This window comes from Apostichopus japonicus, chromosome 20 (genome assembly GCF_037975245.1).
Source record: "Apostichopus japonicus isolate 1M-3 chromosome 20, ASM3797524v1, whole genome shotgun sequence".
Lineage (NCBI taxonomy): Eukaryota > Metazoa > Echinodermata > Holothuroidea > Aspidochirotida > Stichopodidae > Apostichopus > Apostichopus japonicus.
Window position 1 is genome coordinate 17,451,802 of NC_092580.1, and position 70,757 is coordinate 17,522,558.

General features: G+C 37.0%; 5 protein-coding genes and 1 long non-coding RNA gene across 12 annotated transcripts in view; 4 read left to right on the plus strand and 2 right to left on the minus strand.

Moving 5' to 3' along the window:
- The first annotated feature begins 20,360 nt into the window (after positions 1-20,360).
- LOC139960916 (uncharacterized) lies at positions 20,361-25,990 on the plus strand. Of its 2 annotated transcripts, XR_011790665.1 has the most exons (4): positions 20,361-20,602; positions 21,705-24,157; positions 24,638-24,710; positions 24,851-24,986. XR_011790665.1 is itself a non-coding variant. In XM_071959613.1 (3 exons), exons 1-3 carry the CDS (start codon positions 20,500-20,502, stop codon positions 25,082-25,084), a joined length of 2,790 nt encoding a protein of 929 aa, XP_071815714.1. In that variant the 5' UTR covers positions 20,361-20,499; the 3' UTR covers positions 25,085-25,990. The 2 variants fall into 2 exon arrangements, 1 of the variants encoding a protein (XP_071815714.1); XM_071959613.1 differs by lacking the exon at positions 24,638-24,710 and having other exon boundaries at positions 24,851-25,990.
- Positions 25,149-28,044, minus strand: LOC139960946 (uncharacterized). The gene is made up of 2 exons (XR_011790670.1): positions 25,988-28,044; positions 25,149-25,266 (listed from the first exon to the last, which is right to left on the minus strand). It is a non-coding gene; the product is annotated as an uncharacterized lncRNA (long non-coding RNA).
- A 36-nt stretch (positions 28,045-28,080) lies between these two features.
- LOC139960914 (uncharacterized) lies at positions 28,081-38,868 on the plus strand. 3 transcript variants are annotated; one of them, XM_071959611.1, is made up of 4 exons: positions 28,081-28,614; positions 29,174-29,842; positions 31,320-33,775; positions 35,868-38,868. In XM_071959611.1, the coding sequence occupies exons 2-4, from the start codon at positions 29,737-29,739 to the stop codon at positions 36,141-36,143; spliced, it is 2,838 nt and encodes a 945-aa protein (XP_071815712.1). In that variant the 5' UTR covers positions 28,081-28,614; positions 29,174-29,736; the 3' UTR covers positions 36,144-38,868. The 3 variants fall into 3 exon arrangements, with proteins under 3 accessions (XP_071815712.1, XP_071815710.1, XP_071815711.1); XM_071959609.1 differs by having other exon boundaries at positions 28,082-28,614; positions 31,317-33,775; XM_071959610.1 differs by having other exon boundaries at positions 28,082-28,500; positions 31,317-33,775.
- A 2,403-nt stretch (positions 38,869-41,271) lies between these two features.
- On the plus strand, positions 41,272-47,516 carry LOC139960942 (translation machinery-associated protein 7-like). Of its 3 annotated transcripts, none has more exons than XM_071959665.1 (6): positions 41,272-41,305; positions 42,486-42,537; positions 43,970-44,004; positions 44,425-44,480; positions 45,332-45,419; positions 46,492-47,516. In XM_071959665.1, the coding sequence occupies exons 1-6, from the start codon at positions 41,287-41,289 to the stop codon at positions 46,524-46,526; spliced, it is 285 nt and encodes a 94-aa protein (XP_071815766.1). In that variant the 5' UTR covers positions 41,272-41,286; the 3' UTR covers positions 46,527-47,516. The 3 variants fall into 3 exon arrangements, with proteins under 3 accessions (XP_071815766.1, XP_071815765.1, XP_071815767.1); XM_071959664.1 differs by lacking the exon at positions 41,272-41,305 and adding an exon at positions 42,213-42,270; XM_071959666.1 differs by lacking the exons at positions 41,272-41,305; positions 42,486-42,537 and adding an exon at positions 42,733-43,158.
- Positions 47,517-49,910: 2,394 nt separating this feature from the next.
- Positions 49,911-70,308, minus strand: LOC139960918 (DCC-interacting protein 13-alpha-like). Of its 2 annotated transcripts, none has more exons than XM_071959615.1 (17): positions 69,963-70,308; positions 68,843-68,941; positions 68,324-68,389; positions 67,200-67,271; positions 65,657-65,783; positions 65,267-65,382; positions 63,495-63,670; positions 62,918-63,088; positions 61,832-61,913; positions 61,104-61,210; positions 59,767-59,866; positions 58,938-59,062; positions 57,805-58,052; positions 57,367-57,553; positions 56,517-56,603; positions 55,964-56,141; positions 49,911-54,842 (listed from the first exon to the last, which is right to left on the minus strand). In XM_071959615.1, the coding sequence occupies exons 1-17, from the start codon at positions 70,017-70,019 to the stop codon at positions 54,384-54,386; spliced, it is 2,457 nt and encodes an 818-aa protein (XP_071815716.1). In that variant the 5' UTR covers positions 70,020-70,308; the 3' UTR covers positions 49,911-54,383. The 2 variants fall into 2 exon arrangements, with proteins under 2 accessions (XP_071815716.1, XP_071815717.1); XM_071959616.1 differs by having other exon boundaries at positions 57,805-58,049; positions 69,963-70,307.
- Positions 70,309-70,689: 381 nt separating this feature from the next.
- Positions 70,690-70,757, plus strand: part of LOC139960923 (hydrogenase maturation factor HoxX-like) — a 24,816-nt gene continuing 24,748 nt past the window's right edge. Inside the window, exon 1 of the mRNA XM_071959626.1 lies at positions 70,690-70,757. This exon is cut by the window's right edge and continues 149 nt beyond it. The gene's annotated coding sequence lies outside the window, so the exon portion shown is untranslated.

Genomic DNA, 70,757 nt, shown 5'->3' on the forward strand with positions numbered 1-70,757 from the left:
CTTGCTGGTTGTTAGAGTGTGTCCTTGCTGATAAGTTTGCTTGCTTGCTGGCTTACTTCTTTTTTTTGTAAGCTTGCTTGATCGCTTGTTTTTTTTTCTCGTAGATTTGCTTGAATGCTTGCTGGTTGTTAGAGTGTGTCCTTGCTGATAAGTTTGCTTGCTTGCTGGCTTACTTTTTTTTTTTGTAAGCTTGCTTGATAGCTTGTTTTTTTTTTTCTCGTAGATTTGCTTGAATGCATACTGGTTGTTAGAGTGATTCCTTGCTGGTATGTTTGCTTGCTTGTTTGCTTGCTTGCTGGCTAACTTCTATTTCTTATAAGCTTGTTTGATAGCTTTTTTTTTTCTCGTAGATTTGCTTGTATGCTTGCTGGTTGTTAGAGTGATTCCTTGCTGGTAAGTTTGCTTGCTTTGCTGGCTTACTTCTTTTTTTTGTAAGCTTGCTTGATCGCTTGTTTTTTTTTTCTCGTAGATTTGCTTGAATGCTTGCTGGCTGTTAGAGTGATTCCTTGCTGGTAAGTTTGCTTGCTTGCTGGCTTACTTCTTATTTTTTGTAAGCTTGCTTGATAGCTTGTTTTTTTTTTTTCTCGTAGATTTGCTTGAATGCTTGCTTGTTTGTTGAAGTTATTCCTTGCTGGTATGTTTGCTTGCTTGCTGTTTTTTTTTTCTAGTTGGTTTGCTCGGATCCTCGAATGTTTGCTCGTTTGTCTGCTGCTTTATTTGCTCTGTGGTTTGTTTGCTCGCTCGCTCGCTCGCTGATGTGTTTTTTTTTTTTGGCTCCCCACGGTTCCTTGCTTGTTTGCTCGTTTGTCGGTTTGTGTGTGTTATTGCTCTCTTATTTCCCCTTGATTGCTGGATGATTTGTTTCCCTGTGCGTTTTGTTGTTTGTTGGGTGTGTTTTTTTTTTTGTTTTTTTTTCTGCTTGTTTGTTTTTTTCTGCCTTTTTTTCTCTTTTCTCTTTACCTCTTTGGTATGTTTGCTTGCTTGTTTTCGTTTCTCTCTCTTAGAATTGCTTGAATGCTTGCTGGTTGTTAGAGTGTGTCCCTGCTGGTAAGTTTGTTTGCTTGCTTGCTGGCTTGCTTCTATTTCTTGTAAGCTTGCTTGATAGCTTGTTTTTTTTTTTCTCTCGTCGATTTGCTTGAATGCTTGCTGGTTTGTTAGAGTGATTTTACTGTTTGTTTTTAATTCTCGCTTGTTGTTTGATTTCAATCTTGTTGGTATGTTTGCTTGCTTGCGGGCTTACTTCTATTTCTTGCAAGCTAGCTTACGCTTGTTTTTTTTTTTCTCTCGTAGATTTGCTTGTATGCTTGCTGGTTGTTAGAGTGATTCCTTGCTGGTAAGTTTGCTTGCTTGCTGGCTTACTTCTATTTCTTATAAGCTTGTTTGATAGCTTTTTTTTTTTTTTTTTTCCTCATAGATTTGCTTGAATGCTTGCTGGTTGTTAGAGTGATTCCTTGCTGGTAAGTTTGCTTGCTTGCTGGCTTACTTCTTTTTTTTGTAAGCTTGCTTGATAGCTTGTTTTTTTTCTCTCGTAGATTTGCTTGAATGCTTGCTGGCTGTTAGAGTGATACCTTGCTGGTAAGTTTGCTTGCTTGCTGGCTTACTTCTTTTTTTTGTAAGCTTGCTTGCTGCTTGTTTTTTTTCTCTCGTAGATTTGCTTGAATGCTTGCTGGTTTGTAAGAGTGATTCTGCTGTTTTTTTTTCAATTCTTGCTTGTGTGTTTGATTTCAATCTTGTTGGTATGTTTGCTTGCTTGCTGGCTTACTTCTATTTCTTTTAAGCCTGCTTGATAGGCTCTTTTTTCCCTCGTAGATATGCTTGCTTGTTGTTAGAGTGATTCTTGCTGATTCGTTTGTTTGTTGATTGCTCCATTTGCTCGCTGGTCTTTTCACTGGTTTGTTTGCTTGCTCGCTGATTTGTTTAAAGGTTTGCTTGTTTGTCTGTTTGTCAGTTTGTGTGCATGTTTGTTTGTTTGCTTGTTCCCCCATGATTGCTGGTTGATTTGTTTCCCTGTGTGTTTTGTTGCTAATTCGTCCCTTGTTTCACGCACTGACGAATATACATATTATTTTATTTTGTTTTACGTAGTGACGAATGTTTTTAAAACATTTATATGGCCTTAAAAATTGTTCTACATCCTTTAAATTTGAAACGGCTATAAAATATAATTTGTTGTCTGTAACATAAAATTAGGATACTGCTTGAAAGGTATTATTTGTGATCAAACATTCAGTTGCAAAGCAGTGAATTGATTTGGATCGTGATAGATAACTTTCTAACATTCGTCAGTACGCGAAACAAGGGACAAATTGTGTATGTTGTTTTGTTTTTATTGTTGTGTGTTCTTGTCTGCTTGCTCACTTGTATTTTCTTTTCTTGTGAGCTTGTTTTGTTATGTTGCATGTTGGTATATTTGAATGCATGTTTGTTTAGTTGCTTGCTTGATGGATAGTTGCATTGTAGCTGGTGTCTATGTTTTTGCTGTTAGTTTGTCCGCTCGTTTGCTGGTTGTTTTGTTTTCTCGCTTGCTGAATAGTTTTGTAGTAGCTGTTGGATTGATTGCTGGTGAGTTTGTGTGTTTGGGCTTGCCTGCTGGTTTATGTTCTTTTCCTGTGGGCTTGTTTGCTTGTCGATTTGTTTGCTTGCTGGTATATTTTAACGCATGATGGTGTTTTGTGTTGGTTTGTTTGCTTGCTGGGTGGGTGGATAGGTTTGTGGTAGCCTAGCTGTGTGATTGATTGCTGGTGTCTTTGGTGTTCTTGTGTGTCTGCTAGTTTTTTGCTAGGTTTGTTTGGTTGTTACTTGTTGGATTGATTTCTTGTGGGTTTGTTTGCTTGCTAACTGGTTGTGCTGCTTGCTTGATATTTTGCTCATTTATCTCATTTATCTATCTATTAAATATAGGCCATGTTAAATGAATCTACTGTCTCTAGCTAATGTAGGCTGATCTATGTAATGTATCGATGTAATACATGTATCTAATGTATCTCTCTAATGTATGTATCTAAATAATATATGTATCTAAAATAGTGTATGTACTGTATCTATGGTAATAGTGTAAATAGTTAATAGGATGATTAATAAATGCATGTATGTATATTTGATTAAGTAATGCATACATATAATATATACTAGTAAGTATGTAATGTATTGAATTAATGTATGTAACAGATGTTCTTATCTACCTAAAGAATCGATCTATCTAATATATCTTTGTAATGTATCTACCTAGGTCTGTAGGTTGTTCTGTATGTAGGTCTGTGGGTAGGTCTGTAGGTAGGTCAGTAGCTAGTTTTTTATTTTTATTTTATTTTTTTATTTTTTTGGATATAGGTAGGTCTGTATGTAGGTCAGTAGGTATGTCTGTAGGTACATCAGTATGTCAGTCATTAGGTAGGTCTGTGAGTTTGTCCGTGGGTAGGTCTGTAGGTAGGTCAGTAGCTATTTTTTCATTAATTTTTTTAAATATTTTTTACATAGCCAGAGTGAACAATAGCCATGAAGATTGACATAACTTAAGAGCTAATATAGGCTGTAAGGCCCTATAATAGAAATCCACATGGGCCAATCAGTGGTTCACAGCAGCTTAGGAACTACTGACGGGTGGGGGGGTTGGTGGCCCCCTCATCCCAGAAGCACACCCAAGCAGTGCCGTGGGAGGTGCGCACTATACATGACCTAAACTGAAAGCATCCGGAGATTCAGAACAGTTCGGGCATCCAGATTGCAAAAGAACACCTCTCGGTCAAGGATTGGGTGATCAGTGCCTAAAAAATACACCGCCCACTCCCCATACAGGAGTCTGTAGGTACGCTGTTGGGTAGTTCAGTAGGTAGGTCTGTGGGTTGGTCTGTCAGTAGGTCTGTGGGTTGTTTGGTAGGTATGTCGGTAGGTTATTAGGTACATAAATTTGAAAAGAATTATCAAGCATGTTTTGACCAAATATTGCAATAATTAAAACATTCATATATAGTTATATCAAATGTATACTTAATTGTGCATATATGAAATTGATATATGGGCATATATGAAATGGTTATATGGTATGTTGATGGTGCATGTTTATGGTGCATTATTGATGATAAATAAGTATATTTTGATCAAAGTTTCCAATTTTATTTATTAACGTCAACGTGTAGGCCCTATTTAATATAACTGCTATAAAAAAACAAATGTGTAAATGCAATAATAATTTTTACTGTAAGAACTAGCATGTGACATAAAATGAAATAGACATAGCAAATGTAATATACAATAGCATATAATATAAACATTCACATATACATAATTATAATTAGAGTTGATATCTGATTATTATGTATATAAAAATGGATATAGATATATACATATATATCTATATAGGTAGGTCTATATGTAGTTATGTCAATAGATATAGGTAAGTCAGTGTGTCTGTAGGTTGTTGGGTAGGTGAGGTATTCTATCTCATGTATATTCTATCTAATGCATCTATGTAATGCATATATATCTAGTGATCTATTCAACGCATGTGTCTATGTTTAATCTATCTAATACATGTAACTAATGTGCCAATTTCAGGTATGTAATATATTTATCTAACTTATCGACTAATGTTATGTATATCTAATGTTTCGTATGTAAACGGTTAGTGTATGCATGCAAATGTATTGCATGTATGCATCTATCTAATGTGCCTATCTATTGCATCAATGCAATGTATGTCTTATATTCTGTATCTATATGAATGTTGCTTTATCATGTATCTATAGAACTCTTTATTAATTATCTATATAAAATATGTATTTCATGTCTGAATGATGTGTATCTACATAATCTTCCAATCTAATGTATACATGTAATGTATCTATCTCATGTATGTCTCTTTGTCATGTATCTATACAATCTATGTATCTAATAGCTCAATCTAATATGTAAATAACATAATGTAATGCATGTATGCTTGTTGGTTTGCCTGCTGGCTTCTTTATGGCTGGTTAGGCTTTTCTGGTCGATTTGTTTATTTGCTTGCTATTGGTCAGAGTGATTGCTTGCTGGTTTGTTTGCTTGCTTGCTGATTTGTTGGTATTTCTTGTGGATTCCCTGGGTTCCTTGATGGTTTGCTCGTTTGTCAGTTTGTGTGCGTGTTTGCTTGCTTGTTTCCCCCTTGATTGCTGGTTGATTTGTTTCCCTGTGTGTTTTGTTGTTTTTTGTTTGTGCTTTTTGCTTGCTTCCTGTTTGTCTTGTGGATTGCTTGCTTGTGTTCTGGTTTGTTTGCATGTTCTTTGTTTTGTCTGTTTCGTGTACATGGTTGGTTCGATTGATTGGTGTTTTGTTCGCTTTCTTGTTGGCTGATTTGTTTCTTGTGGGTTTGTTTGATGGATTGCTGTTTGTCTTGTGGATTGCTTGCTTGGATGTACGTTTGTTTGCTTGTTCTTCATTTTTGTTTGTTTCTTTGTGGATCGTTCATTTGCTTTCTTGCTGGTTTGTTTGCTTGCTCGCTGCTTATTTGAATTCATGCTTGTTTGTTGATTTTGATCTTGCTGGTATGTTTGCTTGCTTGCTGGCCTACTCCTATTTCTTGTAAGCTTGCATAATTTTTATTCTTCGTTTTATTTGTTTCTGGAACGTTCATTTGCTTTCTTGCTGGTTTGTTGCTTGCTGCTATTTTCACTTGTTTCTTAAATTTCGATCTTGCTGGTAAGTTTGCTTGCTCACTGCTTACTTCTATTTTTTGTAAGCTTGCAAGATAGCTTGTTTTGTTTTTTCTCGTAGATTTGCTTGAATGCTATCTTGTTTGTTAGAGTGATTCCTTGTTGGTGTGTTTGCTTGCTTGCTGTTTTTTTTCTCGTGGGTTTGCTCGGATCCTAGAATGTTTGTTTATTTGTCCGTTGCTTTATTTACTCGGTGGTTTGATCGCTCGCTCGCTGATGTTTTTTTTTTTTTTGGCTCCCCACGGTTCCTTGCTTGTTTGCTCGTTTGTCGGTTTGTGTGTGTTTGCTCTTTTGTTTCCCCTTGATTGCTGGTTGATTTGTTTCCCTGTGTGTTTTGTTTTTGTTGGGTGTGTTTTTTTGTTTGTTTTGTTGCTTGCTTGTTTTCGTCTCTCTTTTTTTCTCTTTTCCTCTTTGGTATGTTTGCTTGCTTGTTTTTGTTTCTCTCTCTTAGATTTGCTTGAATGCTTGCTGGTTGTTAGAGTGTGTCCTTGCTGATAAGTTTGCTTGCTGGCTTACTTCTATTTCTTGTAAGCTTGCTTGATAGCTTGTTTTTTTTTTCTCTCGTCGATTTGCTTGAATGCTTGCTGGTTTGTTAGTGATTTTACTGTTTTTTGAAATTCTTGCTTGTTGTTTGATTTCAATATTGTTGGTATGTTTGCTTGCTTGCGGGCTTACTTCTATTTCTAGCTTACGCTTGTTTTTTTTTCTCTCTCGTAGATTTGCTTGAATGCTTGCTGGTTGTTAGAGTGATTCCTTGCTGGTAAGGTTGCTTGCTTGCTGGCTTACTTCTATTTCTTATAAGCTTGCTTGATAGCTTTTTTTTTTTCTCTTGTAGATTTGCTTGAATGCTTGCTGGTTGTTAGAGTGATTCCTTGCTGGTAAGGTTGCTTGCTTGCTGGCTTACTTCTATTTCTTATAAGCTTGCTTGATAGCTTTTTTTTTTTCTCTTGTAGATTTGCTTGAATGCTTGCTGGTTGTTAGAGTGATTCCTTGCTGGTAAGTTTGCTTGCTTGCTGGCTTCTATTTCTTATAAGCTTGCTTGATAGCTTTTTTTTTCTCTCTCTCGTAGATTTGCTTGAATGCTTGCTGGTTGTTAGAGTGTTTCCTTGCAAGTAAGTTTGCTTGCTTGCTTGCTGGCTTACTTCTATTTCTTGTAAGCTTGCTTGATAGCTTGTTTTTTTTTTTCTCTCGTCAATTTGCTTGAATGCTTGCTGGTTTGTTAGTGATTTTACTGTTTTTTGAAATTCTCGCTTGTTGTTTGATTTCAATATTGTTGGTATGTTTGCTTGCTTGTGGGCTTACTTCTATTTCTTGTAAGCTAGCTTACGCTTGTTTTTTTTTTCTCTCTCGTAGATTTGCTTGAATGCTTGCTTGTTTGTTAGAGTGATTCCTTGCTGGTATGTTTGCTTGCTTGCTGTTTTTCATCTCGTGGGTTTGCTCGGATCCTCGAATGTTTGCTTGTTTGTCCGTTGCTTTATTTACTCGATGGTTTGATCGCTCGCTCGCTGATGTTTTTTTTTTTTTGGCTCCCCACGGTTCCTTGCTTGTTTGCTCGTTTGTCGGTTTGTGTGTGTTTGCTCTCTTGTTTCCCCTTGATTGCTGGTTGATTTGTTTCCCTGTGTGTTTTGTTTTTGTTGGGTGTGTTTTTTTGTTTGTTTTGTTGCTTGCTTGTTTCCGTCTCTCTTTTTTTCTCTTTTCCTCTTTGGTATGTTTGCTTGCTTGTTTTCGTTTCTCTCTCGTAGATTTGCTTGAATGCTTGCTGGTTGTTAGAGTGTTTCCTTGCAAGTAAGTTTGCTTGCTTGCTTGCTGGCTTACTTCTATTTCTTGTAAGCTTGCTTGATAGCTTGTTTTTTTTTTTCTCTCGTCGATTTGCTTGAATGCTTGCTGGTTTGTTAGTGATTTTACTGTTTTTTGAAATTCTCGCTTGTTGTTTGATTTCAATATTGTTGGTATGTTTGCTTGCTTGCTGGCTTACTTCTATTTCTAGCTTACGCTTGTTTTTTTTTCTCTCTCGTAGATTTGCTTGCTGGTTGTTAGAGTGATTCCTTGCTGGTAAGTTTGCTTGCTTGCTGGCTTACTTCTATTTCTTATAAGCTTGCTTGATAGCTTTTTTTTTTCTCTCTCTCGTAGATTTGCTTGAATGCTTGCTGGTTGTTAGAGTGATTCCTTGCTGGTAAGTTTGCTTGCTTGCTGGCTTCTATTTCTTATAAGCTTCCTTGATAGCTTTTTTTTTTCTCTCTCTCGTAGATTTGCTTGAATGCTTGCTGGTTGTTAAAGTGTTTCCTTGCAAGTAAGTTTGCTTGCTTGCTTACTTCTATTTCTTGTAAGCTTGCTTGATACCTTTTTTTTTTTTCTCTCGTCAATTTGCTTGAATGCTTGCTGGTTTGTTAGTGATTTTACTGTTTTTTGAAATTCTCGCTTGTTGTTTGATTTCAATCTTGTTGGTATGTTTGCTTGCTTGCGGGCTTACTTCTATTTCTTGTAAGCTAGCTTACGCTTGTTTTTTCTTTCTCTCTCGTAGATTTGCTTGAATGCTTGCTTGTTTGTTAGAGTGATTCCTTGCTGGTATGTTTGCTTGCTTGCTGTTTTTTATCTCGTGGGTTTGCTCGGATCCTCGAATGTTTGCTTGTTTGTCCGTTGCTTTATTTACTCGATGGTTTGATCGCTCGCTCGCTGATGTTTTGTTTTTTTTTGGCTCCCCACGGTTCCTTGCTTGTTTGCTCGTTTGTCGGTTTGTGTGTGTTTGCTCTTTTGTTTCCCCTTGATTGCTGGTTGATTTGTTTCCCTGTGTGTTTTGTTTTTGTTGGGTGTGTTTTTTTGTTTGTTTTGTTGCTTGCTTGTTTTCGTTTCTCTCTCTTTTTTTCTCTTTTCCTCTTTGGTATGTTTGCTTGCTTGTTTTCGTTTCTCTCTCGTATATTTGTTTGAATGCTTGCTGGTTGTTAGAGTGTTTCCTTGCAAGTAAGTTTGCTTGCTCGCTTGCTGGCTTACTTCTATTTCTTGTAAGCTTGCTTGATGGCTTGTTTTTTTTTTCTCTCGTCGATTTGCTTGAATGCTTGCTGGTTTGTTAGTGATTTTACTGTTTTTTGAAATTCTCGCTTGTTGTTTGATTTCAATATTGTTGGTATGTTTGCTTGCTTGCGGGCTTACTTCTATTTCTTGTAAGCTAGCTTACGCTTGTTTTTTTTTTCTCTCTCGTAGATTTGCTTGAATGCTTACTTGTTTGTTAGAGTGATTCCTTGCTGGTATGTTTGCTTGCTTGCTGTTTTTTATCTCGTGGGTTTGCTCGGATCCTCGAATGTTTGCTTGTTTGTCCGTTGCTTTATTTACTCGATGGTTTGATCGCTCGCTCGCTGATGTTTTGTTTTTTTTTGGCTCCCCACGGTTCCTTGCTTGTTTGCTCGTTTGTCGGTTTGTGTGTGTTTGCTCTTTTGTTTCCCCTTGATTGCTGGTTGATTTGTTTCCCTATGTGTTTCGTTTTTGTTGGGTGTGTTTTTTTGTTTGTTTTGTTGCTTGCTTGTTTTCGTCTCTCTTTTTTTCTCTTTTCCTCTTTGGTATGTTTGCTTGCTTGTTTTCGTTTCTCTCTCGTAGATTTGTTTGAATGCTTGCTGGTTGTTAGAGTGTTTCCTTGCAAGTAAGTTTGCTTGCTCGCTTGCTGGCTTACTTCTATTTCTTGTAAGCTTGCTTGATAGCTTGTTTTTTTTTTTCTCTCGTCGATTTGCTTGAATGCTTGCTGGTTTGTTAGTGATTTTACTGTTTTTTGAAATTCTCGCTTGTTGTTTGATTTCAATATTGTTGGTATGTTTGCTTGCTTGCTGGCTTACTTCTATTTCTAGCTTACGCTTGTTTTTTTTTCTCTCTCGTAGATTTGCTTGCTGGTTGTTAGAGTGATTCCTTGCTGGTAAGTTTGCTTGCTTGCTGGCTTACTTCTATTTCTTATAAGCTTGCTTGATAGCTTTTTTTTTTCTCTCTCTCGTAGATTTGCTTGAATGCTTGCTGGTTGTTAGAGTGATTCCTTGCTGGTAAGTTTGCTTGCTTGCTGGCTTCTATTTCTTATAAGCTTCCTTGATAGCTTTTTTTTTTCTCTCTCTCGTAGATTTGCTTGATTGCTTGCTGGTTGTTAAAGTGTTTCCTTGCAAGTAAGTTTGCTTGCTTGCTTGCTGGCTTACTTCTATTTCTTGTAAGCTTGCTTGATACCTTTTTTTTTTTCTCTCGTCAATTTGCTTGAATGCTTGCTGGTTTGTTAGTGATTTTACTGTTTTTTGAAATTCTCGCTTGTTGTTTGATTTCAATCTTGTTGGTATGTTTGCTTGCTTGCGGGCTTACTTCTATTTCTTGTAAGCTAGCTTACGCTTGTTTTTTTTTTCTCTCTCGTAGATTTGCTTGAATGCTTGCTTGTTTGTTAGAGTGATTCCTTGCTGGTATGTTTGCTTGCTTGCTGTTTTTTATCTTGTGGGTTTGCTCGGATCCTCGAATGTTTGCTTGTTTGTCCGTTGCTTTATTTACTCGATGGTTTGATCGCTCGCTCGCTCGCTGATGTTTTGTTTTTTTTTGGCTCCCCACGGTTCCTTGCTTGTTTGTCGGTTTGTGTGTGTTTGCTCTTTTGTTTCCCCTTGATTGCTGGTTGATTTGTTTCCCTATGTGTTTTGTTTTTGTTGGGTGTGCTTTTTTGTTTGTTTTGTTGCTTGCTTGTTTTCGTCTCTCTTTTTTTCTCTTTTCCTCTTTGGTATGTTTGCTTGCTTGTTTTCGTTTCTCTCTCGTAGATTTGTTTGAATGCTTGCTGGTTGTTAGAGTGTTTCCTTGCAAGTAAGTTTGCTTGCTCGCTTGCTGGCTTACTTCTATTTCTTGTAAGCTTGCTTGATAGCTTGTTTTTTTTTTTCTCTCGTCGATTTGCTTGAATGCTTGCTGGTTTGTTAGTGATTTTACTGTTTTTTGAAATTCTCGCTTGTTGTTTGATTTCAATATTGTTGGTATGTTTGCTTGCTTGCGGGCTTACTTCTATTTCTTGTAAGCTAGCTTACGCTTGTTTTTTTTTCTCTCTCGTAGATTTGCTTGAATGCTTGCTTGTTTGTTAGAGTGATTCCTTGCTGGTATGTTTGCTTGCTTGCTGTTTTTTATCTGGTGGGTTTGCTCGGATCCTCGAATGTTTGCTTGTTTGTCCGTTGCTTTATTTACTCGGTGGTTTGATCGCTCGCTCGCTGATGTTTTGTTTTTTTTTGGCTCCCCACGGTTCCTTGCTTGTTTGCTCGTTTGTCGGTTTGTGTGTGTTTGCTCTCTTGTTTCCCCTTGATTGCTGGTTGATTTGTTTCCCTGTGTGTTTTGTTGTTTGTTGTTTGTTGGGTGTGTTTTTTTTGTTTGTTTTGTTGCTTGCTTGTTTTCTTCTCTCTTTTTTTCTCTTTTCTCTTTTTCTCTTTGGTATGTTTGCTTGCTTGTTTTCGTTTCTCTCTCGTAGATTTGCTTGAATGCTTGCTGGTTGTTAGTGATTTTACTGTTTTTTGAAATTCTCGCTTGTTGTTTGATTTCAATATTGTTGGTATGTTTGCTTGCTTGCGGGCTTACTTCTATTTCTTGTAAGCTAGCTTACGCTTGTTTTTTTTTTCTCTCTCGTAGATTTGCTTGAATGCTTGCTTGTTTGTTAGAGTGATTCCTTGCTGGTATGTTTGCTTGCTTGCTGTTTTTTATCTCGTGGGTTTGCTCGGATCCTCGAATGTTTGCTTGTTTGTCCGTTGCTTTATTTACTCGATGGTTTGATCGCTCGCTCGCTGATGTTTTGTTTTTTTTTGGCTCCCCACGGTTCCTTGCTTGTTTGCTCGTTTGTCGGTTTGTGTGTGTTTGCTCTTTTGTTTCCCCTTGATTGCTGGTTGATTTGTTTCCCTGTGTGTTTTGTTTTTGTTGGGTGTGTTTTTTTGTTTGTTTTGTTGCTTGCTTGTTTTCGTTTCTCTCTCTTTTTTTCTCTTTTCCTCTTTGGTATGTTTGCTTGCTTGTTTTCGTTTCTCTCTCGTATATTTGTTTGAATGCTTGCTGGTTGTTAGAGTGTTTCCTTGCAAGTAAGTTTGCTTGCTCGCTTGCTGGCTTACTTCTATTTCTTGTAAGCTTGCTTGATAGCTTGTTTTTTTTTTCTCTCGTCAATTTGCTTGAATGCTTGCTGGTTTGTTAGTGATTTTACTGTTTTTTGAAATTCTCGCTTGTTGTTTGATTTCAATATTGTTGGTATGTTTGCTTGCTTGCGGGCTTACTTCTATTTCTTGTAAGCTAGCTTACGCTTGTTTTTTTTTTCTCTCTCGTAGATTTGCTTGAATGCTTGCTTGTTTGTTAGAGTGATTCCTTGCTGGTATGTTTGCTTGCTTGCTGTTTTTTATCTCGTGGGTTTGCTCGGATCCTCGAATGTTTGCTTGTTTGTCCGTTGCTTTATTTACTCGATGGTTTGATCGCTCGCTCGCTGATGTTTTGTTTTTTTTTGGCTCCCCACGGTTCCTTGCTTGTTTGCTCGTTTGTCGGTTTGTGTGTGTTTGCTCTTTTGTTTCCCCTTGATTGCTGGTTGATTTGTTTCCCTGTGTGTTTTGTTGTTTGTTGTTTGTTGGGTGTGTTTTTTTTGTTTGTTTTGTTGCTTGCTTGTTTTCTTCTCTCTTTTTTTCTCTTTTCTCTTTTTCTCTTTGGTATGTTTGCTTGCTTGTTTTCGTTTCTCTCTCGTAGATTTGCTTGAATGCTTGCTGGTTGTTAGAGTGTTTCCTTGCAAGTAAGTTTGCTTGCTTGCTTGCTGGCTTACTTCTATTTCTTGTAAGCTTGCTTGATAGCTTGTTTTTTTTTTCTCTCGTCGATTTGCTTGAATGCTTGCTGGTTTGTTAGTGATTTTACTGTTTTTTGAAATTCTTGCTTGTTGTTTGATTTCAAACTTGTTGGTATGTTTGCTTGCTTGCTGGCTTACTTCTATTTCTTGTAAGCAAGCTTACGCTTGTTTTTTTTCTCTCTCGTAGATTTGCTTGTATGCTTGCTGGTTGTTAGAGTGATTCCTTGCTGGTAAGTTTGCTTGCTTGCTGGCTTACTTCTTTTTTTTGTAAGCTTGCTTGATAGCTTTTTTTTTTTTCTCATAGATTTGCTTGAATGCTTGCTGGTTGTTAGAGTGATTCCTTGCTGGTAAGTTTGCTTGCTTGCTGGCTTACTTCTTTTTTTGTAAGCTTGCTTGATAGCTTGTTTTTTTTTTTTCGTAGATTTGCTTGAATGCCTGCTTGTTTGTTAAAGTTATTCCTTGCTGGTATGTTTGCTTGCTTGCTTGCTTGCTGTTTTTTTTTTCTATTGGGTTTGCTCGGATCCTCGAATGTTTGCTTGTTTGTCTGTTGCTTTATTTACTCCATGGTTTGTTTGCTCGCTCACTCGTTGATTTGTTATTTTTGGCTCCCCACGGTTCCTTGCTTGTTTGCTCGTTTGTCGGTTTGTGTGTGTTATTGCTCTCTTGTTTCCCCTTGATTGCTGGTTGATTTGTTTCCCTGTGTGTTTTGTTGTTTGTTGGGTGTGTTTTTGTTTTTTGTTTTTTTTGCTTGCTTGTTTTCTTCTCTCTTTTTTCTCTTTGGTATGTTTGCTTGCTTGTTTTCTTTTCTCTCTCTTAGATTTGCTTGAATGCTTGCTGGTTGTTAGAGTGTGTCCTTGCTGATAAGTTTGCTTGCTTGCTGGCTTACTTCTATTTTTTGTAAGCTTGCTTGATAGCTTGTTTTTTTTTCTCGTAGATTTGCTTGAATGCATACTGGTTGTTAGAGTTATTCCTTGCTGGTATGTTTGCTTGCTTACTGGCTTACTTCTATTTCTTGTGAGCTTGCTTGATAGCTTGTTTTATTTTCTCTCACAGATTTGCTTGAATGCTTGCTGGTTTGTAAGAGTGATTCTGCTGTTTTTTTTTTTCAATTCTCGCTTGTTTGTTTGATTTCAATCTTGTTGGTATGTTTGCTTGCTTGCTGGCTTACTTCTATTTCTTTTAAGCCTGCTTGATAGGCTCTTTTTTTCCCTCGTAGATATGCTTGCTTGTTGTTAGAGTGATTCTTGCTGATTCGTTTGTTTGTTTGTTTGTTGATTGCTCCATTTGCTCGCTGGTCTTTTCACTGGTTTGTTTGCTTGCTCGCTGATTTGTTTATATTTCTTGTGGGATGGCTCGGTTCCTTGAAGGTTTGCTTGTTTGTCAGTTTGTCAGTTTGTGTGCATGTTTGTTTGTTTGCTTGTTCCCCCTTGATTGCTGGTTGATTTGTTTCCCTGTGTGTTTTGTTGGTTTTTGTGTGTGTTGTTTTGTTTTTATTGTTGTGTGTTCTTGTCTGCTTGCTCACTAGTATTTTCTTTTCTTGTGAGCTTGTTTTGTTATGTTGCATGTTGGTATATTTTATTGCATGTTTGTTTAGTTGCTTGCTTGATGGATAGTTGCGTTGTAGCTGGTGTCTATGTTTTTGCTGTTAGTTTGTCCGCTCGTTTGCTGGTTGTTTTGTTTTCTCGCTTGCTGAATAGTTTGTAGTAGCCGTTGGATTGATTGCTGGTGAGTTTGTGTGTTTGGGCTTGCCTGCTGGTTTATGTTCTTTTCCTGTGGGCTTGTTTGCTTGTCGATTTGTTTGCTTGCTGGTATATTTTAACGCATGATGGTGTTTTGTGTTGGTTTGTTAGCTTGCTAGCTGGATAGGTTTGTGGTAGCCTAGCTGTGTGATTGATTGCTGGTGTCTTTGGTGTTCTTGTGTGTCTGCTAGTTTTTTGCTAGGTTTGTTTGGTTGTTACTTGTTGGATTGATTTCTTGTGGGTTTGTTTGCTTGCTAACTGGTTGTGCTGCTTGCTTGATATTTTGCTCATTTATCTCATTTATCTATCTATTAAACATAGGCCATGTTAAATGAATCTACTGCCTCTAGCTAATGTAGGCTGATCTATGTAATGTATCGATCTAATACATTTATCTAATGTATCTCTCTAATGTATGTATCTAAATAATATATGTATCTAAAATAGTGTATGTACTGTATCTATGGTAATAGTGTAAATAGTTAATAGGATGATTAATAAATGCATGTATGTATATTTGATTAAGTAATGCATACATATAATATATACTAGTAAGTATGTAATGTATTGAATTAATGTATGTAACAGATGTTCTTATCTATCTAAAGTATCGATCTATCTAATATATCTTTGTAATGTATCTACCTATTGTATCTATCTCATGTATGTATGTTGAAAGGTAGGTCTGTAGGTTGTTCTGTATGTAGGTCTGTGGGTAGGTCTGTAGGTAGGTCAGTAGCTAGTTTTTTATTATTTTTTTTAATTTTTTTTATATTTTTATTGATATAGGTAGGTCTGTAGGTACATCAGTATGTCAGTCATTAGGTAGGTCTGTGAGTTTGTCCGTGGGTCGGTCTGTAGGTAGGTCAGTAGCTATTTTTTCATTTTTTTTATATTTTTTATATAGCCAGAGTGAACAATAGCCATGAAGATTGACATAACTTAAGAGCTAATATAGGCTGTAAGGCCCTATAATAGAAATCCACATGGGCCAATCAGTGGTTCACAGCAGCTTAGGAACTATTGACGGGTGGGGGGTTGGTGGCCCCCTCATCCCAGAAGCACACCCAAGCAGTGCCGTGGGAGGTGCGCACTATACATGACCTAAACTGAAAGCATCCGGAGATTCAGAACAGTTCGGGCATCCAGATTGCAAAAGAACACCTCTCGGTCAAGGATTGGGTGATCAGTGCCTAAAAAATACACCACCCACTCCCCATTCAGGAATCCGTAGGTACGCCGTTGGGTAGGTCAGTCTGTAGGTAGGTCTGTAGGTAGGTTTGTGGGTTGGTCTGTCAGTAGGTCTGTGGGTAGTTTGGTAGGTAGGTCGGTAGGTTATCAGGGACATAAATTTAAAAAGAATTATCAAACATGTTTTGACCAAATATTGCATTAATTAAAACATTCATATATATCTAAATATATAGTTATATCAAATGTTTACTTAGATGTGCACATATGAAATTGATATATGAGCATATATGAAATTGTGATATTTTATGTTGATGGTGCATGTATATGGTGCATTATTGATGATAAATAAGTATATGTTAATCCAAGTTTTCAATTTATTTATTTACATCAACCTGAGGGCTAATGTTTCCTGGGCCCTCTTTACATAATTATATACATAATTATAATTACAGTTAATATCTGGATATTATGTATATAAAAATGGATATAAATATATACAATTATATCTATATAGGTAGGTCTATATGTAGTTATGTCAATAGATATAGGTAAGTCAGTATGTCTGTAGGTTGGTGAGGTCTTCTATCTAATGTATATTCTATCAAATGCATCTATCTAAGTGAGGTGTGTAGGTAGGTCTGGAGGTAGTTTGGTAGGTAGGTAGGTTATTAGGTACATACCCTAGTAAAGAGTTATCAAACATGTTTTGACCAAATATAGCAATAATTAATACATTCATATAAAGCTATAGCTAAAGCGTGCTGGTTGGAGGCTGGTTGCTGGCCGAAGGCTACATGGTACAGGACTGGTAGTTCTAAAAAAGAATCACCAAAAATCTGTGTCCACTTTCTGGCTTTTATAAGAACAGTGATTGTTAATGTGATGGATATGCAACGAAAGAGTTTTGGACAAAGTAGTTTCCCAAGGACACTGCCAAGCCCTCGATGGTAGTCTTACAGAATACAATGCCTTACACGGTCTGTTTAATAGCAGTTTATAAGACCCACGAAGAACTCTGTTACCAGACGTTACATTCTAAAGTTTAAATTGTCAGTTTAGATGTGAGTTGACATCACATCGAACTCACAAACCCCCGGCAAGTATTGTCAAATTCAATACATACGATGCCAGGACAGAAAATATCGTGCCAGGACCGCATTCAAATGAACTAGCACTTTTATCAAACAGGACCTGACCCGCAAGAACCAGGGGCTGTTTGCTCATGCCTGTCAACATGGAGAAGGTCAACTGGTCTTGGGCCCTCGGTGGGAAGAGTTTTGTAACTGACGGGAACAACAGCAAGCATCGTATCACCACTGCTAACAACCAAGATAGACTTTTGTAAATTTTTGACTGTCATTTTTCTACTACTTTCCCTCCATTTTGAAGGTTTTGACCCACTATACTGGCCACTACCAGGGCATAATCATGTCTTACAATAGCATCTTAGCGAGTCATTTGCACACATCACTGGATTTTATTACAGGGTTTTTTTAGTCGAATATATTGGTTCATCCAAACAACTTCTAATCCAGACTAAAGGTATTGTACTCTATTTCACTTGCCTTTTTTCCTGTAATCTCATTTGTTCAAGAGTTCAACACTGCGTGGAATCTACTACTTTCATTGATCACCTAGGTTGTATTTGTATGCTTGCATATTCTTCTAGTGAGTATTCTATGAGTAATTGTTGTAGTACACAACAAATACACTATATATTTTTATCAATAGAGATTGAAATATAACTTTATGAATTGAAACTGAATTGTTTGTTTTGTTCTTTAAATTTGAGATCAGAAACATATTAAATTTAGTTTTGCACTTCATTAATTACATATTTTTTTAAGAAATATATGAAAATTAAGTTAACAAACGGTTCATCACCTTTCTGAAAGATAAAGATGTCCCTTTGCATCTAATTTAAACAGGAATATCGTCAGTTTACAAACAATATAAATATTTAATCCGGAATACTTATCATATAACAAGGTAGCTATTGCATTCAGCTAAAGGTTGAACTTGTCATTGCAGTAAAAAAAATAGAAGAAAAGCACAAAGCGTTTGATCCAGTTACAAAAGGGTCTTGTAAAGTCAAACATTTTTCTAGTTTGAATTAAATTCATGAGTGAAACAGATGTTGTCCTATGAATGAGCTACACATTTTATTATTGCCAGTGTGAAGTGGTGATATGCCAGCAATAGTGATACGGTAACAAAACAGTGATGGAAACTAATTGATAGCATTTTTCCCAGAGGGCTTGATTACATTGTATGGAAGGAAACGCTCATGATAGACACGAATAACAAACAACATTAACAAGACTGTGTAAATCAAGACGTGCCAATCAGAAATTTGAAGTTGAAAGGATATCCATAGTCCATGAATTTCGATCGAAATTCTTATGAAAAAGTTATTGAAAACTTGAGTTGCATATCCATCTCATTTACACATATTCGTTATGCTAGTTGCCAAATATTGAAGAAACCAAATATTGAAGAATTATTGAAGAAACAATAATGAAGAAACAAATAAATGAAATGAAATGAATAATAACATCTGAAACCCACATTGTCTTCATGGATATGAAAAGTACCTACGATCACCAAAGTCAGGGGGAGCATTTCGTGATAGAATTTGTTTAGAGAGCCCTGTAACTAGCTACAGGTAGTATTATAAGTAATTCTAGTGCGTCTTGTATCAGTGCTGAAACTTTATTACAAAATTTAAAAGCAGGAAAAATAACCTGAAAAGAAACGATACAAATATTGTGCATGTATATATATATATTGTGCGTTTATGCTATTATAATGATTGTATAGGCCAGTTACAGTATAGGCACTTCATTACGTATCATCAACACACATTGGGCTATCTCTTTAGAAGTAAACGTATACTCAAACAGTTTTGTATTCTTAACTTTGAGGGAAAATAATTGTTCATTATCAATAAAATATGATTTTCAATTTGAAATATGTTACTCACATTTATTCACTGCATATAGCAGCCCGCAGTCGGACGCGCAGAGTTTACATCAGTGCATTGTGACGTCTTGATGTAAACTAAATTTCCCGCCAAGAAAGTCAGTCGCGTGTCGTCCCTAAATTTATGTTAATCTTGTGTGGTCATTCATCATACTCCGTCAACGATAAAGATTAAGCTGTCTGAATTGTGTTGCTATGTGATCATTGTGGTTTAAAACCTGACTTAACACGACTGAACTAGCTTATCCGTTATTACTCTACAATCGTGCTCGTACCATTGTGTAGTAAATAATCACACACTCAAATCGATATAACTTCTTTTTTGGCGGCGGGGAGAGCGTGACCATTCTCAGAGATCGATCGAATGATAAGTTCCAAAAAACTAATGCCTCGTGTTTTCTTCTACTTCTTTATGTTGATAGGAGACAAAACTTCAGCGAATTTAGCTAGTTTTAGAAACGTTCCCTGTTTGGCAACGCAAACGACTATTTATTATCATATCGTAAATAAAAAACAGAACACAGAGTAACTTGTATAGGGCCTAATGAAATGTCATGAAATCGAAGCAAACCAATAACCATAATAAATAATCTGCATAATTCATTTATTAAAAGTAAATGTATTTTTGGCACAGTGCATAATTGATATTTTCATCTTAAACGTTTACGTCTTGACATCAAAATTAACAAACTGATGGAGCTGTATTCAAGTCGCTTTATTGTATGATTTTGTGCAAGGGTACTGTACGTGCGTGGTCGATATGAATACCAACTCTGACATATTCTATTTTTAAGCGAAAATTGAAATAAGAACTACATCGTCAACTTCTATCAAGATCATGAACACGCTGTCACACGAAAGCGTTAAATATTCCTTTACAAACGACGAACACGTACATTGACTTGTAGAGCCTTATCGTTCAAATGTTATTGTTCTCCTCGGAAAGTAAATAAATACTCTGAGTTATCCTCAGCAAATGTAAATTGAGGCAAGTTGAACTTGTTATATCTCGATCTTAAGTGTATATTTCAGTTAGTGGATTCATGCAGATTCATATAATTATCGAGAAAGGACGTTACGGAAAGGTAGAGAATTTGATTTCGACGCCTTATCAAATGGCCTATGGGGCCTACCAACAATATCAAATCTCTTTTATGCTATACCTGTAACACAAATGCCTCTGCGTACATATAAGTTTGATTTAATAAAACTCTCATCGCTTTTTATACAGCAAATTATCGCATCATGACGTAGAGACATCCAATTAAAGGCGTTTTATTCCTGTCGAACTTAGTTTGTTCTAATTAGTTAAACACTTTTCTTGAATTTCGCACTCCTTTGAAAAACATTATCTTGATTTTCTTTTATGTTATGGACTAGGGATTAACTTCATTTGTGTGGCAGACATTCGTAGTTTCATATACATGTAAAGATGGAAGGTTATATCAAACACTATTTTTTACAATGGTAGTGGGAGACGTCTGTGACTTAAAGGGTCTGATTGTACGTCACGGTAGCTGTTTGTTAACATCGATATTGTGATAAGTTGTTGTTTAATATTGCGGTACTTTGTCTTCTTTTCAAAAGGTAATTGTTAAATTGATTCTACTGCGTAAGGTGTTTTTTTTTCGGTTTAGTCACAAATAGTTTCTAAAGATCTGAAATGGTGCCAAGTTCAAAATCATTGAACTGTCAAACATATTATTTGAAGGTACAGAGTTGTGAATAATCACGACTATTGCAGAAGGAAGTAAGTCCTAGAGTATTCACTATACGAAGGCGACCTAGATATTGCATTTCCTTTTACTTAACAACTCTGTCTTAATCTCGCTACACTTATAGTCTTCTTTTCAAAAAGTAATAGTCATAGTTTACCTACTGCTTTATGTGCTGCTTTAGGTTTGTAACAATAATTTCTAAAGACATGGTGCCATGTTCAAAATCATGGAACTGTGAAACATATTACTTGAAGGTGCAGAGTAATGAACAATAGTTAATATTGCAGAAGGAGGTAAGTTCTTAAGTAACGTGTTCACTACGAAGGCGAGCTGGAATTGAATTTCCTGTTACAACCCTGTTTAACTGCAAGGAATCGGTGCTAGGAATCGGGAAAATGGCACAATCCTCAAAGTTTCATATTTGTATTGTTTTCCTTTTAACTACCAAAATTTTGGTAACTTTCGCAAATAATGACACACAAACGGATTTACCAACTGGTGAGTTACTGTTTCATGTTACTGTCAGATTTGGATATCTACGGTGGATAAGAGTGCATGCTTTCAATGATCTCACTTAGTAAAATTATTTTTCAGGATGTTTCCTAATTAATGTAAAATTGTCTTTGCCTTTTGATGTGTTACTTTCTAGCTAAACTGTTTCATCTACCATTTGCTACTGGCAATAATAATAAATTAGTAAATACTAACCAGCAAGAACTCTCTTGCATGGCAGTATTTTGGGTAAGTAGCATTGGTATTAGGCTATAGTTGTGATTAGGTAAATGATGTTAGCTTTCTGTAATTTAATGAATGCAAGTCGTCGTAGGTCGAATCTGGTACTGGTTGCTGTATTCTGGGCTTCAAAATTTAAAACACTTATGATGGGTCATTGTCACAAACACTCTTCACGAAATTTCTAGGAAAAATTGTTGATATCGTGAGACACATGGCATGGCTTTAGGTAAGGCTATGTCAGTTCAGTTCAAACTACACGATAAGCAATCTCAACTACGCCCTTGTAGAAAACAGAAATAAATAAAGTGACCATGAAAAATGTAATGCACGTGTTGCATAACGCAGGGATGTGCCCAGGATTTCCTGAGTGCTGGGTATACTGATCGCCGTCCTGGTGGGGGGTCTAAGGGGAGGGGTTACCCCTCCCCTTTGAATTTTTTTTTCGATTTTTGAAGGTGCTCAGTTGCCAAATGCTGGCACTTGTGTAGCTTTTCAAGCACATACGCAAGTACTATTTTCGCTAACAAATTCATTTTAATTTTTTTTTAGTGAAATATATGACGTACCTGATAAAAGTTTTTAAGTTTGTTTCAAAGAGATTTTACACTAAGGGACCGATTGAGAGCCGTAACTAATGTTTCTCGCCGGGCTTGCGTAACTGATGCATTATTAGTCTGTATGCTTTTGGCATAGGCTAGGCCCAATTTATGTTGAAAATGTTGTCAGGAATGTTGGTATTTTAGATGAAAATAGAGCTGGGCGTGATTCACGATTTTTAAGACAGTGATGGGCGGTAATTTTTAGTGCTGGGCGGGGCCGCCCAGCGTGGGCACATCATGATAACGGTATTGATTTTTCCTTGCAGTGATAGAACGTGTTTCCTATTGTTCACGTGACTATGAATGCGATAATTTCTGCGGTTCTTACTCCAAGGCGTCGTCTTCTTGCTCTTGTCACCCTGCTTGCGAACTGTTTCGAGATTGCTGTTACAATACGTTGGACTACACTGGACGCTGTACCAACAGTAACGACACAGACCACTTCATAGATGACGTTCTACCCAAGTTCAGAAATTTCTTTCAATGTACCACTGATGTCATATCAGATGAAAAATACTGGATGATATCTAAATGTCCAGAATCATGGACAGGGTTGAATGAATGTGACGTCACTGGTAACGACACAGATGTCTTCGTAGGGAGATTGGACGAAGGTTTGTCTAGCATTCCCGTATTATCACGAAACGGACTGACATACAGAAATATTTATTGTGCGTTATGTCATGGAGAAGATATATCTGGTCTTTCGCCCTGGACATTTAATGCTGAAGGTTGTGAAGACAATGACTTATTTGCGGCGGACAATTTAACCACAAAAGAATTAATCGTACTCTTGAGAGAGCAGTGTAAAACTGTAGCAATCTTACCAAGAAGGAATCACCCATACCATTCTTTGTCTGTTATTCCATGTCGTGAAATCTCCGGAGATTTTATTGATACTTGTGATGAAATTGTGACTAATGGGAACGTTCAAAACCACTGTTCAACCATTGCTGCTCCTCTTTATATTAGTGGAAGCATTTTCAGAAATACTTTTTGCGCTGAATGTTATTATTTACTGCACAGAAATATACAACTTGAATTTGTTACTAGCTGTGTAGCATTTCATAATAATACCGTCATTGTTAATGGAAAGCCACTGCCTATTGCTGCTCCTCCGACACTAGTATCGATATCTATAACCTTCAATTTTGGGAGCCAAAACGGTGGTTTATCTGTCAAAAGGGATGACAAATCAATCAAAACAACCTCCGTATCCTGTGCTGTTGGACATGTTTTTGATCCAATTGATTCTAAGTGCAAACTATTGTCCTGCTCTGAGGGATACACTCTAAGAAACTCGGTATGCGTACAACTGCCAGATATTACGACAAATTATTCTGAGAAATGCAGTCAATTTGCTATCAAGATAACTACTTCTTCGATTAATTATGTTAACAGTTCCTGTATGGAAATCATGGAATGTATTTTCAATTTTTTGCCAACGGAGGTGGTGTCATCATTACAAGCAATCATGGAACACAATAATTTTTCATGTAGTGTAAACGACGAAGAAGTTTTACTTGAATCTATGACATTTTCGTTGGAAATTATTGATAGTCTCTTTCAAAGGACTGAGAATCGCTATTCAACAAGTGCAGATACAAGCAAAAGCCTTGAAAAGATAGAGATTGTAGCTTACTGTACCTCCTTATCGGAAGATAACCTTGAACAATGTAACTCTGAATGGTTAAATGAAACGGAATGGAATCGTCCTGATAATGTCTCTGATGGAATATTTATCTTGAATAATTCATCTGTGGCGATTGACTTATCTCAAGTACGACTGCGACATTTATTTCAATTTTCGTCCGAACATGGTAACATTTCATCAGAGGAGATTTTAGTGCAATATTGCACGTTTAATTTCAGCGAAATGTCGAAGTGTCCTATGGTGACTCTTGACTCATCCCTCTTTTGGCCTTTGGAGAACGACTCGAGCACCTTGGTATATGCGCCAAACACATCCATTCAATTTACATCAGATATGTACACAAAACTGCAAAACGGAAAGATACAGGTATGCAACTTCTTGATATCAACAGGACTCGTACCATTTGCATTTTTGCCTCGATATTCGGATTTACAAGCTATCGTAAGTACTGCAGGCATAGTACTTTCGTTGCTCGCTCTGTTGGTAACATTGATAAGTTATTGCATGTTTCCTGCATTGAGAACTCGACTAGAAAATATTGCTATCATGATTCTCTGTGGATGTCTCATTGTTGCTCAGTTGCTGCTGCTCTTCGCAGGATTTGCCACTGTTCATCCCATTTTATGTTCTGTTGTGTCTGGTCTCGGACATTTCTTTTGGCTGTCAGTCTTCTCATCGAGCAATATTTTAGGATTGCTTCTGATTCGGACTTTTGGTCTCCGAAAAGAGAAAACATTACGAGGGAAACCACCGTCAAAATGCTCCATCTCCATTGTGATGTTAATATGCTTTGTTTGTCCGGCTCTCATAAGTGGGACGCTATTAGTTCTCTACTATCTGGATGAAAATGATCTTTACGGTATAATATATGGCTCTACATCAGGGTGCTGGATTGGAGGACCAATGATTAACTTGTACGCCTTTGGGATTCCGGTGGCAGTCAGTCTTCTCATCAATATAATATTCTTTATCCACATAACCATCTCGATTTTCATCCAAATGAAGAAAAGTCAACGACTCAGAAGGAAACAAAGTCGTGTTCGTGAATTATTGATTTATGTCAAGGTGAGGACGAAAAGGTTTTAATGTTACATTTCAAGCTTCAAACACCATTTTTGGTTTTCTTATAAGCAAAATGAATATGCTTGTGCTTCGTCTGCTTAATTAGACCACGAAGGACCATTTGTTTTGTCAAAAAATTTCTTTTGATTCTCTGTTAAAATCCATTTTTTCTATCGATTTGGTCCACTCCATTAACATGCCTGAGTGTGAGAGCACTTAAAGTGAGTGGACCTTTTGAATACATCCGGGTACACTTCCATCTAACTTAAAGATATATAGTTGCATACATTTGAATGTTCCTATAACCATGAAGATTGATACAGTTAACTTCAGAAATGTTTGCCCCAAAACATTTCGTTTGCCCTGCTAACGTAACGTATTATTAATGCCTAATATTTATATATGAGGATACTGTGACATCTTTATGGAATAATGTAACAGGCTATTCTCTCATATAGCCTATCTTTGACGTTCCTTTGACAGTTTATACTGTAATACCAGAAGTTAGTACGCAACTCGAATTTCAGCTTTACCTGCGTCCTTTTCTCTAAGTTTGGTAAGTTATCAGTAATGTTCCATAACAATTGAGTCTACTATATAACTAGTAACTAAAATTTCAAGAAGTTGGTGATTTTAAACTTACAGCTCCTTATAAGTCTATTTTTGTCATTTGATCTACTACCTTTCCTTTCGCAGATATTTGTCCTCCTGGGTTTAGTCTGGATCACTGGATTCCTTGCTGCATGGTTGAACCAACCATGGCTGTGGTATTTGTTTATTACATTAACTTCGTTACAAGGAGTTTTTATATTCCTTGCTTTCATCGTCAAGTCCCAGATTTGGAGGATGTGGAGAAAGCGACTGAGTAGCTTCAGTGGACCCAGCAAGACTTCATCGCAAACTAACTCGATATCTCTAAGAAATCGATAGCAAACGAGATCATTCGAAGGAAATGCCAGTCTTTCCTTGTAGCTCAAAAATTTCCCAGGCTATATTTTTCTCCGGTTGTAAATATGTTGAAGAAAACCTATTGTTTACAGTGGTGAGCTTGCCGAGGTAGCTCTTCCTGGGTCGCCAATCAAACTTTTCCATACCTAACATATTGTGGTGACCTGATTGGGTAAATAAGAAATCAGGTAGAGTGCGTTATATTCGAAGATTGTATGTATAGACAAATAAATAGGGAAGTTGCGAGAGGAAGCAAGAACATGCAAAATTCAGTTTTAATATCCTAAATTATACTGTGACCCCATGGAGTTGCTATTTCGAAGCGACAAGGAATTGCAAGTCATTTCACATGCATGTAACTTGATAGCACTGGTTATGCGGCTTCCGTTAAATATGTAGTTTTTGGAGACGTCTACCTTACGCTATTCTCATGATGCGCCCTCAATTAAAGAAAGCTTTAACGAGCACCCTGAATTTGTCAATATTACCAAATCAATGTGTAGATAGCACATTCACAAACGTATACACTGTTCTACTCTTCTTTATCATGATATGAAGTTTAATTATCTATACTTAAAGCTTCCATCAGTTCTAAATAAGATACATTCACGTAAATATCGATTGATGAAATGCAAAATGCATAATAAACATCATTATTTTTTCTTTGTGTTTTACAATTTTCGTCATTTGAAACAAAACTCAATGTAAATAAACTTCTTTTTAATGTAAAGGAAAAGTTTACAATACTCTATTTGTAATGCATAGCGTATTAACTTCATGTAACTTTGTTCCTCATAATCGTTTTTAGAGATCATCTATTAATTAACGGTCTTTTGCTACCGGCTAATGGGGTTTCAAATAAAATAAACTTTACAGATAATTTACCATGCAGTCTGCCACAACTCTCATGGGATTCACTCAGATTTGAACTACACCAGCGTATACGTCGTATATATGTACTCTATGCAACGTTTTGATTACATGATTTCGTATAAGCTAGTTCGTAGTTACAACATGGAGTAGTTTTGCACAATAGGTCAAAAGGTCAACCGGGAACAGTTCGAAACTTCCGTTCATAGACGGAGATCCTGCTCTAACAATGATAAATTAACACTAACGTGTTAGGGAACATATAATACTGTAAATTTATCACGGCCTGATACATCGAGAGTAATTATCAGCCTATACTTCACAAATTTTCATTCGGATCACTCAAAGTTGGAACGTTATTAAGGAAAAACTATCGACTGACGATATTAAACTGTGGAAAGACTAAGTCAGATCAGTTTTCGCGAAAATATGCATTAAAGTTAACTGTCACGGCATGTTGACAGACTGCGCTAGTACTTACAGGTTCTGTGGCAGAACAGTATTTGTACACATTACATACCACACGCAATGGACAGCATACATTTATTCGAAATTCACAGCTGTAAGAAGTGAACAGGTTACCTGGACAGTCTGCTCATGTAAAAAGATGTTTTCTTTTCAAAAATCTACATGGAAATGTTTTTATTTCCAAATAGAAACAGTTTAGGTGTAATAGATACCGTCGTTGACTTAGGTGTTGAAAATATTGTGCGGTAGAATAACATTAGAGTGAATGGTTAAAGATTGACAGCTAATGCCACAGACAGCAACAACGCATGCGCAGATGCTAGCTCCGAACTAGTTTATTATTGTTGCGAGGGCTTCCTGATTTCTGTCCGCGTCACACATGAACAGATTATTGTTCGCATAAACGAATCCGCAAGAACAAAACCGAGAAAAAAATTGCGTGCAAAAGTCGATTGTGTAAAATATAATGAAACCAAAACAAACTGTATATTATGGCAATGGTTGGAAAATGCTCCTATTCTACCTTCTAACTTCAAACAGTATAATTGTTTCAAAGTAATCCCGCAACTTATGGTATAGGTTTTGTTTGATTTATGTTGCTCACATCCTGTTTTTATTTTAACATCAAGTTCACATAGTCTATATTTACTTCTATTTACGATTGTGTAGAATAGAATAATAACCAAAACAAACGGTATATTATGGTAACGGTTCTAAAAATGCTCCTTCTCTACTTTCAAACTTCAAACAGTACAACTGTTTCAAAGTAATCCCGCAACTTATGGTATAGCCTGGTTTTGTTTTATTTATCAAGTTGCTCACATCCTGTTTTTATTTGAACATCAGGTTCACATAGGCTATATATACTTTTATTTACGATTGTGTAGAATACAATAATAACCAAAACAAACTACTGTATATTATGGTAATGGTTCTGAAAATGCTCCTTAATTTCTTTTTACTTCAAACAGTATAATTGTTTCAAAGTAATCCTGCAACTTATGGTATAGGGTTTGTTTGATTTATCTTGCTCACATCCTGTTTTTATTTGAACAACACGTTCACATGTATATATACTTTCTATAAAAAATGACATGCCAGATCCTTTGTTAAGTTTTTTTAGTCTCAATGATCGACTGATTCACATCCCTGTTCACCATGGGAGTTAGTTTAATAAAGAAGCTTCCACCGAGGTAAAACTTTCATTTCTGATGACGCAAGCATCATGTTGACAACATTATTCATTTGCCAAATAAAAACAAGAGAAAACAATATATGCTATCATTAATAAATGTGATGATCGTTTGTTTTTCAGTATATGGGTACAATGGACATAAAAGCTTGCATGGTCATAATAATAAATTATTACATCGAACTTGTAGACGACAAAATTAAATCTGTGCCGGAAACAAAGTGCACGCCTTAAACTCATGTTCAAAAACTATCCCATATTCCATTCATAACTATTTGTTTTCAAAATAATGCAACCCATTATGACCACATAAGCCTATATGTTACCGCGTGCATATACATAGATCGAGTGACGTATTGCTAGAGCTATCTATCGCAAACTAATTTGTCTACAACGGACGATGCTTTCAATACGGTGAGTCACTAAACCATCGTGTTTGTAAACTCAATCGAACATATACGCAATCTAAACGTGCTACATTGTGATTTAATACTATCAGCTAATAGGCTATACATTGACTCTTCTAACCAAATGTAAACACTTCGAATAACTGCAGACACAACCTTCTTTTATACCTATAATCATTCGAAGGAGCTCTTGACGGAAATTGCTTTTGTCCCTATAGGCATTTGTGTGAAAATGACTAACTTTGTGTCCTTCGCGACTGGGTAGCGTAAAGACTATCAAGTACCAAGATCACTCCATTGTTGTTAAATTAGTCACTCACAGAGTTCACCAGAGCATAGATATAAAAAAGTTTCAACTTGGAAAGTTCTACTCAATAGGACTATAAGACATAATCTTGAATATTGAGTATACGTAGCTGTATTGAAGGACATATTCCAGTGATTCCACTTGAAAACTGATGGTTTGTATAAACTATTGGGATTTGTCATGTATAACGTACTCTGTAGAGATTCAGATCATGTTACAAGTAGGAGACCTACCCATGATCCACTTTGTACCAGGCTGAAAGTTACAAGTAAGCAAATACGAAAAATGTCTTCTGAAATGCCATTGGAGTTTACGCTTCCACACCGAAAGTAACAGTGTGATATACCCGGGGAATCCCCCCGTTTAAGTGACAAATGTTCTGTCACCGTTCGCGTATGGAAATACGGCCCTTTATTTGAAACTAGGCATACGGAGCCTAACTTTTGACGTATTTATTGGTTATTTTATTTTGTAATTTTTTATATTACGTTTATATCACCGGGTCGCGTTTTCATTCCCTTCATGTTTCTGTCATTCTTCAATCCCGACCCTCTAAATGATGTCCATTTCGAGATTGTTTTCATACCCGGGACTCTAACCCGTCCTTATGCCCACCCCCCCCCACCCCCCCCCCTTCCCATTCCCCCTCGTCAGCCGTGCATCATTCGGGTTACACAATTAGTGTTATGTTATGGATTTTATGTTATCGAGTAATGATGATGGTCGCCGTGCTTCATGGTTATATTTGTCATCAAGTACGACTTTATTTCATTCGAAAGTGATACAACTTGTTTATTGTTTCTTTCTCCCTTCTCTCTTTATTATAGTTTACGGAAGTTAGTTACGTAAGACGATTAACCATTCGTTTCCTTCCTATATGACTTCACTTATTTTGATTGTTCATGCCTTGCATGTCCATATAAAGTTAGTTCAACTTTTTTTTGTGAATCAGTGTACATGTGTTTGTGTGACTTCACACCTAAATACTTCTAGACAGGGTGAAACCACCAGAGTTTACGAAGCTTGTGTATATATACATAGGCCTATACTGCTCTGCGCAAGAGCTATTGGAAGTGTGCGTCATATATTGGTATTTAAACGCCGTTGGACTTTGCTCTCAACATCATTTAACGTGTGGACTTTGCTCTCAACATCATTTAACGTGAAGTTTTCTTACAGTTGTGATTGATTTCTACGGTATGTGTTAAAAAAGCACACTCATCGGCTATTAACGTGTGGAGTACGGCTTTTATCCAATACAAATCTACCTTACCATGGTCTGTCAACACTGGACTCTCGATGCTATTTTTAAAAAGGTTTTCTTCGAATTGAATTGATGAAAAGATCTCCACAGTACAAACACGCCATTGAATGACTCCATACAGTTTTAATGATGGCACAATTCAAAGATAAATTCCTTTGGATAATGAAGACGGTTACGATCTTATGTGTACTACAGGTGACAGCGATGGTTCATGCCGGTGACAATGAAACTTGTAAGCATAGTCAAATTACTGATTTTTCTGTAAAACATATGTAGGCCTATGAGCTAAACTGAATGCCGGTTGCTGCGGTATTTCTTTTCCATTTCGTATACGTGTATACACTTATAGGTATTCTATAATTGCTCCCACTTAAACATATGACAGGTTGCAAGATCTATGCAACATAATTTCATTAGAATAAAAAATAACAAAGTATTAAACGTAGGCTATGATATGTAGGCATCAGTAAATTGTACATTGCATTGCCACACGTCTTGTTTTTATGTGACTGAGGCATTCTGCATGAACTCTGCATGACAACCTCTAATCTTCAAATAGTATAGGCCTATGGCCGGCTATATATTACATGTGTTGGGCAACTTATACGACGTGGGCTTATTGCCTAGGTATTACTTGAAACAGACCGCCATAATTGCAATAAGAACTATATGATCATTTTTATTTTCATAACTGAATATGAGCGAACGGAGTAACTATAGAATACAGGGTCACTGCAAAAGACCTATTCATACAGCATCCCAATGCTTGGACGTACAGTCGATGTTGCCAACATATTCTAAGTAACCAATATTTATAAGAACGCGGAGTCCTCGGATACTGTAATAAAATTCACGATTTAAAGTTGATAAGGCACAATTGCAGAAAACCCGGCAACTATCAGCTTCACATCGTAGCCTGGTATGTTGTTGTATTGAAAGAATTTAAGGATTGGTAGGGACATGACTCATTTTCTTAAGATGGGGAGGGGGGGGGGGGGCGTTGCGTGCCATATGGTTTGTGAACATGAGCACAAAGCGGCAGAAGAGGGTTAAATATTTGGCCCATATGGGACACTTCGGGGAACATTGGGACTTTGAGGAGTAAATCACCAAGTTACCTCACAACTTTCCGACGAAATTAATTCGTTGTGCATTCCGTACCACAGATTCCAGTATATTAATTTTTTTTCAACAATAGGATATTTTCTTGATTTTCTGTTCTCATTTTACTGATTGGCTAATTACTTTAAGTATTTTCCCAAAGACAAGGCACTTTCTTCAACAACAAAAGAGCATTTTTTTCTTTATACACAGAGCAAAGGGGTACTTTTGTTAACAAAAAGGAGCTCTACTAATTTTGCGTTGGTCTTCATAATCTCTTACCAATTTTGGTTTTATTTAAACTTTCCACGTTAACTCTTCAAAGTCATACGTGAACTGAATTTATATCGATTTGAACTTACCTTCCTCATCTAAATACGTAACAACAGATAGAATTCAAGGATGATAAAAATGGACATTAAAAAAAGTTGTAAGTATTTAAGACATAAAGGTTACATTGTCGCTAGAAGGTTTCATTTCATGGTCGTTGATCATTATCTTTACTACACAGGCTTTACATATTTTCATGTTGTGACCTCCCGTTTCACGACGAATTTTCGTCTCTAAACATTTAAGCAATCCCTACATCCTATCTTTTTTTTCAGCAGTAGAAGGGCGGTATTGCAGAAACGACTTCGAGTGTAGGTCAGAATGTGATTCTTACTTGGAGGCCTCAGACCGCTGTTCATGTCATCCCGCGTGTTCGATATTTCGAGATTGTTGTTACAACTTCGATGAACATAGTAAGAACTGTTATCTCGAGAATGATGCTGACCACTTTGTATCTGAAGTCATGCAGCCCTATGTAGAGCAATACCAGTGTGTAAGAGATGTAATTACAAAGAAAAGATACTGGATGGTCTCAAAATGTCCCGAATCTTGGGCGGGACCAAATCGATGTGACGTCACTGATGAAGATACAGAAATAGTGGTTGGGAGATTGGAAGACAATCTGTCTAGTATTCCAATGGTATCTCCTGATGGGATTACTTTCAGAAATATATATTGCGCAATTTGTCACAACCAAGAACAGTCCAATCTTACTGCTTGGTCGTTTACAGCTAAGAAATGTGACAGTAACACTTTCAAATCGAAAACAGCTCTAACAACGACGGAAAAGGTTCTCTTTCTCAAGGAAAAGTGTGAAGTTGTCTCTTTTCTTCCTCCAACAAACCATCCTCATTACCAAGTATCTATAATTCCATGTCATGCGGTTAATGATGACGTCATCGAAAGTTGCAATGAATATGTAACGGATGATGATGTCATCAACAACTGTTCAATGATTTCAGCGCCGATTGCAACATCAGATGGGAATTCCTACAAAAATAAAGAATGTCTGAATTGTTTCTATTATTCCCAAAATGTGAATATAAACCTTCGCGAGATTTGCAAGACCAGCAGAATTCCAACTCCGAGTATACCTTGTCCAATTGACAAAAATACTGGACTTCCAGACTGCCCGTCTGTAGCAAGTCCAAATCTAGTGCCAATATCAATAACATTTAATTTCGGAGGACAAAATGGCGGAATATCGATAATATCAGGAGATGATGAAATCGAAACCACATACGTGGAATGTGACGTTGGAGAGGTATTTGACCCTATTGCATCCGAGTGTATACTTATGTCATGTCCGAATGGTTATGTATTGATTGACAGGAATTGTGTAGAAACTCAATCGATTGTTTTCAAGAACGATACTAGCCCGTGTGACCATTTTTCAATCAACATTACATTGGAATCACAACTAATTAACCCTTGCCAAGAATACTTCAAGAATGTTACTGATTGTCTCCCAGAGAGCTTAATATCACCTACTGACTTATTTGAGAATTCCTGTTATTCTTTGAAGGAAACCACAATTTATGAATATAAAACCAGCCTTGCATCCACTGAAGTATTTCGAAAAATAATCTCTCCCTTTTCCGTGACTGGTGATCAGTCATTTGGGCAATCATTTTGTCGTGACGTAATCGTTCTCCGTGTCACTGCGCAATGCGCATTTAATTCTTCGATCTCAACGTTAGAATGCGACCCTACTTGGATGAATTCTTCACTGTGGTCTCTCAACGAAAGTTCGACAAATGTGTTTTTCGAGGAAACAGCAGAGTTTGTCACTTTAAACGAACTGAAATTTCGTCATAATGTGGAATTCGCAGTTGACCCAAATGAAAGTACCAGAGAGGAAATAGAGGTACAAAGATGTCAACTTGTACAAGATCAGAAAACTACCTGTCCGTTTATAATGATGGAAGCTTCCGACTTTAAAGCCGAGAGCAATGAATCTGATGTCTTAGTTTATATCTACAACACCAGTGTACGTTTCACACCCGAAATGTACATTCAGTACAACAATGGAAGTATACATGTTTGTAATTTCTTGAAAGAAACTGGTGAGCAGACGTTCATTTTTTTGCCAACTTACTCGAGTCTACAAACTATCCTCAGCACGATTGGAATTTCGCTCTCCATACTCGCCCTAGGTTTCAGTTTCTTATCGTATTGTCTTTTTCCAACTTTGAGAACCAGAATCGCAAATATTGTCATTATGACACTTTGTGGATTCCTCCTCTTGGCCCAGTTATTTTTGCTATTGGCTGGTCCAGCTGCTACGTCACCAGTTCTCTGTTCCATTGTCTCTGGACTGGGCCATTTCTTTTGGTTGACAGCCTTTTCGTCCAGTACTGTCCTCGGCTTTACTTTGGTGCAAACTTTCAGCCTTCGAAACCAAACAACACGCGGCAAAAACCCGTCCAGAAAGAAAATACTCATATACCTTTCGTTATGTCTCATTGGTCCTTTTACAATCTGTCTGATTTTACTGATATTACTTTTAACCAATGGTGACAAACACGGAATAACGTACGGTAGCATTGGTGGATGTTGGATAGGTGGACCGACCGTCAACTTGATAGCGTTTGGCTGTCCCGTGGCAATCTGCCTTCTCATGAATTTAGTGTTCTTTATCCACGTGACTTCATCCATATGCATACAAACTCGACAAAGTCAGCGTGTCAGGAAGATTAAGGGGCAATGGCGAGATCTTCTAATTTATATCAAGGTAAGAAACAAACAGAAATAAATCAATTAATACGCAGTAACAAAAGGAGAAAATAAGCAATGATATACACCCAAGCACATCTCCGCAGAATTCAAGTGGCGTAGGACCTAATGGAATCGCTCCATTTTATTAGAAAAGTCATTTTAATTTTTAGAAAAAGGTGGAATTTGTAGACAAATTAGTTACTTTTTTTGACGTAAATTTCTTAGCTTTCAAATAAGAATATGTAAAAATGTCGTTATTTCGAGCTTGTGTGTTTAAACAAAATAGTCGAAATTTGTCAATATCTTTCGATTCAAAACTGCATAACATTCGATTTATCCTTCAAATTTTCAATGTTTTTAATAAAATAATTGGTAAAATTTAGTTAAAAATTTGAGACGTCGGTAAACAGTAGAAATTTGAATATAAATGTCTTTTGAGGAATAATTTTGCACTTGTTTTAGCTATAACGTTAGTTGAAATTTCGATATAGATAGGCCTATACGAAATTTATCGAAAACAGCGTGATTTTCATGATATAGTCGAAATATTAAAAAAAAGTTAGGAATTTTGCAGATAACATGGACTTGGCCACCGATGCCTCTCGAAAATCCTTCGGCTTTCCCATCCCCCCCCCCCCTCCCACCTTCTAACTCTTGATGATGAGGAAATATCCGTTTCACGGAAATGGATTATATTCGCACTTGAACCTTGTCCAATTTCGACTTAATCGTTAAAATGGAAAGATGGCATAGAATACATAACCTTATCAAGAATAAAGTTGACTGTGTCATAAAAAAACCTTCCAATAGCAACAGATTGAAAGAAAGCAGTGAAATTGAAATACAAGGTAAAATATTAAACGACCTTGTATTAATCAACTTTCTGTTTTGCAACAACAAAAGCTACAAGAGGAGACACTTGTCAACCCATGAAGTGGGTAAATCTCATTCAACATGTAATGTAATCTATTGGTGATTGACCTTTGACATTACCTCATCTCCATTCCATTATATCTTGTAATGAAGAACAGACTTCGTAACAATTGATCTCTCATTCCATTTGATGATGACTCATTTAATAACCAGAGCAAATGTATGTACTAGCTCAAGTAAATATATCACCCAGACCGAACACATGTACGGCTTTTAAATGCTTCAGGGGTATGGCAATCCATGTGTGACAAACACTGCATCATAATATATCTGCGTATTTATTTGAATATAAACGCGTATTAATGCGGATATATATACTCGTATATATTATTAACCAATCATAAGGCTTAAATTTATCCGCGCATTTATTCAACTATAAACACGAATGAATTCGAAAACAGATGAGGATTAATTCGAATACATATGAAGATTAATTCGAGTATATACACGTATATGCTGTGTCTAGATCTGTACGTTTGGCCTGAGTGTACGTCAATAGAGACTAAATTTGTAATTTCTCATTTATTGCACTAGCGAAGGCTTAAATATGGTTGAAAGCTATATGACATGCCAGTTATTGTCTGATTTAATACGCGTACATATTCGAATTAATACTCGTATATATTCGTATTAATACTAGGATGTAGTATGCTGCAGTGTTTGTCCCATATGGTTTGCCAAGCAAAGGGTATTATAATATACATGTATAATCACGTGTATTATAACACAGTAACATGTGGTACGAACTCACTCGTTGCTTTATAAAGCTCGACACTGTGTAAGGAGCATTAACTTATTATGTATCTGTACAAGTAAGGTCTATATATGTATATATATATATTTAATATATATATATATATTATTAGAGAAAACCAGAGAAATAAGATATGACTCATAATTGACAAATAAGGAGTAAGTTTTAGAAATATATTGGAATTTTCGGTCCCCTGGGACCTTCGTCAGCAATACTTGGCAGTCGAATGAGAAGTACAAAATGTGACACAATGAAATTGTTATATAATATTATATATATATATATATATACACACACACACACACAATACATACACACACATACACAAAGGATCATTTACTTATTATGTATCTGTACAAGTAAGTTAATTCGTCAAAAGTCTTGCCATATTTACTCGTTTTTATGTTTTTTCTCTTTACAGGTGTTTGTTGTTCTTGGTCTCACCTGGACTATTGGATTCGTCGCTTCCGCTCTGAACTTGCCGTTCCTTTGGTATCTATTTATAATTATGACATCATTACAAGGCGTCTTCATTTTCTTAGCGTTCACGTTCAACTCGCAAGTTTGGGACCTTTGGGCCAAATTGTTCGGATTGACGACAAGCGATTACACCGGTGTATCGACGGAAAGTAACTCAACAATGCGAAATAAGTACCAACCACATAATTCACGAACTACGGAAACATCAACATTCTGATATGTGTGCATCTAGTATATTTCAAATGTATTAATATTTCGTGTTTAAATGTGTGAATAGGCTGATGCCGGGATGCAATCTTGTTTACTATGTTGTTTACTATGTTGATTGAATACTGACATACGTTACATCGATAAAATTGGCATGAAACTGAAATGTACTCGGGGTTCTCAAATAATTTGTCCCAGGCCCGGAAAGAGAGATATTGGTAATTGGATCAAGGGCCAAAGAGAACCAACATCTCACTACAAACAGTTCGAGCTATCTGCTGCGGGTATAGGCTGGCTGGATGCTAAAACCTAAGTCCTTAAGAATCCACATATCCGATTAGTGCGAGATTAATTGTGAGCCGTCTGAAATCCGGCCCTCGTCTTCGATAGAGATCCTCTAACTCTATGAAATGCTATCATTGTTATTCCTGTTTTATATTAGAAGGGAAAAAAGGGCACCAAATTTAGCGCTTTTTCTTTTGTCTGTACGACGGTGTCGATTTTGTAAAATAATTTAATTATATAGGTAAATATATATTGTTTTTTAAATTTGTGTCATTGTAATTATGTATAGCACGCTACTTCGCATCGAGGTTTAAAGCAATGTGCTCCACTGTACAGATATTAATAAATGTCTAAGTAGGAAGCGACATGTCAATGTGTAAAATAGAGAGGATATTTGAGGTTTCATGGGGCCTATTTAGTTGTTTTTATTTTGTTTTTCTTTGGCTGCAAATCTTCGAAAGATACTTATGGAAGATGAAAGGATGTCATATTGTGGTAATTGTTTTCCCTCCATCATTCTAACAGCTCGGTATAAGATTCCAACATGGATATACTGTCACTTTAAAATGTGTATTTAATGTGATAACTACATACCTGTATGCATGTGAACCTCAGTTTCCTCGTAAATGGAGTTCCGTTTTAACAGTTTTATTTTTAACTATTCAAATTTTATATATTAATGTGAATTGAGGCTCAAATGAGGCTCAAAATATCAAGTTTCAAAAGAGGCCGTGAAAAATATCTTTAGCTGCAACTATACGCATGAGCAGTCCATACAAAAAAATGTTATGGCGTTTTTATACATTCCTTTAGTTCAGAGACATACAGATTTACACATTGATTCAAAAGTGAAGAATTTATTTAGAAATGGATAATATCGAAACATCCTTTAGTTTTACAAATTTTCAGTAACCGTAGGGGATGTAAAGTTCGTTATTCATCGCCCCTTTTTTATGTTGGCCGAAGAATGAAATAATAAAATAAAAATTTCGTGGATTTTTCCTTCAGTTGCAATAAATGATGAAATATTTTGCATCCAGAAGAAGTTAAAAAAATGGCTGACGGCTACCATATCATTCCATGACCATAATTTGACGTGATTGATATAAATGTCAATAATACTTCTTGGTTAAACAAAAATCTATGGACTTGTTTCAAAAATCCGTTGCAAAAGATGTTTACTTGTCTCCTCAGATTTGCGGGGAAAATAAAAAGGGGAATCAGTCTACTTTTGTTCGGGTATCTGACAAAACGATAAAGAAAATGGAAGCGGTAAACGGTCCAAATTTGATAATCCAATACGAAAATGAATGACTTGTTATGCCATGATAATATGACATTGGTTCAGCAACAACCTTGTTGCCATACATATACAGCATGTGACTACAAGTAATAAGGAAATGACCTCGTAGTTTGTAATCAGTCGCTTTCAGTTTATCTCGTAAAAACATTGAAATGATTTTATCTCAGTAAAGAGGAAATTTGAGTTGAATTATAGTCTCCGGGTGGATGTTTATTCGAGACCTCGTTTTATATAAAGAAAACTACTTCTCACTTCCGTGCACCCTTCCAGTTTTCAAGTTATGACGTCATTATGAAGCTAATCTATGCATATTTCAGCAATCAAACAATGTCACAAGGATATACACAGAAAACAAGAAATAATTACAAACGGTGGTCAATGGTCATATGCAATGACCCCGTCCGAAACATATCATTCGCAGTCAGTAAAATTGCTAACAAAATTTGGAAATTTCATTGAGTTTCTAAACTATAATGATATATCGTTAGACAAGGGATGTAGGAAAAAACAAGATGATCCGTTACGCTAAAAGATAGGGAAGCACATACAAATTAAGAAATTGTATTATGTTTTTCAAGGTTTACATGAGAGAAAAGTTTCAATTTATATATCTATATATTTGAACTGTAGTGTTTTTTTATTATAGAAACGTATAATGTTGTCATAGATGAATCAATTGTTGTCATATATACTGGGCAAACAGCTGACTGTGAACAGCGCTCAAGTTTGATGTCACCAAGTGATTCAAGTCTGCTTAGTTTGGTGTAGTTAATTAAGTCCAGTTTTCTGTAAGTAAATCAATTTATATTTACATATGTGACAGTAGACCAATGATAGATTATCTAATAGGCTATATGATAACACAGTGTATAGAGGAGTATGGTCTGGTGCCTACAGAGCATCATGTATTAATGATAGTGCCATTTGCATGTGTTCGTTTGTTTATCTGTTGAAGGCCATATCCGTGTCAAGAGATAACAAATTGTACCGTGTTGATGATATGGAGTTTCATACTTAAGTACATAACTACATGCATGATAAGCCTCTCAGGAAACTCAAAATGACGTGGATTGGTTTTACGTCGTACGAACAATGATTGTTAGGATATATTGTTTAACCTTTTACCTAATTACACAGGAATAAAGGCTGTAAGTGTTTACGAGATTATATTTTCTTTCAATTGTTGAGGGTGGGGGGGGGGTAACAGACACTTTCTGCAGGAGGTATACTTCTTTAGGAATTTCCTGCAGTTATTGCGCACGTCACGACAACGCCATATAAGGCATCATCGTAGTAGCGGTTTCACAAATTATGTATAATTTTTAATATTACGATTTTTGTCTTAATTAAAAGTGACAAGTTCAAAATATAGTTAAAATATTGGCAGCTAAACCCCACGGGAGTAGTAAGAATTCTTCACTAAATAAATCACAGCATAGTATGATTATGGCTTATAAAACCATAATATGTTTGTTGAGCGTGAATAACTATGTGCGTATACACTGACTCGAATGTTTTCACATACTAATAATATATCAAGTGATTTGTGGTATGATTTGTTGGAAGACTACAGGACTTCGAACTCTACAGAAAGCAGTCTCCATTCTACTGGCTGCAAACGTTTCAGTTCGCCCGAAAGTCACAAGTTAAGAACTTCCACATATGTCATATTAATTGGATCTGAAATATGCCGAAGTCAAACGTAATTTGAGTATTGTGTATATAGGCCAGTTTCAGTGTATTACATTACGGCATGATGCGAATGGACTTCTATAGTTTATATAGCGTCTATATACGAAGATGACAGCTACAAGGCAGATCTATAAAAATGATGTGGCTAACAGAGCATGTTTAACGTGTGCGTCTGCATTTGCACCGATGTTGACCGTTCTAAATACCATAAGTATTTGATGAATAGGTCAATAAATATCTTAGCCTGTCTGCAATAAGAGGGACCTCTCAGATCGTAAGTAAACCTCAAGGTAACTAGTTTATTATTTCACGCGTAGAAAGTTTGCAGTCCAGCAAAAGCATACCGTACTTATCATACGAGTGCAACAGCACGAATAAACAAGTGCAAGTATGAGCACCAATACGAGTACAAGGTTTTATCGTGATTACGAGTACAAATCCATGACGGAGAGTATGAATACAGGCAATCCTGCTAAAATACGAGTACAAGGCTCTAATCGTGCTTACGAGTACAAATCTATGACGGAGAGTATGAATACAGGCAATCCTGCTAAAATACGAGTACAAGGCTCTAATCGTGCTTACGAGTACAAATCTATGACGGAGAGTATGAATACAGGCAATCATGCTCAAATACGAGTACAAGGCTCTAATCGTGATTACGAGTACAAATAAACGAGGGACAGTATGAATACAGGCAATCATGCTAAAATACGAATACAAGGCTCTAATCGTGCTCACGAGTACAAATCCATGAGGGAGAGTATGAACACCGCCACTCCTGCTAAAATATGAGTACAAGGCTCTAATCGTGCTTACGAGTACAAATCCATGACGGAGAGTATGAATACAGGCAATCCTGCTATAAAATACGAGTACAAGGCTCTAATCGTGATACGATTACAAATTAATGACGGAGAGTATGAATACAGGCAATCCTGTTAAAATACGAGCAGGAGAACGGATTCACTACAAGTTTGCTGTGAAGCACAATTATGCAAGAAATTTAGTTTAATTAAGTGAATTCGTAGTTAGAAAAAGTATATTTAAATCGAGACTACACCGGTCCCAAGCGTGGGGGGGGTGGGGTGGGTAGAAGATAGTATAGCACAAACTTGAGTGTACACCTAATTTATAGCCAAATATGCCTCAAAATACATCATTGGACGTGTCAATTGTTTTTGTTCGGGTGGATGGGAAGAAGATCCTTGAGACTCGGCTTCAACGGCCTCAGGACCACACCCCCATTTTATAAAAACCCTTGAGAACGCCCCTGTGGGTATATTTAGTGCAATGCATATTCATTAATTTTACAGTGACAAACATGTATAGTAAAGTGAAACGATAAATTACTCTTCGAAAAAGCCTAAAAATAAAGTAAGGCTATAAAATAAAATTTCTAATTCCTTTAAATGATACTATAGAAAACTACGGAACTCAACACGAGTATAGATATGCATGCATAGATGTGCATTCATTCTTATGCACATTCGACAATTTACTTCCTTATTAAGTTGGTTTATTATGTACTAGAGATTGCTTTCGATTTGTTACATTTGAGTTGATTACTTAAGTGTTTTTACATCGATAAAGTAAAAGTAATACTGAACTTGACTACATCAATATTATCACGAAAAATAGACTTTTTGCAATTATTCAAACGTAAGCAGAACCGAGAACGTGTTTCACCTATACATTATCGCCGTGTTTGCAAAATTACACAATTTAATATGTAAATAACCTTAATAGAATCATAAGAGAGAGAGAAGGGGGTCCTACAGACCATAGTCAACATTGGGAATTTTGACCTCGATCGGTGCCCGTGGTAATATGGGCCATATTTGGCTTCGACGTTTACCGAAACGGAAATTACATGCGGAGGTGGAAACTGGGTAAGGGAGTCTGGAGGAAGTGAGTAGAATTCTAAGGTTGGGGGGTCACAATTACGGAACGTTGGCCTTGGGGGGGGGGGTACCTTATACGATTCTCATACAGAATGATCGTCTTGGAATACAGAAAACTCCTATATTTGATAGAGCTCATAAAGGATTTGATGAGGTGGTTATTAGTAACAAACGGAATAGGCTACGTATGTTAGGACTTTATACTTGTAATTTAATAAGTCCTCACGGTTCAATTTGTCGGCCCTGTGGAAATATGTCCCCTGTCTAATTACTTGAATGGGATATCCGACGTTCCAGAAATAACAAGTTAAAATGGATACCTGCGTTTCCGATTGGCTTAAATTTTATATCATTGGAAGGATAATTTTGTCTACAACTGACGTATTGATATTTCTCTTAAAGGGGTTATCTTCCTGTGAAAGGAAATACCTCGAATAAACTGGTTACACTGTGTAAATGTAGATGGAGATTGGAGGCAAAAATTGTCGGTAGTCTTCCTCTTTGAATGAAACTATACCAGCTAGTAAACAGGGTTTATCACGGAGATTGAGCACATTGTGATTGACAAGATGGACGTCTACATCAATGAAAGAGAAGAGCGTAGTTAATCGGGTGTACATAACAGCTGAGTATAGCATAGGCCTATAGGGCACATTTTCAACAGTGTGCTAATGCCTTCATATGTTGTCCGTCGAAGAGCTTTAAAGGCATTGAAGACTCGCTCCAAACTGTTTGCCGGGCTCTTGCTTGCAAGTGAAGTTTTCTTCTTGTCGCTACAAAATGCAGACAGTAATTAAACGGGTATTGACCGGATGGGTATTGACCGTAGCTGTAGCCTATGTATTAACTGTACACTGACTAGAGTCTAATTACCGACGGTAGCAAGCTGTATGTGTGTTCTCAGGGATCAATGGTGGTGTCTAACACTTCTGTTACACCTCATTCGAAACTAGGTCAGATTACCGGCATGAGACGTTTCTTTGTGCGCGTGTCTTCAATTCCTTTAAGGATGATTGTCATGAAATATGTGCGTTTACAAGTCCCCTTCCTCTCCCCTCGTCATTTTCTTTCTCCCACGTCTTCTTCCCTCCTTTCCTGCCACATTACGTCAGACCTTTTTTTCATTCTGTGTTGACATATTAGCCTTTCAATTCCCGTTTTTTGCCAGTTACACTACAGACTGTATGTCGATTTCCTATGGTGAATCCAGCCTTGAATGAGTAAGTTTTGATGTATGCTACTTTCAATTCGATCAAATTTGGCCAGTACACACATGTCGTGTAAGCTACGCGAAATAACTGTAAGCAGAAACATTTCGAGAGCAAGTTTAACTAACTTCGAGGGTAAGAAATCAATTCCTTGGTGTCTTTTCATGCAAAACGTCATCATTAATCATATTTCACGACATTTTTATCACATATTGTGTATTTCCACATAAAATAGTAACTAATACGTCCACAAAGTATGCACCCTAACATGCAACCTAACAAGTAACGAACAGGGCCTCCAGTAAAGCCTAGCCTAAGCCAGAAGTGCGTTTGTGGTGGTGCAGGTTTTGGTCTACTGAAGAGGTTCACACAACCACGGACATCGCCAAAAAAAACTCACAAGTGGACAAATTGTATTGGAATATCTGTACGGTTCTGAGCATTTTATTAATTATGCCCCGACAAGCGAGTATTGAATGAAACAACTCCATCTTGAAAGTTGAAGTTCATCAAATGTTCTCGTCGGTCAACCATTGGTGAATGAACAAAATCATACTGTTCAGCATTCATAGGGATATTCGTCTAGACTATGGCAATATCATTGACACATTTGCCACACACTACCCAGACTAGGTACAGTATCTCTTGTCTATTTAATTCAAATCCTAACCTTATCCTATCATTCTGTTTTAGACTAAGGAGTAAGGGTTACAGAACAAAGCTTTACAATGCACCATGTGAAAAATATGTTTCTCTGTGTACTATTCTTCACTTCCATATGCCAGAAAATTGCATCTTAAAGTGTTTTATTTGAGCAATCCATGGAGAGGTACCCCAGAGCTTCTGCACTTGATAGTGCTTGTTCCTTTTTATCTTGTCATGGCTTTTTTATGTCATTTGTACCGAATGTGCTGTTTATAACCAAAAGATCGCACATGTTAACTAAATTTTTGTGGGAGCTTAGCACCCAATTACCCTTGTGTTTATTCCTCCATGCATTATTATTTGCCGAATATGCCATAATTGGCACCTTTCACTCGGAATAATGTGTTCCTTTTCTTGCCATGATATGCCACTTATGCCGAACATCTGACAATTAAAAACACTCTTAAAAAAAATTTGTTTGCTCTTCGCGCAAAATCATTGGGTTTTCAGTTAACTTATTTTTCACTGGTAAATACATGGGCTCTGATTTTTCCCGATCTTGGCCTTTTGACGGATACATGTTCAAAATAACTAGCAAGCCTATCCCGAAATTGCAAAGTGGTCACACTGCATTTTATGCACGATTCCATAAGCAAATAGGTATCTTTGAGTATTTATCTCTGTAAGGCTGAAATCGAGAAAAGGAACTTATAGTTAGCTAATTATAAGTTACAGATCTTGTCTCCTTCAAGTTTTAGGTTTAATTCAACATGTATCATCATTCTTTTCCTCTCTACAGAAGATTAGCAGAATTCAGAATGTCAGGAAGACAAGGTACAGTGAATCTTCGTGTCCATTTTTACTATGTGCAGGAATATTTTATCACAACCTACAGAAAAAGAGTGCTACACGTATGGTTTAGTTCCCTTACAGGTTTAAAGCCTTAAAAGTATGGCTGCTTTAATGGTTGTATATCTTAATGGTTTTGAACTTTTGATGTACAGTATCTTACTGACATACACACTTGTATACTCTTTTCAGGGGGTCTACCTAAGTGAATACCTGTAAACAGATAAGTAAAGAATTGGTATCAACTACAATCTACATCAAACCTACACACCTCTCCAACCATCTACAGCACATTTCGGACTCAAGTGATCATTTTGCTACATTTTTTAATTGAAGCGGGTTGTCACCCGGCTTCAATTAATAAAACTAATGATTGTTTCAGTAATCAAATCATTTTCTTACTAGGTGGAAAGAAGAAGCCTTTAAAGCAAGCAAAGAAAGCTAGCAAAGACTTGGATGAGGTAAGTTGCTTTCAATTTTCTAAGATTATATCTGACATCAGCAAAGATTGAAGAACATACAGTGTGTGTTTTATAGTGTGGGCCATGTTAAGTTATGTGAACAAATTGCTACATATTCTTCTACACCATGTAACAAACATGTTTATGGTATTGCACTCACTGAAGAGAATAAACTGTACTGTAGTAAAGTAAAAACTGCATTATCTTTCAAACAACTTTTTCATTCACGGGAAAGAATATATTTAAAGAATCTATTCCAAAAATGGGCTGTTTCAGTCTCTTATTTAGAACATGCCTTGAATTTCACAAGTTTAGTCTACTGGCTACTGATGTTTTCCAGAATTACAAAATACATCAGTTTATTATACAAGCTTTTCAGAGCAGCCCAATAATATTCGCTGGTAGTAAGCAGTGATACAGGGCTTATGTTAGGTATGGAAGGAATGCTGATTCTTTGAGGCCTAACGATGTTGCCTTGTTACATGTTCTCCATGAGTTCTCCATGACTTGATATTGGCAGAAAATTGCCTTTTCTTTTCTACTGGCAAATGACAAAGTCCACTGGCATCCAGCCTTTAAACAGCCCAATTTTCAAGGCCTGTTAGTATCCAAAATTGTTGAAAATATCGTGAAATAACATATATATTTGTTCAGCCGAGGCTTGTGATCAGTTTGTCAGTATCACACCCTAGGACACCTTAACAAGTTAGCAGCATTATTTGCTCCAAGTCTCTTTGGTGACCAATAGTTGTAGTTTTCAACAATAAAATCCAAAGCATTGCAATGTTTGCATACGTTACGTGTCATATTTTACATCTATCTGGGGTTTTTTTTTCCCCTTCTCCTTTCAGGATGAGTTAGCATTTAAACAGAAACAGAAAGAAGATCAAAAGAAATTACAGGAATTGAAATCTAAGGCCTCACAGAAGGGCCCTTTGTGTAAGTCTATATAGGGCAATACAGTATGTATTAAAACAAAAGATTAAAAGGACATCAAATAACTTTATGAAGTTGTTGTAAATTATGCTTTATTGTTCTATTTTATACCTTCTTTCATTACTTTATGCAGTGTGTGTGTGTGCTTAAGACTATGACTGATACAGTAGTTGTGCAGTACGTGTGTGTGCTGAAGACTATGACTGATCGTCATGCATTTTGTGTGTGTGCTTAAGACTTAGACTGATCGTCGTGCAATGTGTGTGCTTAAGACTAGGACTGGTAGTTGTGCAGTGCGTGTGATAAAGACTACGACTGATCGTCATGCACTGTGTGTGTTTGTGTTCTTAAGACTATGACTGAACATCGTGCAATGTGTGTGTGCTGAAGACTCTGACTGATCGTTGTGCAGTGTGTGTGTGCTGAAGACTGACTGCTCAGTTTATGTGTGTTTGCTTAAGACTAAGTCTGATAGTTGTGCAGTGTGTGAGTGTGCTTAAGACTATGACTGAACATCGTGCAGAGTGTGTGTGTTCTTAAGACTATGACTGATAGCAGTGCAATGTGTGTGTTTGTGCTGAAGACTCCGACTGATCAAGATATCACCAGTTTTAAGTTTTGTTGGCTTATGTCCGACTAGCAGTCGGCAGTGTGCGTTGGTTCAAGACAAAAACTGCACAGTTTTAACAAATGTAACCAATCACATATTACTATAGCTGCATGAGACCTCATCAAGCTCTGGTCGTTAACAGGAATCAGTCAGTTTGTGCGCTGATCAGTCGGTCATTGTACGGGAAGTAACAATAATAGAAAACTCGGTTCGGGTGCAACAGGGCATTGTGGGACGGTGTTTAGTTAATATCTTACATTCAATGTGTGTGAACGATTGGATGCAAGCAACTGAAACATCGATTGGAATTGTGTCTACAACCTTAAGGATTCAAATATCTTGTGAAAGGTTAATTCAAAACAGTGTTTGCATACTCCATTTCAATTTATCAGTTGTATCAAGTCAGTATCCCATTTTAGATGGCACTGTATCAAGTCAATATCCCATACGTTTTATTCTTTTCAGCCGGAGGAGGGATTAAGAAATCAGGAAAGAAATAATCAAAATCAAACCTAGTAAGAAGTCATCAAACCCATCTGACAGGCTGCCAGGAAGACCATAAAGGACTGTTTGATTGTGAGCAGGGCCGTAACAAGATGGATACTCATTACAGAAGGCAAAGTGTCCTATAAATGAAACGTTAAAAATTGTTTGCATAGATAAATGAAGTCATTCAACACTTGTAAGATCGGTTCCTCTCATCTCGTGTGGAAGCTCTCTGCTCGGCGCGATCTCCTTCAAACACGGTGTCTTGTACATACAGCAGAACTTGTAAAAGGAGAGTCGTTGCCTCTGAAGCTATTCATTCGAGTGGAATCATTTCAATTGTAGTGCACCAGGCTTTTGTTTTTGAGTTGAAGGGCTGGAAAGTGCAAAACATTAGAATGACAGTCTGGAGCCACTTTGACTTCCCAATGAACCATACGATTAATATGGTTGTAATATTTTCTTTTTCTTTTACTTTTACTTAAATTGTAGTTTAAAATTAGTTGAGGCAGAAATTGTGGTTTTGAAACATCTGGCCTGCCTCTCTCTCTTAATTTAATGATAAAGTCGCTTAAGCCTTGCGTGATCATAAGACCGACCATTGAGATCTCTTGAAGAATTGTTGCCTATTTAAGTTCAAAGAGCTAATAGATCAGTACAAGTTGAACCTGCCATGTGGGTTGTCTTTTAGCATGCTGACTAAATCATTCCTATCTTTCTACCTTGGAAACTTTGTGTAGGAGTAATCTGATTATTGTTCCTATTCTTGATCTGCCTCACAATCTTAATTCAGGACACTCATAATCAGTAGTGCTATGTGACGAAGTGTTGTACTCAATGTCCAAAGATGTGGATTGGAAGTTAAGAATCTACATGGGGTCTAATTTAACAGAACAATTTGTTATAACTGTAACTAAGAGCAGATTTAATTTCCAATTTTGAATGATATGAAGCATTCGTCCATACTGTATTTCATATGATCTGATTAAAACAAACAACATTGACATTTTTTTTGTATTTCATTTTTTGTTGCTCAATTAGTATAAACCTTTAAATAATCTACTACGATGTCTCTAATTTGTCTCTAAATTTAAGAATAAGTTACAGTAGTTTGTCAAATATTGATAATTGAGATACTAATCTGTGCTGTTGTTTGATACTGTCATGGTATGATATGATCATGGAACCTTCATTTCTGTGGAACCTATATGTGCACCCATGTCAATAACATTCTTGAATGTAGCACAGTTTTTTCTCATTTGTGATTGTGCTTGATTGCTGTGTAGTCATTTAATCCTTGCTATTTATATATTGTGATGCGTAGAAGTTGGCTTACATTGTAATGTAAGTCATACGTAAGGTGACCAGACATCCACGATTTCTGGGGACAGTCCCCGGATCTTATGGCTTGTCCCTGGGATAAGTGTCCCCGGAATTGTAAAATGGCACAATAATGTAACTTTGATGGAAAAACCATGTCTGTTTCTAGAGAATGTATTACAGAAACGTGGAGAATTGACGATCATGCTTAAAAGATAGCACCACATTACATTGTCAAATTGAGCACACAAAACCCCACTCATCCGTTAAAGTGTCATGTGTGGATACTACCCCCTGATGTCAACATGGAGGTCAATTTCATGTCCCCAGAATTTCTGAAAGGAGAGTAAGTTGCTTTTATCATATGTGATATGTCGTTGACAAATTTGAACACACTACTACAGTGTTGTGTGGCCAAAATGCTGAAAGAAACATTTGATGATAATGAAGGAAGGTAGTTGAGGGAATAAAAATTGTCCTTTTCTAAATTTTGGAAGCCATTGTTGCAGTACTTGCCGTTCATTGTACAACACAGTCTATGCACTGATCTTTTCAGAGCACTGTGAAACTATTGACCCTCTGGTAATGTGACTATGGTGGACGGGTGTCCGGCATTAGGTCGGATAGTCCCACAATTCTGTGCACTGACCTCCCTCTGGCTTGACCTCTCACCTGATGTACATATCTTTATAGGCATATTCAGTTCCCATTGTGCAGACAGGTACAATATCTTTGCCGTTGTCATATTAACTGCATCCAAGTTGTTCTTATTTATTCTGTCTTTATGTAGCCCAAGTAAGAACAACATGAATAATGTAACCTGCAGAATTTCTCACAAGTTTTGTGTCCAGGCTTGACAAGAGGAAGGGGAGATGGGATGGAGGGAACAGGGGCTACAGCCCGAGGCCTGGCATCAATTAGGGGGCCCAGGGATTAACCTGCTTACTCCATCGTGATGTCATCGGCCACCCTAAATGTGACATACAGGATCACTCAACTGCTAAATGAAAATGCCTGTTAGACCTTTCATAGTAGTTGTGAAACCAAATAATGGTTCACACATATCCCACCAGTATTTGAGTTTCAGATGTTGTTTGTATGTGTTTCATCTGTACATCTTCACTGGTAGAGACATTCAATCTGTACTTGTGAAGCGGACTCACTAAGTTTTGTAATATGTTGTACTATAACATTTCTGTAATGATTTATTTCTATGATGTGTATTTCTTCTGATAATCTTGAGTCGGCCTTCCCTAAGGTACAATTGCTGACAATTTAGAGAATCTCACACTAATTAATGCATAATCCGTGCCTGCTTCAATACCTTTGCAGATCATGCAGTAAACACAATATATATGGTAAAACCTAAATAACTAAGAATTTGGTGAGAAAAGATTGGGGTCTTCCAGCTGAAACTTGCATGCTCCATTGTTAGTGTTTAACCCACTCGCAGTAGTGTACAGTATCTCATCAAGCCTTCAAAGTAACATTGAATAACACACTAATCCATCTAGCACCCTCCGTTTAGTATTAAGTTAAGTACAATCAAGTTGTTTTAAGCACCATATACCAACTGTTGAAATACAGCTGATAAGACATGATCAGAATTGCCTTTCTGGTCCACACTGTTAAAGGTCATCAGTTTTGCCCCCCCCCCCCACCCCCTTCAAATTTGTTTTATTAGCCGGCTAAAGATGTTGCGAAGGTGACAGTAGAATTCTTGTTAAAGTTGGTGTATGAGTAACCATGACTATTTCACTTTATGACATTTATCAGTAAAATATATGTAAAAGGAAGCTAGTTGTCTTTGTCAAGCAGATTTTTTGTAAGCTTTTGACGTCTTTTAAATTTTGGCATGTTGGGCTGGGGCAAAATGAACATTAGTTGATAAGAATCCCTCGTACTGTTGCTTCTAAACATCAGGAGACTCAGTACAGTCACCCAATCTCTTATGTATTCAACCCCCTCCGACCCCCCACCCCCACACCTCATTCACTACAGCATGTGAGCAACAGAATTCGTTGATGACTAATGCCTGGTAATGACTATGAAACTAAACAAAAAAACATTTAAGCAAATTTGGTAAGCTTGAAACTTTCTCCTTTTTTTTTCCTTGTTTCACTGTATCCACCAAAATATAAATGCATAGCTAAATTTGTACATCTTAGAAGTTCTATTACAAATATATATTAACTACCTTGGAAAAGAGGAACAGTAAGTAAATCATGTGATAAAAACCATGCCAAGTATTGGTCCCAAGGCGTACATGGTTTTAATACTCTCTTTACAAACTGTAGGTATGATAAGCAGGTGATTTCGGATTCAAACAATGTTGAGGGTTTACATTATTGTTATCCTAGCTGACTGTCATGCAAGTATCATTTCCATAAAATCTGGTCACCATGGTAGATGCCTTTCTTGGCAAAAGAAATTTAAAAAAAAAACTTGTACCAAAAAACATTAACACAATTTCTACATAGTTTTAACAACATATTAAAGTTTGCAATTTGTGACCGTTTCCTGAGGCTGATGACAAAAATTGTTTTCTCTTACCAAAAGGGAAAAGAATATAAATAACTACTAATTCAAATGGGTAACATATTGCTCATAGACGGTACCCTTGTTAGAAATTGTTTAGTTGCATTTCAGTACACAGGAAGTCTTGGTTTATGCTACCAATTCTGAATAGGACTTCTTACCAAAAGTATTACTTGATGTAAGGTAAAAAAAAGAGATTTTGCTCTTTAACTGGCTTTTAGTAATACCCTGTAACTACACCATTCATGTCACTCCTTCCCCCCCCCCAACCCCTCCTTCAATCCCAGCTGTTACTCGTTACTAATGTTTGGCTATTATGCCTAGTAGCAACAGTTATCTCTAGAAAGTCTTGAATATTCGTTAAATTCTACTACAAACAAACATTTTGTAAAATTACTGTATATATTCTTTCATGCTTACTTAAATACGTCATATTGCTACTTTAAAATTCTCCACAATCAAATTTAATACTTGTTTTCTGGCAGTTTAATGTACTATGAAAACAATCTCGATATGCATATACAATATTCTAGCATCTTCTCTGCATAGCTTAATGTCCACATCATTTGTCACATTAAACTGATACCCGGGACTATTGGCCTGGAATTTTGGAAGCCCTATGTCACATTACAAATTGATGGCCTTGAGTTTAGTCTGCCAACTTTCAGATTTTCACTCATCTTGTGGAAAAAAACTTTGCAGATGGATTCTTGAACAATATACACTACATTATTCCAATCATATATGTAATGATTACATTAATTGCAGAAATTGTCCGTTAACAAGAAGCAATCTCTTAGAAACTGGTACAAAAAATACTGGTTTGATAATATGTATAGTTTCCAAGAACATGGATTTGGAATAGAAAACTCTATGAAAAACTATCTAACACTTGCAATAATGCCATCTGTACTACTTTAATGATTAAATCATCTCCTCTGCTGTATAGATTTTACACAACTCTGAAACCTGAGCTAAAACCAGCACACTCGTCCGGCTCGGCTTTATAGCTGTGCTATTTAGCACACTTTGAACCCTCACCTGAAAGCCATGTATAAAAAACAATACTGTGTGGCCAGTTTGATAAAACCGATGACAAATGTGCATGAAAATAATTTTAACACTTTGATAGCAATAAAACGTGATAGATGATATGAAAATCATTATTCACTTACATAAGCTATGCCCAAGATGGTCTTACTTTCACATCTGTTCCCATTGATGACTCAGTTAATAGCTGAAGTTTCAACCAAAAACCAACTCGTTTCAACCAAATAATACAAGAGAGCAAAAAGAAAAGTGGAATACCTTAACTTAATAATACAAATTAATATCCACAAAATATTTCTACAACTGCAGAAATGCTATAGAATTAATTGCCCTATATCACTACCCGGTGAAGATGTGCAATTAGGCAGGTAGGGCAAGTGCCAAGGATCCCCCCCCCCCCAGGGCTAGATCACTCCCCTTCCAGGCAAGACGTACCACTCTCGTTTGTATTTATGAGTTATGGGTGCAAACCTTGACAAGATACCCTTAGGGTTCCCAGAGGGTATAAATCTGGCAGTAGCCTCTAGCAAATCTCTGAGCCAACTTATTACAAACAGCTCTGGCATTATTGACTATAAGCGTGAGTTTCATTTGGATAGAGAAGGAATGAAGAATTGCTGACTAGTTCTCCTTCAGTATCAGGGATTCTCAATTGTCTTCTCTGTGCTGAACTTTCTGTGTGCGTGTGTGTGTGTGTGTGTAATCATTGTAGTTATATCCAAATGACTGACTAAACAGCAGCAATCACCTGATACTATTCTGTCTGATTTTATACTGTTGCATCATCAATAGCCCTTTTAAGCAGTATTTTAACACCTTTAAGCATATCTATATCTTTGCCCTTCACCCCCCTAACCCCCCCCCCAAAAATATAAAAAATTAAACCATGCCACATTAAAGCCTGGTGGTAATTACCCATGTTGCTTAATTTCTGTGAAATTATTTTTAATTATAAGCTCTACTCCGTCCCACATTACCAGTAGTAATATTAGCTATTACACTTCACAGTTGTGATATGGTGTTCTTGGGATGTCCTGCAACTCTATCTCGTGGAGAAATAAGATATTAAAAAAACTGCCAAATATAATTAGCTATTAAAGAGAAATACATTATGCCTGTGGTAGGAATGCACAAGTCTTGTTTTTTTTTTATTCTAAAGACCCTGAAAATTTTACCACAAAATTTGAAGACAAAGCAGCTGTGAATTGATGTAAAATGTTGGCTTATAATGCAAACCCAATATAAAATGTGGGTCAACCTTGCCAAGAACAGACAAACCCGATAGTAACTGGGCAACTAGTTTATGTAATATCAGTGAAAAACACCATCACAGCAATTACAATTAATGATGAAGGGGGTCGTCAGTATTTAGATATTCTACTGTAATAACTACTCAATATATAGGGAATACAAAACTACTAATTTGCCAAAATCTGGAGGGCAATATGGCTGACTATCAAAGCAGATGACTGCATTTCATGACCGACAATATGCAAAGTAGCTGGCATGCTATTACTTTCTACAGTACAGTGACAAATTAGAGGTGCTGTTTGTTCTGAGCATTAGCCAACTTCTGACTAGCGTAAGAAGGCATTTCTCTCTGTTAGGACATTAACGCAGTAAAGACGGTTGGACGCGGAATAATTTATCCAGTATCGAATCGCAAAATGCAATGAAAAATTGGGCAAACTGCTATACGAGTGCAGAGTAATATAAGCAATGTTTGTAAACAGGAACAATCATATTTTATAGGAGAAAAAGTTCAGTTAGTCCCTGTTGGAGCTCAAGAATAATAAAGGCCTTAGGTATAAGTATATTTACTATTATAATGCAACCACCTTCAGTAAATAAACATAACAATTGTCTTCAAAACTGTAACCATCTACACTATTCCAGTCACCTCCATTCACAACTCACCTTACACCTCTCACACCTTTACATTTCCATTTGTTTTGGTGATAAAAAATAAGAATGATATATCCAGCATGGAAAAATATTGAATTTAAAAAAAAAATGTATGCTCGTTGAATGTTCACACCATTCCCTACCGATTCCCTCCATATCACAATTATGGCTTTTGGTAAACAAATGCACACAATTCGGGCACAATGGGCAGGGTGGGGGATGAGGCAAAGCAATTCAGTAATTTCTAATGCTCTGATAAATGCCAAAATCAATTAAACTGATATGGAAATATAAATAATAAGTCTAAATGTCTAAGGCTCTGCTACTGTACAGAAGACTGCCCTTAAAGGTAAAATTGAAACATCTTCATAAGACTTACAACTACTAGAATATATAAGAGAAAAAAAAAAAACCACATGGTTATTTCTGTATCAATAAATTACAGCGTGGAATTGTCCGTTTAAATATAAGCTAAGGAAAATATAATGCAGCAGTAATCAGAAGTAAATGCCACCCTCCAAAACATGTTTGCTATGACCAAGACAGACAACAGGAATATGTACAGAAAAGATGGCAGTACAAAAGCTGCCTGTACAAAAATATAACTGTATAATTGTACATATCCATGAGAGGAAAAGACAAATGGAAAAAAAAAAAAAAAACCTATATTAACCCATTTTGTAATCGTAGTGAAAAGGGTAATAATCATTTTGAAAATAACAAAAATCTTTTTGGATATGCATTGTTTGTAGTCAAACTATGCCACAATTGAATTGCAAATTTTTTTTCCCCTTCAAGTTTCTCACTATCTGACAAGTTTCAGTGACTGACTGATCATCAGGGTGATACTCCCCCTGACGCCCCCAACCCCCCCCCCCCCCCGCATCAGAATATGTCTGCCTTAAAAATTATCAAACAATTATTAATCTTCTGGGTTTCTTTTTTGTCCCCTTCAAAAATGTGATTTGCATCTTATAAACGTTTGCACTTGCTGATTGGACATAGCAAATACCTCAAACATATATTACTTTTGGCAGTCACGGTTCTTTACCTTACCCCTATTGGGTACTAGGCTGTCCAGGTTGTAAACTTAATGATGCCACAGGTAACACCTTAGGGTCCACACTTGGATCTGCAGTTGGCTTCATTTCTGACTGAACCAGCGGAGCTGTCTGCCCTTCAACTTTTCGTTTTTCTCCTGGAAGTAGGCCCATGCCTTGAGGGAGGGGTGCCTTGCCTAGTGACAGCCCTGTGTCATGGGTAGGGGGCTGTCCTTCCCCATGAGGTACCGTTTGATGAAGATAGGCAGCTTGGAATCCCCCAGGAGGTCCTTGTGATGGTTGGCCATTAGATGAGGTTGTCTTAGTCTGAGGGTACTCCCTGGGTAAAGTGTATGGTCCATAGTCAGCTGATGAAGGGGGACTGGAGGTGGATGAGAACCCCCTGGTTTGTCTGGTAGGAGGGTTCATGTTGGATATTCCACTGTGACTTGGATCTGAAGCTCTTCTATTATTATTCTGTTTAATTTGAAAAGAAATTTGGCAAATGAAATACAAAAAATACAATTTAAGGAATATATCAAAGGGAGAATAAAGAGTACTGTAACTGAAAAGATAGTTGAAAAGTATATGTAGTAATGAATTTCTTTATCAAGGTTCTGTCAATAACAATACATTTACAGTAAATTTTTGGCTGAAAGATCCAATTAATTATCTGCTTTCATTACTAACCTTATAGAACTACAGTATATTTCAGGAGTTTTTGACTCATTTTTAACCAGGGACAAAATACATAAAAACCTACATTGATCAATGTACAGGATAGGCTGGCTGGGTGCTCAAGCATTCATGGTCTTCACAGACCCCATAAGTGTAAGATGTTGGGCAAATTTTATTTCGCAGACCAGACTGCAATCTTTCGCAGGCCGTAACTTTACCCTCAGAGAATCCCTGCTATATATATATATATATATATACATATATATATATATATACATATATATATATATATATATATATATGTATATATATATATATATATATATATATATATATATATATATACATATATATATATATATATATATATATATATATATATATATACATATATATATATATATATATATATATATATAATTGAAAACGTAATGAGTTGGAAAATTTACAACAGTGAAAAACCTTCCAGCCTCCACCGGGATTCGAACCCTGCCTCTCGGCTATGGAAGCTGATTGTATGTCCAGAGTAAGGAAGGTCGTAATTCCCCTGTAGGCGTTTGTCACCTGTATCGAACAATACTAGTTCTGTTTTTGGTGGCAAATTTGCCTTACTCTAGGGATCAAACAATGATTCTAACCAACTCGAAGTCATTTGTGATTCCTAAAGCCAGATCTCAAAAGAAACTAGGTCAAAACAATCCAGTTGTGTTGGATCCCCTTCAGTCGGGGGAGTGGCGGGGGGGGGCAGACTTTAGATCAGACACCATAATGATGTCTCATTCGTAAGCCATGTTGTTTTAAGGTTTGCTTTTGTAGATAAGCCAATTTGATGTTTGAAAATAATCAACTATTAAATTGACTTTCTTGCATGTTTGGGGGAGGGGGAGGGGGCAATCTTAATGACTTTCTGTATAGTGCACCTGTGATCCCTGCTTATTTCCAGAATTGCGCAAGATGGCAGCTTTATAAGCAATCTCTGCTGCCATGCTCAAGGATTTGCATATTTCCTCCGCTAAGGTGTCCGTTTCAAACACTTGACAAGTATAGCTTGGCTGGGCGCCGCCTTCATTCTTGGCATGTGAAATGAAGGCAAACCACCTGTAGAAAAGAGAGAGAGAAAACAACTAAATGTACATGTCATGTAGCTTGTTGTCAAAATAAACCTCATAATCACTCTTGAAGGTGCACAATTAGCCCAATTACAAAAACATTGAAACAATTGACTGAATGTAAAGTGTCAGAAAATCACAAAGGTGAAACAAGCAACTGTGACATTTTCACCATTTCATGAATAACATGGCTTTAATGGAAACATTGCTTATCCTTTGAATTTTGTATTTAAAGTGATAATACTGGGAAAATTTTGGGAATCGATATTATGCCAAATTTATGCTGAAACAACATCCACCCACTAGGAAGTGTGTTTATCATATTATATATAATAATATCATCAATGAAAATATTAACACAAACCTTTTATTTTCATGATGAGCAGACCAGAATGAAATATCCTGGAGAGGAATGATGGATTTCATCTTCTGTGAAGACAAATCTTGCAATCTAAAAGAAGAGAGACATTAGAGGATAAAACAATAAGCTATTGTTTGACAATAGTTAGCTGATCATTCCTCACATAACTGTGACCTTTGACCAACAAAGGCTTTTATCACTCAAGTTTTACATTGGAATGTCTAACTGATTGCTAAATACTTTAAAAAAAGAAAACTACAAGAGCCCTATAGGACTGTTTGGCTTTCCAAGAAAACGTAATTTGTATGAGATCATCATTTAGTCAATTAAACCAATCCTGCAATTATGAAATTAAGCACGAACATTGTAAAATAGATGCACCATTAAAATCATCATCTGTTTTAAATCATTAAGCATTGATCTGAATGTCTAAAGGCTAAATTCGATGATGCAAATGCTTTCGTTGACTGGCTGTTTTAGTACTTTTGTCTCTCGAAACAAAACTCCAGGTTGGATGGTTTCTGCCATTGATCTGGGAGATTGAAGTGATCAATTATTGGAAATGGTTCCACAGACCACATTAACTTGCCTTCTTGTGGGTCACAGCAAATTTGTTTGTGGATCATGCAGCCTCCTAGCCATATTAAATTGTCAATGTATTGACTCATATGGTAAAGCATAATGCACATTTTCCTGAGATGACTCAATTATTTGCATTCTCCTTCTAGCCAATTCTATTCTTGCTTTTACTAAAACATGTCAGTCTTCGGTTGTTGATTTGCACGTAGAGGTTATTTCTTTATAATTGCAAAAAAGTGGATTTTGTTGCTAAGATGTATGTGAACCATTATACCTGATATCTTGACTTGTGATGATAAAGTTAGACTCTGTGGTCTTGAAGATGTTGTGGATAGCCCTCGCGGTCATAATGTTCCTTATGGTGTTCATTATGACCTCTGACCCCTTGTCCGTCTTGACTTGCATTGAACCTAAGAACCGCACAGTGAACATCTGGATGAAACCTGGGATACTGGCCTTTACTGTTGCCAGAGGAAGGAAGAAAAAAGAAATTGTTGATTATCATTTCCAGGATAGTTAAAACAGATACATCTAACAAGAGGGGGGGGGGGGGAACAAAAATTCTCAGAGAAAGGCAGGCTAAGATTGTAGTTTCTTCAACTTAGTGATTATTGGTACTGTTATTATCATGAGCAGCATCTGAGTCCAATTTACAGAGTTGTGTTTTAAGCACTTTGAGAAGCTGGTTAATTTTATTGCAACGAGAACTTACGTTGATCATCTCTGATCTGTGAAGATGACTGGCTGAATGGATTAATCCTCTTTGGTGGACCCAACTGGCCATCGGACTCTTTCACGGTCCCGGGCAGTGATACCTGCATGGTGGGCTCGTCCATGGGAGATATCATATCAAACTGAATGGGTGTGTCTAGTAGGAAACTATCCAAGGGTGATGGTGGGGGAGTGGGTGGAACTGCTGGTGGCACCCCTTTCCCTTTCTGCGAATCAGTCTTTCCTCTACTGTCATCAAACAAAATTAAAAACATGAGAAAAACAAGAAAAGACACAAAAAATAAGAAATAAATATCTTCACTGGTTTTAAGGCTTGTAAGCACTGTCCCGATGATTTGGCAGGACACCCTTCGAACATGAATGATCTTAAAAATTTCTGACCATCAATTTTGGCCTATGTTGATTGAACTAAGGATGTAACTAACTATTCAGGCGTGTACGTTCCTTTTCGGCTATTGAGCCTATAAAGGCAAGACAGGGATTTTGTAGATTACATCTACGGAGCAGGCATTTCAGCTTGGCAAATTACTTTACTATTTAGTATTTAGATAAATTCACAAAAAGCTCAATCAAATGTACACAAAAAAAAAACAATTAATATCAAAGTTAGGGAACATAGGATTCAAAGTTTTGGATCTGGTTTGAACCAAAAAAGACCAGACTTAATCTTGCTGGACTGGAAATTTCCAAAGGTTAATTACATCCTTAAAAAGAAACAAGCTGTAATTGTTGTATAAGACTAAAGGTTTCATTTCATTACAGTAGTTGTTTTATATTTGGCTGATTAAGCTAATAGTAGATCCAACAAACCATTTTGAATTTTGAATAAACTAAATGTTAAACTACACTTTCCTTACTGTGACAGTTGTCACTAATTTTCTAGAACCATATTACTTAAAATTTAAAGTTACTACCAACATCATCACCTCCGGACAAATTTTGAAAAAAGATACTACCAAAGGCTTTGTCGAACACTCCCAGACTGGATAGTGTTTCATTTTGCCACAGGTTTTGATTGAGCAATACGAAAATATGCAGCTCCAAGAGTGATTACATGAAATATGAGATGCATTGAGATATGAGAATGCATTTTACTTCGCATACTGTACGTACCTTTGTGGCTTTTCTAGTTTCAAGGGTGGTGGCTGATGACGATGAGCAGGTGGTGGCATGGTAGTTTTATTTTGTTGTTGGTCATTATATGGCAGTTTTGGCATCAAAGAAGGTGAAAGTTTTTGCTGAAAATGTTCATAGAATTACAAATTTGTTACATACTTCGCACAACGAAAGAATGGTGATAGATGATTCTGGAATGTCTAGATTAAACAATTTTGTAAGTAATTTCTAAGAATGGTCTGTTTTTTTGGTCTTCTTATGATCATAACATACTCTCTCGAAAGGTTTCAAACCACTGTGGTGACATTACAGCAGCAGTTTATCTCGTAATATGTTTTGTGCTCAAGTGTAAAATCTGCACGATGGGACACCCTTTTCACATGCATTTAACACTGCTTTCAATTGGCTTCTTGATTTTCAATGCTTTTCCAATACTGAGATGTCACATATCAATGATGAGATGTCACACATCAATATTGAGATGCCACATATCAATTGTAGTTCACTCAGCTTGACAAGTTCATTTCAAAAAATGAGGTGAAGTTTTAACCTTTGAAAGTTTTCCAAATTTGCTATTTGCCTGTTTCAAAACTCTAATTTATATCAAAACTTTCTAGATAGCAAATGTTGAGAATGGAATCAATTTCATTGGATTATACAATCAGTAACCTTCATTAGTATGAAAGATCTACCGTGGGGGGCCTTTAACATTCTGATTGCATAATTGCATATAGCATAGCATAGTTGCAGCCTCCATTTGCATAGTCAGTAGTTTTGTTAAATAGTTGACCAACCGCAATAGACCGGTCAATACTTATTCACTCACCGATTGTGAACTCTCTGTTGAGTATCCTGTGTTGATATTGCGTATAGTGTATATCCACTCTTCCATTTCAGATCCACTGATAGCCTGCAGGATAATCACTCTAAAACATAGCAAAACGTGAAGAAAAACAAAAGAATTAGCTGACAAAGATGATACACTGTAATGAACAGGTTTCACATTCAGTATATATATTTAACAGACAATCCTCATAACCATATAAGGAATTTGACTGGCATCCCATTTCAAATGCCCGTGATTGTTCCATGCAACTTGCCTATGGTTGCCATGGTATTCAGTTGCAGCAGTTAACAGTTTATTTGTGGTGTTGTTACTAGAAGCTCTAGTTCTATTACTGGATACGATGCAAGTCAAGCAGGTTTCAAGTAGTAGCCATCCACGTCTGTCAGTATCATGTATGTTTGTATCTAGATAGGTTTGTTGCATTGCACATAATTTCACAGCACAAAATTGCAACGCTGCATATATGTTTAACAACGTTTCTCTGCCTCATGGCTTATTTTGACTGCTGGCGTTAACTGGTATTTAATGTTGCTGTATGTATTCTGTTCTCGCGAACTGTCAGATATGCATTACTTATCGTTTAACGCCATCGTTCATTAGGTTACTACACCTGTACCCTGCTTAGTATGATTTCTTTATGGAAAGGATATTGACTTTAAGCACTTTACAAGTGTTGTGCAAAGCATATTTCCTGATCTGACACTTTAAGTGCGTACAAAAACTTTATTTTTGTCCATATTCTCCTAGTATAGTTGCAAGGCAATAATCCTCTTTCTGACACATATGAGGGATCTACCAGTTTTTGTATATTCCCATCCTCATATACACCATGCAAATATCGAGTCGTAAAATTGATACTCGCTGAGTTATTATATATATTATACCCTGGTCCCTAGCTCTTTTTTGTTGGGCATTGTGTCTAATTTCCATATGCACTACCTCAAACAACTGGTTCCTGACAGACAACCAAAGATACTGAGGTAAATACAAGTTGACTATTTGCCCAGTATGAGCCTAGAACACATGTCACTTTTTAGTACCACAACATGGAAAAGGGGGGGGGGGGGGATGGTGTTTGTTTTCAATGGAGGGTATCCATTAGTCCATATTTACAAACTATGCAAAAATTAATCATTGAGTTTTCATGGTTAATTGTAGTAATTATGATCAATACCAGCTGATTGTAAAATTCACAAAGTTACTAATTTTTAATTTTGGTAAGATTTTAGTTAAGTTAGAATTCCATCAAGAAAATTCACATGGAAGAGGGCAAGTGCTTACACAACGGCAGGTTAGGAGAAAAAGCGCATACTTACTTTTTGATGTCGATAGTATCGTTGAGTTGAAAGACAAACCTTCTGTCATCGATATCCGCAGGTTGGATGATGCAGCGTACAAGGTCAACGATGAGACTGCCAGCAATCTGGTATATATACGCAGAAAGGGAAGTCTTGTGAATTGTGAATTTCATGCAAAATTTGGTGCAAAAATTTCATTCAAAAATCATTCTGAAAGTATTAACAGCTAAGTTCTAACATTAAACAGTAGTGTTAAGACATTACCTTTACTTAACTCTCTTCATGATTCAAAATGAAACTTTGAGACTAGATTGTCATGCAAATAAGCTGCATTTCAATGGAATTTTACTATAAAAAAAAGTACTTATCAATTAAATAGTGGATATATATACAAATGCTGTTTTAACTTTAACTTCCATAAATTTTCTGACATGAGTTCACCACAGCAACCATGACCTACAAACTGTAACAATCTACTGCTCGTGTTGTCAAAGTCTGTTGATGCAATGCATGAACTTATTTTTATTGTTTGGGAGGAGGGGGGGAGGAGGGTGTATCAGGTCAAACTTAATTATGAATACTGGTTTAGCTTACCAGTTACTGCACACCTGCCAAAAGTTTTCCGCAACCACCATGAAGTACTCCTCTTGTTCTGTTCAACTCTCGTGAATTAATGCTTTATATTGTCTTTGCTTGTATCAGATCAAACTTAATTATAATTAACATCCTCATATTATTATCCTTACCTCGCCTTTCCCCTGACTCATCAGGTTACATCCTTGTGTGAAGAAATACTTCCTCTCCCATCTGTGACTCAATCCGGATTTACTGTAAGGAAGAATGTCAAATTAAGCTGAAACAGTGACTTGTTGACTGGGACACAAACCCAACCAGTAGCCTTGTTCTATGTGATAGAGATGATAGTTATGAACATCCTCCCCCAACCACATCCCCCTCACCCCTACCTACACTGCCAGGAGACACAAACCCAACCATTATAATTGGTCAATGTGATAAAGATGATAGTTATGAACAACCCCCCCCCCCCAACCACATCCTCCTTCACCCCAACCTAAACTGCCAGGAGACACAAGCCCAACCAGTAGCCTTGTTCTAATATGATAGAGATGATAGTTATGAACAACCCCCCCCCCTCCCCTAACCACATCCTCCTTCACCCCAACCTACACTGCCAGAAGACACAAACCGAACCATGCCATTTCTAATACTACACAGCAGTGACAGTATCTTAACAGGAACTGCATATTCAGGTGTTCCAATGACAGAAAAACTTTTGAGAAAGTTCAGTTGAGGGACCAATATGTAATGTCTCTTTGACTTCAAAATTCATTTTGAAATTTTGCTCATACTAATAAACCACCACTGAAGAAAAGCTCAAAACAGTTGCTTGTTTGCATTACAATTTTCATATGAATGCCACAAAGAACTTGTCATACCATTGGGAAACTGATCACCTAACTATGAAGTCTGTTGTGCTTTATGAAATTTCACCGCCATAAGTATTAACATCACTATCATCATCACCACCACTATCATCATCACCACCACTATTGTGACTACCAGCACCACCATAATCATCAGCACCACCATAATCACCCTCACTCCTACCACCAGTATCACCATCACCACCAACATTTTGATTATTATCACTACCATCACCATTTGATTAAAACCACCACCACCAACACCATTGTCACAATCACCAACACCGCTTCCATGCTCATCGCCAACAGCACCACCACTATCACCACCATCTTCACCACCATCTGCATCATCATCATAATGGTCATCACCGCTACCTTTCTACTCACCATCTCATCCAAAGGTATCCACCCTTCTGATTTAATTTCTTGTTTACTGGTTTCGGTTTCAGTTGCATATCTGGAGTTGGTTCAGGTATAAAGTAATAGTGACTATTCTGCTCCAGGTCCACCATCTCTGTAGATGCCTTATCCATATACTTGGCCATTTCTGCACGGACGCTGTTACGGAAGTTGAAATTTATAGATAACAGATCAAAACTTACTAAATTAATACTGATATGGAAATGATCATGTTTTCCATTATTGACAAAGCATCGCTTTCAGTCATTGATGGGCGCACTTCAAATGATGTCTTCTGAATGGACAATTTGAAAACAAAGCAGTACTTCACAGCATTTCCTCTGTTATTTGAGTGAAAGCAGTATAACCTTATTTACCCAACTGAGGTACCTAACTTACGCGAAAACTAAAGAGAAATGACTTTGGTCAATTGAAGTATTACTCGGGTGAAAAGTGGAATTTTCCTCAGAAAAGTTTGGCTTGAAATACAAGCCTACAGCTCTACGAAACAGAACCAGGCTGTTACAAATTATTCGGGGAAGTATCAAACACTTCTAGAGCTCACCCGATGACACTGGCTGCGATGTCGCCGGTATACTCATGGAAGTCCTTGGAATGAATGCTGCTCCCTGTGGATTGGAAATCTTTGAAGGCTTGAAAGGCACCGATGAAAGGTTCCAAGAGATTAATTGTTCTCTTGTATTGCAGCAAGTTTAAGTTTGTATAACGTTCCATTGTGCTCTGAAAAATCATAAAATCAAAAAAGCAAATGAACATACCGTGCACTGCCTCGGAAACTTTAAAATCAATCTTTGACAGTCTGTATTGGAGTTTGAGGGAGGGATTAAGTTGAGGGGAAATCCTCTTCCTTGAATCGGGTTGGGGGAGGGGGGGAGGAGTGATTTTGAAGTAATGCCGTGAAAATATCAATGTAAGATTTGAATACTTTCAAGAACTGTAATGTTGACAAATTGCCTTTCTGTGCTCACACTGGAGTAGCCAGATGACCAATTCACAGGACGTCAAGGAAGAACTTCAACTGTCTTTATTATGACTTAAACTACAGTACCGAAAAACTACCAATGATTTTGGACATTTTGTAACAATTTGTAAATCCACAGACGCTCACCTAAAAGAACATGTCCGGGGGTAAATCCACATGCAATGCTACAGTACATGAATGTCCCCCAACCCCAGTTCCCACCCCACTACCGTGGTATCGATGGTGCACTGTGCATATTTCAAATATCTCTGTAATTAATTGTCTACTCAAGAAGTTAAATGTTAAAACTTTCAAACAGATGACATATTGTGTTATCATTTGCCAAACTGGGAAGGGAGGGGGGGGGGGAGGGGGAATCGGTATCAAATTCAAATAAGCTGCTGGTAATTTCTTCATTTAATCCACTATCATTCCATACAAGGACCCATAAAATACTGCATATAATAGCCACTGTAATATCAAGAAATTCATGTTAACGATCTGCTAAAGAGTGTGAAGCGAGACCTTCAAGGTTATGCGCCTACTTGTGATCAGAGTATGCACACTGAACATACTAAATGTTATGAGAGAGTTACTTTTACAAAAAGTACTAGATATATCGCATGCTAAACTTGCCAAATGCATGAAAAACATAAAAAGTCTGACCTTCAAGTCATCTTTCAAAGTTAAAATATCTACTCTGATTTTTTGGTATATATTTTTCCTTTGCCATGGTGATATAAACTGCACAAAACAGTCAGGCGCGTAGCCAAGGGGGGGGGGGGGGGGCGAAGGGGGCAGCCGCCCCCCTTGAGCATATTTTTTTTAAACTTTTTTTTTATGTTTTTTTGATATCGCTAGTATTTTCAAAAGAGAAAATGCTAAGATGCAATTTACAAGGCCTGGGAAGTGCCAATTCCAGCGATCTGGGAGGCATTTTTAGCCAAAATTTTCTTGTACGCTCTGCGCCAACCATGGTGGCGCTACACTTAATAGATAGTTTGCAATGCCAAATCTACAGTTTTGCCCCTCCCTTGGCAAATTCCTGCCTACGCACCTGAAAACAGTCTTCATTCAAATTTGTATCATCAGGTTATGTTTGTTTTTGCTTGACTGTACTTTACAATAATTCCAAAAGGTTCTTTAAAGGAAACTTTCACCATTCAACGATGGATTTTTTTTGCATGATTTCACTTGTGCTTTGAAAAATTGTCTTCTTTTCCTTAAAATATATGGATAGAATTTAAAAGTTGCACCTTAAAATATAAACGATTTATATTATAAATGATTTTCTGCTTTGGTTAAAATTTAACAATCATACTCCAAATCTGTGATATAAACATAGCAGGGTATACCTTTAAGGTTTTTCTTCTAGCTTTGTGAAGTTCCTCGGTGCTATCGATACAAGCTTTTGTCTCATACTCTTTCTTCTTTGACAATCTGCTGTACTTTGACAAAGCTTGTTCGTGAACTGTGAACAAAGAAACACACATTGTCACTATATCCTGTTTTGTCAAGCCTGACGAAGACAACTCTACAAAGGTGGAAGGGAGTAGGATGTTTTGGTTCACAGAGTACTGTATATACCCCCATCCCACCCCCCCACCCCTTTTCCGAAGCCACCCCACCAATCAGCACGAGATCAAAAACACCAGAAAACCTTGTACAGTATGTAATGTTCCCAAAAACTTTCCTTTCTGATATCTTGCAGTTGCACTTATTTTCACCCCAAGTTGTTCACTTACCATCTTCTGCTTGTTGACAGACTTGCTGATAATTGGTAATATTTGCATGCTCAGTCTTTGAAAATTCTTGCAATGGTTTGACATGTTTCGCCAGCTCTCTACCCAGTACTTCGTGCATCACTGACATCTGCAATTTGAACCATTGATGCACGACTCACATTAACATACAAAAACCACTTGTGAACCAGAACGCTCCTATCCGACCTTATATGACCTTACCCACTGCCCCCCCATACCCTGCCCCTACCCAGTGCTCCATTTGTCCACTACTAGTGTACATATTCAGTTTACATAGATGGTTTACACAGAGCTCTTGTAGCATTTCTTTCTCAAATCTCAGAGCTAATCCATCCCAGAGTAAGGAGGTCTACTAATTTTTTTCCTCTGGAAATCTGGGGACATGATATTAAATGTTGATCTGTACGTTTACAGAGAGGGGTGGAATTTTAAGCGCCACTAAGTATATTGGTGGTTCTATTTTTCAAGGCTGATGGTTTAAGATGGCCAAGTTTCGATCACATACACAAAATAGACTTTTGTCAAAGATAAAAATCCAATACCAAAAAAACTAGAAGGTAACTGGAAGTCTAAGAATAAAAATAATAATAATAGATAAACTTATACGGCGCCAAAATCTACAGAGTATTCAATGGCGCTGTACAATAATTATGAAACAGCAAGATTGAAATAATAAATCTTAAGTTGTGACTTAAACTGAGAGAGAGAAGGAAACGTCCTGACAGACACAGGTAAATCATTCCACAAGACAGGACCAGCTGACAAGAATGCACGGTCACAATAGGTTTTCAGCCTAGTTCTAGGTACAATGAGAGACATGTTATTGCCAGATCTTAGTTGATAACGAGGGTTGACAGAAAAGGAAATAAGCTCGGCTAGATAAGAAGAAGCCAAGCTAAATTTAGTCCTATACTCACTCCACAGGTAACCAGTGCAAGGAACGCAAAATACTGCTAGATTTACATCACTTACCAGATAAGTGTAAAACTAGATGTTTACCATATGCATAACAGGCCAGAAAACTTTTGAATAAATCTGGGTTTCCTTTCCAGTTGTAAACAACCACAGCCAACGATGATGCTGCTTTACAAATTCCCGGATATTCTGACAATAGTGATGTACACAAACCTGTGGACGTTTTCGGGGACACTTTGGGATGGTACTGTACATCCATCATCACTGCCTCTGAAGAGCGGGGACTTTTGGTTATCTTACCCTACAGTACAGTATCTGTCATTGGTGAACTGCTCTTTTTGCAAAATTTTGGATTTTCAGTTCACTTTCATCTTGTTTACTTAAGTTAAATCTGCAGTTACTTTATTATTTGTATCCACGATTACAACAATAGTATCGAGAACCTTGGTCATACAGTGGCTGGCAGTTTGAAATTTGAAACAATTATGAGCAGCAGGTCAGAAACAAGTAATCAGCTTGTTAGAGGATCATGTAACATTGCATAACAATATAAAAAGCTTAAGACAAATTGTTTTCCCCATAGTGTCCTCCAAAAGTGAAAAATACTTACTTTTTCTAATGAAACCCCAAATTGTTGTAAAGTAAGAACCAGGATGCTGTCATCCCTCCCAAGGGGAAAACTCTGAAGAGGTAAAAGCAAAGCAAATTTTTCTGTAAAAAAATTGAAGCACTGGCAAAACAAAGGTTATTGAATCTGAGATTAAATAATTAATTAATTTATTCAGATTACAATATCAGGCATTTCCAAGGCAATTAATCTTCAGGTTTAAATTACCAATTGCAATTATTTTCAGACTTACGTTGCACGGTACTTCTACCATTTAATTCTCAATCAACAGTTAGTGTAAACTGTCAAAAGTGTTTTCTAAAAATGAGATGTTAGAAGTAAATTCCAAGCAGTAAACAAAATGAGCAAAGATGAAGATTTCAGGTCCCAAGTGTGATTCAATGATTGAGATTTTGTTTAGGAAATTATGAATTTAGTTGTTTTCTCTTTCTGTTGAGTGAAAACCCATTGGTAATATTTCAATGCAGAACACTCACACCGACTATCATTTAAAACCTTGGGTTCTTAATGAGTCCTTCAAAAAAGACAGGGATCCTGCTCAATGTTGCAAACCATAACATGCTGATACAGCATTTCCTACAGTGTTTTTTGCCCCTCCTTAAGAAATACTCCATCATTGCAAATTGGTACTTTTGAGATATATATGAAACAAACCTGAGAAATAATAATCATAATTATCAGTTCTTATATAGCGCAACTTACAATAAAGTCTCCCCGCGCTGTACTTAACCCTGGTCATCGGTTACTTGTCACACCTACACACCAAAGTGTGCACAATTTAAACAATCTCTCCTGGGGCACCACAGTGCACCACAGCCACGTGTCCCCTGGGGGACTTCCATAGGGTGCAGCCACAAACTGGCGCACGCAACTATATTTACAAGTCACCTCGCAAGTCCCCATTTATACACCTGGGTGAAGAGAGGCAATGGAGATAAAGTGCCTTGCCCAAGGACACAACGCAATGATCTGGCCAGGGCTCAAACCTGTTATCCTTAGATTACAAGTCCACTGCCTTAACCACTTGACCACAACGCCCTCCAATAGAACATATAGACTACCAGATTGCTAACCGGAAGAATACATAACACTCGTGCAGTACTCACTTGTCCCCATTTTTCGAACTCTATCAACTTCTGTGATAACTGTCTCAGTGCGTCTGTGGAATGTTGCTGTTGACACAAGACAAGTGTGACCTTATAAAGTATGTACACACAATGCATTTCAACTTTCAATGTGCAGAATGAGTGACACTCAGGCGGACACAGTAAGCATTACTATCGCTTGACTGTCTGAGAGCACTTAACTCTGTTGGATTTAACTCTTTAGAAATCATTCTCAGATATGGAGTTCCATGATTCAATGTCACAATGAGTAAAAAAGTGATGAAAAGTTACATCAAAAGTAGTCTACTAAGTTTGATAGATTGTGACTATTATTGGTTTCTCTAGCATCTTAAATATATGCCATGGAAACATGCACAAAAAAGTTGGTAACACATGTATGAATGGTTGACTTAAAGGTACTTTAACACATAAGTTCATGTTCTGGTTTCTGTTCACAGCATGGTACTGAATAGCGCTCTGTGCAAATTTTATCAGTAATTACCATCAATAGTAAATTACCTGTGAAGCTATAAGGTTATCAAAGAGAGATGTCACTTGCGAGAAGTACTTCACCATAACCAATGCATCTTTCTCATAGAGGTCCAGCAATGTTCTTGTCTGAATGTAGTAAGAAATCTCAAAATTGTTAACATTCAAGCATTGAAAAATAACCGTCATTTACAGATAATCTCATAAATGTATATAAATAAAATATCACACTCACATACATACCTAAAGAACCCAAACATGTGGGAGGCGTCCTCCATAAATATTCAAAAACATTGATCCTGCTTCATAAAATCTCTGAATGCTCGACAAGAATAGAAGGGTTAATTAATATAACCCTGCGTCCATCATTGATCAAATGAGAGGGCTCCAATTAACATGCACTGCCAATTATGCAGTAAATTTTCTATGATAATATCATATTGGAAGGTAAGTGCCTTCAGTTTTGGAGGCTCAAACTTTGATCTCTTACACAAAATTTAAAAAATTACTTGGCATAGTTCCTGTGCATAAAACTGATATACATCTTTGGACTTGCTAGGCCTACAGTATAGCAATCTAACCATTTCGGCCATCACGTTGCGTACAATACTGGATAAAGTATCCCATGTTTTAAATGTGCCACTCTGTTTTGAAAATTAGATTCTGTGTCATATATTATCATGCATCATTGAGGTTCTCATATTGTGGAATTGGGCCATGGCAGTCATTCACCGGCTCTCGGGCTACCTTTTGACCGTACACTTGCGCTATCATACAAATTCACCACACCGATGAGAGGACAGGTGTTCCAAACAAGCTCATGTACAACTTTTCTCACATTTGAATTTTGCTGTACATTAAATGAGAAAAGTAAGGCTAACTTTTCTTGGGCATAGGGCCTTAGGTATAGGCCTATTCGATCTGCACTTGTTAGGCTAGGGCTAAATTTTTAGGTCTAAGTTAGGCTAAGGGCATTAAAATTCAGATACTGTACGTTTTGCTAGGCTGCAATTGATGCACTACGAACAGTTTCAATACTCAAACGAAACTCAGATGATCGGACAGATACTATTCTTAGCAAGAAAAATTAACATTAGCCTAGGTCTGTATCTAGTAGTACTAGTAATACAAATTACGTTACTGGACGAACCTGGGGGGAGTCATCCTTCGCATCTCCCAGGCGCAAAGATTGCATGCCAGACATCATAAATAGTAAAAGAAAAACTGTTCTTCTACAGAAAACGAGAGACCATTTTGTTCTACAATGAGATACAATATTAGATCTACAATTTAGTCACATTACTAAACCACTCTACAACACGATTAAATTTCCGGATGTCGTCTGATTAGCCCTGACATGTCAATTAGATGTCCGATCGCACCGTCTACTAGAAGACGTACCAACAAGTGCTTACACACACATGTAGGCCTACACCTAAATATTTATACGTATACTATGGTGTCTAGATATGTTACTGTGTAAGTTCAACGGCCAAGCCCTCTCCACCGGTTGTGTTCCGTATTTACAAACTTTATTACTGTTTACATGTGACGTAATAGCTTAGTGAGACCCTTTTCTAAGGTGAGCCCATGATGACAGAATGAGTCCCTGGTCTATTTCATAGCATCAGTGCCAATTCGGAATCAGCAATAATAGCTGTGAGGATGAGGTGGGGAAGGGGGATTGATGGTACATTGAACGATGTGAAAGGAACCTGACTTGAGAGCCTGACGTTTAGATTCTACCTAATCATCACACTACTTCGGAATTACCTGAGGTCGCACAATTAACCAGACTCAGCTAGTGTACAATTTGATCTCGAGGGGAGCCTGAAGACGTATTTGGCGTCTCTCTCCCTCATTCAGGGCTAATTAATAGATAGTTGTTAAATATTCAACACGAGGCACACATGTGTGCTTCGGAATTTACCTACATTGTCAGTTG

Bases quoted from the DNA above. Each gene is read 5' to 3' on its own strand.
- LOC139960916 (XM_071959613.1), top strand. From the start codon at position 20,500: ATGGCACAATCCTCAAAGTTTCATATTTGTATTGTTTTCCTTTTAACT. The intron at 20,603-21,704 runs GTGAGTTACTGT...TTTTCCTTGCAG, and splicing joins ACAAACGGATTTACCAACTG to TGATAGAACGTGTTTCCTAT. The intron at 24,158-24,850 runs GTGAGGACGAAA...TTCCTTTCGCAG, and splicing joins AATTATTGATTTATGTCAAG to ATATTTGTCCTCCTGGGTTT.
- LOC139960918 (XM_071959615.1), bottom strand. From the start codon at position 70,019: ATGATGTCTGGCATGCAATCTTTGCGCCTGGGAGATGCGAAGGATGAC. The intron at 68,942-69,962 runs GTTCGTCCAGTA...TACTACATTCAG, and splicing joins CGAAGGATGACTCCCCCCAG to ACAAGAACATTGCTGGACCT. The intron at 61,914-62,917 runs GTGAGTAGAAAG...TCTTCCTTACAG, and splicing joins GGATACCTTTGGATGAGATG to TAAATCCGGATTGAGTCACA.
- LOC139960942 (XM_071959664.1), top strand. From the start codon at position 42,228: ATGGTGGTGTCTAACACTTCTGTTACACCTCATTCGAAACTAG. The intron at 42,271-42,485 runs GTCAGATTACCG...GTTTTTTGCCAG, and splicing joins TACACCTCATTCGAAACTAG to TTACACTACAGACTGTATGT. The intron at 44,481-45,331 runs GTAAGTTGCTTT...TTCTCCTTTCAG, and splicing joins CTAGCAAAGACTTGGATGAG to GATGAGTTAGCATTTAAACA.
- LOC139960914 (XM_071959609.1), top strand. From the start codon at position 29,737: ATGATGGCACAATTCAAAGATAAATTCCTTTGGATAATGAAGACGGTT. The intron at 29,843-31,316 runs GTAAGCATAGTC...CTTTTTTTTCAG, and splicing joins TGCCGGTGACAATGAAACTT to CAGTAGAAGGGCGGTATTGC. The intron at 33,776-35,867 runs GTAAGAAACAAA...TTCTCTTTACAG, and splicing joins ATCTTCTAATTTATATCAAG to GTGTTTGTTGTTCTTGGTCT.